The 71,675-nt window shown below is 45.2% G+C and overlaps 2 protein-coding genes across 2 annotated transcripts in view; one reads left to right on the plus strand and one right to left on the minus strand.

Annotated features, from left to right (window-relative positions):
• Nucleotides 1–34,161: 34,161 nt before the first annotated feature.
• On the plus strand, nucleotides 34,162–58,431 carry C11H16orf46 (chromosome 11 C16orf46 homolog). The gene is made up of 3 exons (XM_040329160.1): nucleotides 34,162–34,194; nucleotides 50,077–50,293; nucleotides 57,355–58,431. The coding sequence occupies exons 2-3, from the start codon at nucleotides 50,099–50,101 to the stop codon at nucleotides 58,336–58,338; spliced, it is 1,179 nt and encodes a 392-aa protein (XP_040185094.1). The 5' UTR covers nucleotides 34,162–34,194; nucleotides 50,077–50,098; the 3' UTR covers nucleotides 58,339–58,431.
• A 12,304-nt stretch (nucleotides 58,432–70,735) lies between these two features.
• Nucleotides 70,736–71,675, minus strand: part of ATMIN (ATM interactor) — a 17,570-nt gene continuing 16,630 nt past the window's right edge. Inside the window, exon 4 of the mRNA XM_040329161.1 lies at nucleotides 70,736–71,675. This exon is cut by the window's right edge and continues 1,170 nt beyond it. Coding sequence (XP_040185095.1) covers nucleotides 71,084–71,675 — 592 coding nt within the window. The 3' untranslated portion in view covers nucleotides 70,736–71,083.

Raw genomic sequence — 71,675 nt, forward strand, 5'->3', positions numbered from 1 at the left:
AGACGGTGGTGACCGTTACACTTCCCCCTCACACAAACACTCTTAATTTTTGCATATATTTGCTAATAGGTGTCCCTCGTTCTCAGTTGGGAGGCATGCACATACGCTCTGCACAGTGCCGATCCTGACCTCCCTGGGGCCCTAAGTAAAATTATATGACACGTTAACGTTGAGAAGCGGGGGGGGGCTGCCGACAGTGATGGGGGGGGGGGGTTCTGCTCTCGGAAATGACATCTTACATTAAAGTGAGAAGCGGGGGGTGCTGACTTCTTAGCTCTTCTCCCATGCAGCCAGCGAGCTGAGAAGCGGAGTGAGGGGCCGAAAATGACTTCTCACCAGGCGGGGCCTCTAGTAATTTGGGGGGGGCCCTCCGCAGCTTTTCGGGGCCCTAAGCGGCTTGCATAGTGAGCCTATAGGGCGGATCGGCCCTGGCTCTGCATTACAGGTTCCTCATTGGATCGCACCTTCTTATCCAGCCAAATGCTCAAGCTTCATGCTCCCTGCCACAGTCTGTATTCAGTGCTTCCATTAGAAGTCACCTCTTTCTTCACCTCCCACTCTCTGCACTACTCCTGGTGCCTCCCTCTGAGTTCACAGGAGCTGGAACTAAAGGAAGCATCGGGTATCAATGCACGCTGACAGTATTGACCGTCAGCGCGCAATGGTGAACAACACTGGAAACAACATTGGGCAGAATACATCTACCACAATGTTGATTTGCAGTAGAACCCCTGGGTGACCACTAATCTACATCATCCTCAACTACGTGAGAAATTAGGAAGTGGGTGAGGGGGGGGGGGGCGCTGCACAGAGGAATAAAAGGTATTCACTATGAAAATTCTACAAATGTGGACAAAAGGGGGGGGGGGGGGGGCTGTGGGGAGAAAGTGCATTCTTTGAGTCAGGGTCGGTTTTACTAAATTACCTGGTGATCCCGCCAGCAGCTTTATATCCCTGGATATTCATGACAAGTAGAAGCTCAGGTTACTTTCTGGTTTCTACTCTTATTGCGCCATTCAGAAATTCCCCGGTATATGTCTACAGGACACGAGCTTGCCCGGGATCACCAGATATACTCAGATCAGGTCCTCTGGCCAAACCGTTAGATAAAATGTCGGTATAGTTTTAGATAACAGGAATTCCTTGCATGACTCACAGCATAGTGCTGAAGCCTATTATGTCTGCTACCATCCATAGAAGATTGCATCTTTTCAAAGACTACATTTAATTAAGCAACTTTGCATCTTGAGGGTTTCCGTGTCCCTAGTGAGAAGATTATTAGCTCAGATAATTAAACCTTTACAACCACTTGTTAGGAGGTTATTCTGCAAAATGTATTGGGATGAGGTGAGGCTTGTAAGGGCACAGATTGTGCATCAGATATACTAGAGAGAATGAAGGGAACATGCAAATGCTTATATTCCATCGAAATATACTCTGTAGTCTCAAAACTGCGGCCCTTTGCTTTCCGCAGCCCTTGGGATACCGTTCCTCCCACTGATGCAAGGCAACATCTCTCCCGCTGACACCAACAATGAGTTACCATTCCTCTTACAGACAGTGGGGAACTATTCATCCTGCTGACACTAATGATGGGGCACAGTTCTCCCCATGGACACTAGTGATGGGGCACAGTTCCCCCCATTGACACTAGTGATGGGGCACAGTTCCCCCCATGGACACTAGTGATTGGGGAAACAGTTCCCCCCCATGGACACTAGTGATGGGGCACAGTTCCCCCCATGGACACTAGTGATTGGGGAAACAGTTCCCCCCCATGGACACTAGTGATTGGGGAAACAGTTCCCCCCCATGGACACTAGTGATGGGGCATAGTTCCCCCCATGGACACTAGTGATTAGGAAAACAGTTCCCCCCCCATGGACACTAGTGAGGGGGCACAGTTTGCCCCATGGATACTAGTGATAGGGGACACGGTTCCCCCCATGGACACTAGTGATGGGTCGCAGTTCCTCCCATGGACACTAGTGATGGGGCACAGTCCCCCCCATAGACACTAGTGATGGGTCGCAGTTCCCCCCATAGACACTAGTGATGGGTCGCAGTTCCCTCCATGGACACTCGTGATTGGGCACAGTCCCTCCCATGGACACTAGTGATTAGGGAAACAGTTCCCCCCCCATGGACACTAGTGAGGGGGCACAGTTCCCCCCATGGACACTAGTGATAGGGGACACAGTTCCCCCCATGGACACTAGTGAGGGGGCACAGTCCCCCCCATAGACACTAGTGATGGGTCGCAGTTCCCTCCATGGACACTCGTGATTGGGCACAGTCCCCCCCATGGACACTAGTGATGGGGCACAGTTCCCCCTGGACATTAGTGATGGGGCAAAGTTCCCCCCATGGACACTAGTGATGGAGCACAGTTCCCCCATGGACACTAGTGATGGAGCACAGTTCCCCCCATGGACACTAGTGATGGGGCACAATTCCTCCCTCTGACACCAATGATGGAGCATTGATCCTCCCACTGACAACAATGATGGGGCACATTTCCTCATCCTACTGACAACAGGCACTGTCATTTTTCTATTCCCACTGACCACCAAGTCTGAGACATTGTCTATTCCCACTGACACTGGGGAATTTTCTACTCCCACTGGCCACAACCGACCCCTCTAAAGGCTGAGGGATAGTAAACCGGACCTTTGTTTAGAAAGTTTGGAGATCCCTGCTCTTATGCTACATACACACGATCGGAATTTCCGACAAGAAAACCGTGGATTTTTTTTCCGACGGAATGTTGGCTCAAACTTGTGTTGCATACACACGGTCACACAAGTGTTGACGGGAATACCGAACGTCAAGAATGTGGTGACGTACAATACTACGACGAGCCGAGAAAAATGAAGTTCAATGAATCCGAGCATGCGTAGGATTTTTGTGCGTCGATAATTGCATACAGACGATCGGAATTTTCGCCAAGAACTTTTCCCGTCGGAAAATTTGAGAACCAGTTCTCAATTTTTTGCTGTTGGAAACTCGGACAGAAAATATCCGATGGGGCCTACACACGGTCTGAATTTCTGACCAAAAGCTCACATAAAACTTTTCTTGTCGGAAATTCCGATCATGTGTACGCGGCATAAGGCTGGCCATAATTTACTTGCGATTATCGCTAGCAGCTACTATAGCTGGTAGCAATAATCACTCTCTTCTCCCTGAAGATTTAGGACCAGATTCACGTATGAGGGCGCATCTTTTGGCCGGCGTAGCGCAAATGGGATGTGGGACGTAACATAGTGAGGCAAGGCCAGTATTCACAAAGCACTTGCTCCGTAAGTTACGTCGGCGTAGCAAAAATGGGCCGTGACACCTGCCGCTGTAGAACTGCGGCGGCTGGTCGGCAAGCAGTTAAGGACCGAAATTCTTCCCATATTTGCCATTTTCCTTTATTCCTTTTCCAGCTTTATATGTTTGTAAAAAAAGAAGGACAACATTTTTATTTGGGTACAGCGTCGCACGGCCGTGCAATTGTCAGTTATAGTAATGTAGTACTGTATCGCAAAAAATGGCCTGGTCAGGAAGAGGGTAAAACCTTCCAGAGGTCATGCTTTGACAAAAAAAACGGCAAGCAGATTCTATGCACTGCAGAGCCGCACCAGATTTTGCACTCTCCAATATTAGTAAATCAACCCGGTAGTGTTAGAATATATGAAAGGGTTAATCTTGCGGGCGTCTTTTCTCATCACCATCAGTACTAAGCCAGATGTTCACAACTCTCCAAAATCTCTTCTGTTTCCTGACCTGCCTTTTATAGAAATAAGCTATGAATATAAAGAAGTCGCTCTTTGGCGTGTAAATATTTGCACCTATGGAATCAGCTTTGGGGGGGATTGGTACCCTTAGAGAAAACCTCAGCCTTTGACACAACCACCATTGAGCACTCCACTTGTCTCTGTGTGACGCAGAATGAAACTGACTGATGAAATAGAAACTGAAATTTGCATGTGTGACACATTTTAACCTTCTCGTGTTTTATGGCTCGATCGTTGTCTTTGGAGAGTTATTCTTGGAGATGAAGCTCAGAAACAGTGCTAGCGATATCCCCAATGGCTGCAGAAGCTGGTGAAGAAGTCTGTGCAGTCAACTGGAAACAGGAGATGTGCCACCATTGTGGGCCTGTAAAGGAAGGACAAACAAAATGATATTCACTCCACTTCTCTCGTACCTTTATTCAACAGCAACAGCATAACAAAAAATATATACATTTTATCAAACAAAAATTTATAATGAAAAAAAAAATAATGTTAAGATATATATGATCCAGTAAGAGACATTAATACTGAATCTATATAAACCCTATTTTATAAAATTATTAAAAAACAGTACAATACCTCAATGCCAGGCCCGTCGGAACCCGACAGGCAAACCAAACAACTGCTTGGGGCCCCGAGCTGGCCAGGGGCCCCAGCAGGGCGGGCCCTTGCCGCACCGCTGCTTCCTCCTGCAGTCCGGTCGGCCGCGCGGAACAGGAGATTATTAAGTTTCCTGTTCCCGGCCGGACTGACAGGAAGTGCACACACTGAGTGTTCACTTCCTTTCAGTCCGGCCCGGGAACAGCAAACTGAATCTCCTGCCGCGCGGACGCCAACATATGCCGGCATCTTGTGAGGCTCTGCGGAGGATAGAGGTAGAGTGTCTTGTGGGGTATAGCTGTATCCTGGATGGTGGGGAGAGGAGTGCTGCCCATACACGTGTATGCAATGCAGGCTAGAGAAGATTGTACGATATCCTAACATATTAAGTAATGTTTTCAGCAGCAATCCCCCCCCCCCATACCATAACTTAATAAAATTAAATAAGCCTTGACTTCATCACGTGGTGTGACGATACGCGTCGGGATTGGAGCGCTGGACACACTCTAGCACCTGACAGACGTCAAACGAGTTCGCTACTCGTGGATACTATGCTCCTTATACCTGCCCAAATGTGAGTTTTTTATGCTGTTTTATTAAACATTTTACTTGGTATACTGGATTATGCGATGTGCCCTCCTTCCTTCTACTCCTTGTGACATCGCCACTCGAGTCACTTAGCATCCCCAGCGGGACCTACGGAAGACTCTAATCAAGAGGAGAAGCAGGACACTGACGAGCTCGCTGCTCGTGGAGATAAGCGCTACATTTTTTCACTTTAGTAAGTGTAATTTGTGCTGGCTGCACGCTTCAGCTCCCTGGTATACCAGTATTACACTATTTTGCTGTATGTTCCTTTTTTGCATGCACTGCCTTGTACTGGGACCTAAGAACAGCGCTAACACTTTTCACTTGTTTATTATTTCATATTTTGTCTATTAAGGTAGACCTTCCTAGTGTTTGCAGCAGTGCTCCTTTCACTTCCCTTCCCACTCACAGACAGCGCAGGAGTTCTACCCTATTCATTAGTAAAAAGCATGACTGTCCCAGCAAATTCGGGACAGTTGGCAAGTATGATGTAATGCAAGATTATTGTGGGGGCCTCCCCATGTACCTGGGGCCCCTGGGCAATGCCCAGGAGTGTCCTTGCATTAAGATGGCCCTGATTACATTTGTAGATTTTTTTTATCTTCTTCCTGGGTGAATGTTCTATTTCACAGAACAGATTAAAGCGACAAAATGCCCGTAGAAATGCTCGAAATCGAGCGTTTCCATTGGTTTCTATGGGAATACAAATGTTCAAAAACACCCAAATCAGCCCGATTTGCTTCAGGCCCCGTACACACGTCCGAGAAACTCGATGGGCAAAACACAGCGTTTTGCTCTTCGAGTTCCTTGTGAAGCCGCCGAGGGTCTCGGCGAGCCAAATTTTCCCATTGCCCAACGAGGAAATAGAGAACCTGCTCTCTTTTTGGCCCGATGAGTTCCTCGTCGGTTTCCTTGGCGAAAAGTGTACACACGACCGGTTTTCTCGGCAGAATACGTCTCCCATCGAGTTTCTTGCTGATTTCTGCCGAGAAAACCGGTCGTGTGTACGGGGCCTCAGGCGTTCGGCTTCAGGCGTTTTGGAGTGGAGATGTGAACCATCTCCATTGAGAATGATGTATTTTTTCCCCTGAAGCGTTTTATAGCTTCAGGCTACAAAACGATCAGGTGTGAATGCAGCTTTAGGGTGGAGCTCTGCTTTGAGCCTCTAAAAAACAACAAAAACAAAGCTATGGACTGTTCCCTGACTCTGTGTGCCTGTGAAGATTCAGTGTACCTGGCTGTGCAGGAGCAGGGAGATCCCTGTTTATCTGCAGCTTCTACGTGGGGTGTGCTATATATATACATACTGTACAAAATGTTATAAATACCTGCCTTAAAGAGGAGGTTCCATTAAAAAAAAAAAAAAATTAAAAGTCAGCAGCTACTAACACTGGAGCTGCTGACTTTTAATAAGGACACTTACCTGTCCTAGCCGCCAGCGATGTCAGCCCCCGCCGAGGCAGATCCTCGATCCTAGCAGCTCCAAGCGCCGCCATCCACAGTAAGGCCTAGTACACACAAGAGGATTTATCCGCGGATAAATCCTCTCGAGGATTTCCACGGATTTGGATCCGATGGAGTGTACTCACCATCGGATTGAAATCCGCGCCGAAATCCCCTCGCGATGACGTGTCGCGCCGTCGCCGCGATGATGACGCGGCGACGAGCGCGACGCTGTCATATAAGGAATTCCACGCATGCGTCGAATCATTACGACGCATGCGGGGGATCCCTTCGGACGGATTGATCCGGTGAGTCTGTACAGACCAGCGGATCAATCCGTTGGGATCGATTCCAGCGGATAGATTTGTAGACATGTCTACAAATTTTTATCTGCTGGAATCGTGAAATTCCCGCGGATAAATATCCGCAGGAATGTACACACCATAGAATCTATCCGCTGAAACCGATCCGCTGAGATTTTTCAGCGGATGGATTCTATGGTGTGTACGGGGCCTAAGGGAAACAGGCAGTGAAGCCGTACGGCGCTTTGTGAATGGGCCGGTGCATTGCCATGAAATGAGATTTGCCATGGAATGAGATGGTCCGCCTCCATCTCATCCTATTGGCTCACTCATGTCACGTGACAAAACATCAGTCACAGCTAGGCTATCATAGGGAGAGGATCTCCTCTCCCTGTGATAGCCCGATAGCACTGTCAGCAGCGTGCCTCCCGCCAGCGCTAAGTACACCCCGCGCCCGCAGCTCTACTCCCCGTCCCCCGTTAAGGCTCAGGAAACGGGGCGAGTTTACGCTATTAGCGTAGACCTAGCGTTGGCTACGTTAGTAGCGTAACGTAGCCAACGCTAGGTCTACGCTAATAGCGTAGACTCGCCCCGTTCCCTGAGCCCTAACGGGGGACGGGGAGTAGAGCTGCGGGCGCGGGGTCCGGGGGACGGGGAGTAGAGCTGCGGGGTGTACTTAATCGGGGAGTAGAGCTGCGGGCGCGGGGTGTACTTAGCGCTGGCGGGAGGCACGCTGCTGACAGTGCTATCGGGCTATCACAGGGAGTGGAGATCCTCTCCCTATGATAGCCTAGCTGTGACTGATGTTTTGTCACGTGACATGAGTGAGCCAATAGGATGAGATGGAGGCGGACCATCTCATTCCATGGCAAATCTCATTTCATGGCAATGCACCGGCTGCTTTCTGGCACACACACAGTTCCCAGAATGCAGCGCGCCCCATTCACAAGAAGACACCCAGTGTAGGAGGAGGAAGAGAATCCACCGCGGACGATGAAGAGGCAGATTTGGCACTTCCGCATAGCAACAGCTATTTAGGGTGAGTAAAAAAAAAAATGTTTCCATTTTTTTTTTTTTTTTTGGGGGGTTTTGGTGAAATATTTTTCTTTTGGTGGAACCTCCACTTTAAGTTTCATTTTAGTTCTTAGCTCCGGAATGGAGGGCGAGCTCACATTAATGAATGTCCAGAAGCACCACCGTCTGTCTTGGATAATTTATAATTTTTTTTCCATTTCACCCAACCTCAAGCAGTTTGGCCATGCCAAGTTTCCATGGTGACAAATGTTATCCAATCTTCTTTGAACATGTAATGAAAATCCTTCAACTTATGGGTCATATATACCATTGTTTACAGACATACGCTTCCTTTGTATAGGTGAGAATTGCAGGCTTATTTCCAAGAGGAGATATGGTTTTCTTAATAAAAAAAGAAAGAAGAAAAAGCAAGGTGACTGGAACATATCACGGATCTGAAAAACGATTGCAGAGAACAGAAGAGTATTGTAGCCATTGATGAAAGCCGAAAGGTTGAAATCAACGTAATGGAATTTATCGTTAAGCAAATAAACTGAAAATGCAAGTTTATAAATTGCATTAGGTATCTTTATCATTAGTGTTAGTAGTGCAAAAAAACACAAGACGATGAGTTAGACCCCTTTCACACTGAAGCGTTTTTACAGCGTTTTAGCGTTAAAAATAGCGCTCTTAAAACGCTCATAAAACACCCTCCATGGACCCTTTCACACTGAGTCCTGCAAGCAGCATCTTTGGAGCAGCTTTTGGGCGCTGAAAAAAACGCTCCAAAAACGCCCCTCTCCATTGAAATGAACTGAAAGCGCTGTAAAAACGCCTTACCCTTTCACACTGAGGCGTTGCACTGGCGGGGCATGGGGAAAAGTCCTGCAAGCAACATCTTTGACACTGAGGCACTGCAAAAACGCCCTAAAACGTTGGGGTCTTAGCGGTGCTTTACCAGCACATTGGGATTGCAGATGAGGCTTCACTCGAATAACGCTGTAATAACGCTTGAATAATGCTGCAGTAACACTCGAAAAACACTGTAATAACGCTCGAAAAACGCTGTAGTAACACTTGGAAAACGCTCAAATAACGCTCGAAAAAACGCCCCAGTGTGAAAGGGGCCTTAGACAATATTTGTTGTCATCGTAGGTCAAATTTTATGCTGTAGCGGATGTGAGAATTTTGCACATTCAGACATTTTCCTTCAGTTTTTATGCAACGGATCCATTTTAATACATAAAGTGGTTCTAAAGTCTATTTATTTTTTTACCTTAAAGTGGATGTAAAGCCCCTCTCATCCTTTCTAAATTACTGCCATAGTGCTGATCTACAAGGATATAGATGCCTCCTGCATGTATCCTTACCTGTCAAATGTCTCCCCTCTGTCTGTTATAAGAACTGAAAAACTGCAGATTCTGTGGGTGGGTCTGTTGTCTGGAGCTCTGGCTCTGTGGGTGGAGTCGTGATGTCAGTAGACTCCCTGCCCTCCTCTACAGTCCCCTTGACAACAAAAAGAGAGAAGTGCTTACATTCCATAACATCCAACAGGAATCCTTCCCAAAATCTGCACATAAAGATTTCTAGTTACTATGGGTAGCAAGAACACCTTTACTTGTCTCCAGTTTTAATAAATAATATCCATCATGAGGGATTTCTATTCATGAAGAGCCCACAGACTAGCCTTGGTCCTCTTGTGTCACCATTAAATTACATTGTTTATTCATATAAATAATACCTCCTCCCAGGGCCGGCCGGCCCTACCATGGGACCCGATGGTACCATTGTACCAGGCGGCACTTTCAGGGGGGCGGCAAATTGTCGCCCGCCCACCATCCCATCCCATTCTGCCAGCTCCGCTCTCCAGTCCACTGTGGGCCTAATTGCTGCCCCCACCGCTCCTAATTGCATGAATAGAGCCATAACAGGTCCTTTTTATACTCCTATACATGTAAACAACCATAAAAGGTCCTCTTTATACTCCTATATACATGTATAGAGCCATGATAGGTCCACTTTTTATCATGATATAAAATAATGGATGTGGGGAATTTTGGTGGGCGTAATTTTTTGGGGGGGGCAGCATTTCATTCTTGGTACCAGGCAGTACAATGTCTTGGGCCGGCACTGCCTCCTCCTGATGCCATCACAAGAGGTTATGATGTCACTTCTAGGTCAGAATGCTTTATACCTCAGGCTGTGTTACAAGTAACTCCACATTTTCCACTAAAGCTTCTATTTGGTTGCTAGAAAAAAACAGAGCTTATTACAGTTACTAAGGAGCGCTTAAAGCCTGGAAGACAATAACACAGTGACTTTGAGCAATGGATTTGCATTGATTGAAGGTCACAGCTACATTGTAAATTCATGTGGTGTGCACAGAGAAATGCCACAGCTGAGGTATACAGAGCCACACCAGCAGCATCCAACATTAAAGTGGTACAAAGTGTCAGTACAAAAGAAACAAAGAAACAAACAATGGGTATAGAAAAGAATACCCCCCCCCCCCTTTAAAATCATCACATTTTGTTGCCTGAAATTAAGACAGACACTGCTTTTGTTTTATCCAGCTGTATTTACTAGTGTAATTTATAACATCCAAGTGAAAGATACAGTATAACACCAACATGTCAAAAAAATAACAATCTTAAACAGAATCAGGAAAAAGGATCATCCCCTTGTGTCAGTATTTTTTTTAACCCCTTTTTGCTTTAATTACAGTTTTTAGTCTGTTGGGATAGGTCTCTTTTTTAAGACCAAGTACAAGTACCGATACTTTTTTTCAAGTACTCGCCGATACCGATTTCCGATACTTTTTTTAAATTTGCGACCTAATGTGCCGGTGTTTCGTCACATTCGGCTACCCATCTCCTCTTGCTACAGAATAATAATCACCACTGGTTGCCCTACCTTGTATAGGGCAGTCCAAGGACAGCTGGCATCTTTGGAGGCACTACTAGTCCCAGCATAGCAGGATCCATCACCACAGGTTGCTCTGGATAAGCACTACAAGTACCAGCAATGCAGAACCTAACACCACAGGTTGCTTTGAGTTGTACAGGGACAGCTGGCAGTTCTGGAGACACTAGGGCCCAGATTCACAAAGCACTTATGCCGACGTATAACAAGTTACGCTGACGTAAGTGCAAATGTGCGCCGTCGTATCTGTGCGCCAGACCCACAAACAGATATGCGCCTAAAACCAGGATACACCCCGCCGACGTAGCTTGCTTACGCCGGCGTAGGGTGGGCGCACATTTAGGCTGGGTGCATGGTGCCGCTCCCATTGATTACCCATTCAAACATGCAAATGAGGGAAATACGGCAATTCACAAACCTGCGTGCGCCCGCCGGTCCATTGCTGCTGGGGGTCTGTTGTTGATGGGGTGGTATTTTGTTGCTGGTGTCCATTGCTGCTGGGGGATCTACTATTGGTAGGGGGTGGGATCTATTGTTGCTGGGGGGGGGTCTATTGTTGCTGGGATGGTTTATTTTTTTATGGTTGTACTAGACTTTTTTCAAACTGACTAACTATGTAACTATGTATTTTGTTGTTGGGGGTTCATTGCTGCTGGGGGTCTATTGTTGATGGGGTGGTATTTTGTTGCTGGGGGTCCATTGCTGCTGGGGGATCTATTCTTGCTAGGGGGTGGAATCTATTGTTGCTGGGGGGGTCTATTGTCGCTGGGATGGTTTATTTTGTTTCTGGGGGTCCATTGCTGATGGGGCATCTATTGTTGCTAGGGGTGGGATCTATTGTTGCTGGGATGGGGTCTATTAAATTCCATACAAACTACTTAGTAGCACAAAATTATACTTGGTCCTGTATTCTCTAAAGGGGGGGGGTACAGGGAGGTGGGTAGGGGGTGGAACCAAGAGACGGCGCTCAGAGGTAGATAGGGGATGGAACCAAGAGACGGTGCTCAGGGGTGGGTAGGGGGTGGAACCAAGAGACCGTGCTCAGAGGTGGGTAGGGGGTGGAACCAAGAGTTGGTGCTCAGAGGTGGGTAGGGGGTGGAACCAACAGACGGTGCTCAGAGGTGGGTAGAGGGTGGAACCAAGAGACAGTGCTCAGAGGTGGGTAGAGGGTGGAACCAAGAGACAGTGCTCAGAGGTGGGTAGGGGGTAGAACCAAGAGACGGTGCTCAGAGGTAGGTAGGGGGTGGAACCAAGAGATGGTGCTCAGAGGTGGGTAGGGAGTGGAACCAAGAGACGGTGCTCAGAGGTGGGTAAAGGGTGGAACCAAGAGACGGTGCTCAGAGGTGGGTAGGGAGTGGAAGCAAGAGACGGTGCTCAGACGTGGGTAGGGAGTGGAACCAAGAGACGGTGCTCAGAGGTGGGTAAAGGGTGGAACCAAGAGACGGTGCTCAGAGGTGGGTAGGGGGTGGAACCAAGAGAAGGTGCTCAGAGGTGGGTAGGGGGTGGAACCAAGAGAAGGTGCTCAGAGGTGGGTAGGGGGTGGAACCAAGAGAAGGTGCTCAGAGGTGGGTAGGGGGTGGAAACACAGACGGTGTTCAGAGGTGGGTAGGGGGTGGAACCAAGAGACGGTGCTCAGAGGTGGGTAGAGGGTGGAACCAAGAGAGGGTGCTCAGAGGTGGATAGGGGGTGGAACCAAGAGAAGGTGCTCAGAGGTGGGTAGGGGGTGGAACCAAGAGATGGTGCTCAAAGGTGGGTAGGGGGTGGAACCAAGATAAGGTGCTCAGAGGTGGGTAGGGGGTGGAACCAAGAGACAGTGCTCAGAGGTGGGCAGTGTGTGGAACCAAGAGACGGTGCTCAGAGGTGGGTAGGGGGTGGAACCAAGAGATGGTGCTCAGAGGTGGGTAGGGGGTGGAACCAAGAGATGGTGCTCAGAGGTGGGTAGGGGGTGGAACCAAGAGATGGTGCTCAGAGGTGGGTAATGGGTAGAAATGAAGGAAGACTCAGAATGATCCTGCACCTATTCTCTGAGAAAAAAAAGCCCTGCTTTTTACAACTGGTACACTATTAGTCAAACATCTTAAATGCTTAATGAATGTGACAAATACAAGAAGCTGCAATAAAAATATCTATTTTTCAAAATGTCAAGCTTGTAAATAACAAAAGAAAAGAACAACAATTTAGATTACATTTTGAGTGTCTGTCGATAGTCTAAAGCATTACTAATACATTAACTCTATGGCTCCCAGTTTGGTAAAGCCCCAAAGCTGCTCCTTCTAAAATATGAAAGGCAATTGCAGGCAATAGTCAGACAAGAATTTAATATCTATAACAAATGACTGCCTTGTCTCCATGACTCAGTGCCCTCGGGTATAATCAAACTATATTGCATTATCTCATCCCTCATGTTTTCTACAGTATCATGGTTTTCAGATTTTTCTAATGCTTAATCACAACATGGCCTTGTTTATACAAAGTATCTATAAAAAAGATTGGAGCCATAAATACATGAAAAACTGTTTTATTCCATATGTCATTTTTTTACTGTTGCCCACACGACGCAATGCAACAGATTTGCTTTAATACAGCCCTCCTAGGGATTCACCCCGACAGTTCGGGTTTGGAATTATGCGTCCGGCTTTCAGACTGCCTGAAACCTGTACACATTATTCAGACTGGACTATGGCTTCCCAGCAGGGTTGCTGGCTGCAGTTGTCTAAGCTGAGAGTGTTACACTCTCTTTCATGCAGCTCAAAGCCAGCACCAACAATCCCCCCTAAACACACAGATGAGAGAGGAGAGAGGGCTCAATCTGCACCTCTTAATCCCGCCCCTACTCCTCTGTGTCTGCCCACACTCCAATCCCCAGCGCTGTGCCCAGGGATGGACTGGCCATTGGGACTACAGGGAGTTTCCCGGTGGGCCGATGGCTCAGTGAGCCGGCTTCAGTGACAGCGGACCGCTGTCCCCCTCCGCTCCTCTGTCTTTCCCTTCCCGCAGCTCTCACCTCCTCTCCCTCCCCTCAGCGCTCACCTGGGGGGAACAGAGAAGCAGGGGGAGGACCAGAGGAGCAGGGGGACGACAGAGGAGCATGGGGGGAGGGGACAGACAGCTGACTCAACAGCTATGGCCTGGGAGTTTCTCACTTCTGCCTAATCTTGTCCCATAAGGGGGGGGGCACCGAACTGATTCTTTGCCCCGGGTGAAATAATGGCTAGCTTCCCACTGGTACTGCCTATAAGAATACCAGTACCAGCCGTTCTACTCTAATAAAGTAGAACGGCTAGTGGCTAGTGAAGGGGGAGAGGGGGCTTTGGTGGCTGGGGGGAGATTTGTCCGGCCTGCCATGGGGGAGAGACCTGTCAAAGTGGGCCAGTCTGGATGAAGTCCAGGGCCAAATTTTTGTCCCAGTACAGCCCTGGCTGTGCCTCAGAAAATAAAAGTGTGGGCAGGAAATTTGTTGTCCAGCAGCCTTAGATACATCTGGATTAGAGGTGCTGACTGCCAAAGGGTGAGAGAGCTCACCATCTATGCCTGTCTGTGACTGAAGTCTCCCCCTTCTCTCTCCTGCCTCTGAGTGAGTACACTAAAGTATATCAGGGTTCTCAGAGCACTCCTTACATCAGAGTTCCCCTTTACACCAGAGGCCACAGTGTTCGCCCTTACATCAGAGTTCTCATTGTTCCCCTTAAATCAAGGTTCCCAGAGCATCCCTTATGTCAGAGTCCCCAGAGTTCTCCCTTATATCAAAGCCTGCAGAGTCCCCCTTTACAGGGAAAGGGAACTCTGCAAGTTTCTTATGTAAAATTTACAGTGAAGGGGAACTCTGTGGACACTGATGTAAAGCGGGGCTCTTTTTAATAACTTCATATGATAAGAAATGTTGTTAGAAAAATATACGTATTAAAAAAATTGCCAAGTGCATTCAGAATTTGTAGTTTTGGCACCAAATTTTTCATTTCGGTGCACCTCTAGTATCAAGGGTATGTTGATGGATACAGGATTACATTCACATATACCCAAAATTTATTCAAATACATACTCCACTTTTGTTGAGAAAAAAACATTCCCCCCTGGATGATCGATGTACATTGCAAGGATTATAACAACCTTTGTTGCAGATTGCTACCTTTTGCTATTCTGAAGAAATCCATGTGATTGTCTGTGCCTCTGGACTAAGTGGGTCTAATAAGAGTGGTTTCTTCATTATCAGTCAGCGGTGGCAGCTGCAGGGCACTACTAAGGAAATCTGCTGGGCCTGCATCCTTTTAGACGTGTTCCTATTGTAAATATCTCAGCAAAATTAAATTTTAGTTGCAGTGGATGTTTGAAATCTGAATTGTAATTTAGGCAGACTTCTGGGGAAAATGGTGAGCCAATCACACAAGCAGGAAATTATGTTTCTGGGGAGTGGTCAGTACACAATATGCGTACAACTCTAGATAGCCATATTGCATTTATAGAAAATTACAAAGGCTGCAGATTAAAAAGGAAAGGCAATTTTAATGATATTCAATTACAATATGACTTGTATCGCAATTGTACACACTAGTATATTATTTTTTCTTTATTAAATGGAAGATTCCGCAAGGGGTTTTTTTAGCAGCGAAATTTGTATTTAAAAAGAGTTACAATCAATTTACATAAAAAAAAAAATATTTATTTGTTTGTGTCATAGTATCAAAAAAGTATTTGCATAAAAACATACAGTAGGAGTCGTAAAAAGCAATTCTGGCCTTAACATAAAAGACATAACCCATCAACAATAGAAAAAATACACACAACTTATGTTATATAAACCTATGGGTGCAACGGATCAAAAAACTCACGATTCGGATCGTTCCTCGGATCAGGGTCACGGATCGAATAATTTTTTCGGATCACCACCATATATAGTCCCCACTGTTATGTCCACATCTCCCCCACTGTAATGTCCACAGACATTTCCCCCACTGTAATGTCCACGTCATCTCCCCCACTGTAATGTCCACGTCATCTCCCCCACTGTAATGTCCACGTCATCTCCCCCACTTTAATGTCCACAGACATCTCCCCCACTGTAATGTCCACAGACATCTCCCCCACTGTAATGTCCACAGACATTTCCCCCACTGTAATATCCACGTCATCTCCCCCACTGTAATGTCCACGTCGTCTCCCCCACTGTGACATCCACATCTCCCCCACTGTAATATCCACATCTCCCCCACTGTAATATCCACATTACCCCCACTGTAATGTCCACATTTCCCCCACTGTAATGTCCACGTCATCTCCACACTGTAATGTCCACGACATCTCCCCCACTGTAATGTCCACGTTATCTCCCCCACTGTGATATCCACAGACATCTCCCCCACTGTAATATCCACATTTCCCCCACTGTAATGTCCACGTCATCTCCGCACTGTAATGTCCACATCATCTCCCCACTGTAATGTCCACGTCATCTCCCCCCACTGTAATATCCACATCATCTCCGCACTGTAATGTTCACGTCATCTCCGCACTGTAATATCCACATCTCCCCCACTGTTATGTCCACATCTCCGCCCTGTAATGTCCACATCTCCCCACTGTAATATCCACATCTTCCCACTGTAATATCCTCATCGACCCCACATCTCCCCCACTATAATATCCACATCTCCCCTGTCAGAGCGCCGCTCTGTGTAGCTCACCTAGGCTGCCGCGGGGTGTACCAAGATGGCCGCCGCTCCGGAGCTAGGCCGAAGCCTTTCCTATGGCCGCAATCCGCAGATCGCATGGTTTGCCGATCAGAACGTGGCGACCCATTCTGATCACGGATCAATGATGATCCGTTGCACCCCTATATAAACCCATTGTGCTTGTGTAGAGTTTTACATTATATCCTTACGTGTTTCTACCTTTAAAATGATTGTTCTTCTTCAAGGGAATATTTTCTATGCAAAAAAGATTTGTAGATCAGTGGTAGAGCGCGCGCTGACATAGTCTACAAATCTTTTTGTTTTCTTTTTTGATACTATGACACAAACAAATGTAAATTTTCATGGAAATTGATTGTTACTCTTTTCAAACACAAATTTCGCTGCTAAAAAAAACCCTTGAGGGATCTTCCATTTAGTATAACAAATCGGGGTGTGCAGCACTGACAACTCATGTATATGTGTTATCCTCTGCATTTTTTCTTTATTTGCTATTTTTTTCCCACACGAAAGTGGAGTTACTTTCGTGGAATATGTCACTCTACTTTTTATGAGAATTGTTTAGAGCTGACAGCTGTCAAAATAGTAGCGTCCAGAATAAAGAAAATTGGCAGAATTCAATTGCAGTTTCATTGGGCTCTGACAGCTGTTATTGATCCACTGCAATATGACAGACGCATCTTAATTTTAGTGTGTTGTAGTCTTTGTTGTTATTTGATTATTATATATAGCGCCAACATATTCTGAAGCATTTTCTAAAGAACGCTGAAGCATTTACATGAGCTGATTGCAGTAAAAATACTTTAAAAAAGGAAAAGAAATGTAGTTGTGCTATAAAAAATTAAATAACATGTGAAAAAATTATAATATCCAATGAAGTGAATCAAAAATAGGAGACAATATAAATGTTCATTGATCAGAAAGTCCTAATAAGGGTGCAATAAATAATTCCAATGTGAATCATATGCTGATAAACCACCACCAATGGAAATCACCGTAAGGGATGCAAGCTTACCAGATGGCAAGCATAATCAGCTTGCGGCTGTAAACCCCAGCCCGGGCCTTGTGAGGGAACTGCAACAACACCGGTATGTGGAATCCTCCAGGTATGCGTGACTAGCAATATGGACCCAGAAAGAAACAATGCTCACAATAGTGATGTACCATAGGATAAACATACATTTAATAAATAAATTGCACTTACAAAATGGTTTCTTCATAAAAGCATGGGATAAAAAAGTAAAGCCGGCCGGCTCTCACAAACGCCCGTCCACACAGGACTGTAACGCCACACGTCAATACGTCTCCTTTTCCGACGTACGTTTCGTCATACAATGACCTCGTCTGGGTCGTATTGCTACTCACGCATACCTGGAGGATTCCACATACCGGTGTTGTTGCAGTTCCATCACAAGGCCCGGGCTGAGGTTTACAGCCACAAGCTGATTATGCTTGCCATCTGGTAAGCTTGCATCCCTTACGGTGATTTCCATTGGTGGTGGTTTATCAGCATATGATTCACATTGGAATTATTCATTGCACCCTTATTAGGACTTTCTGATCAATGAACATTTATATTGTCTCCTATTTTTGATTCACTTCATTGGATATTGTAATTTTTTCACGTTATTTAATTTTTTATAGCGCAATTTTTTACAGCGCAACTACATTTATTTTCCTTGTACTTTGGTGTGTATATCACTTTTTAGTTGCAGCTTACATAGGGCTTTAGCGCTGTATTTTTTCTTTGTTTGCATTAGTAAAAATACTTTCCTCCATCAGGCGTTTTTGTGATGCTTTTTCACGTAAATACAATTTTTCACCTTGATGACTTAGGTAAACTGTATATATGGATTATTATGTCAATCACTGCAAATATCCACTGGGGAAAACCCAAAGCTTCAGTCCCATGAATATAAAGGTATTGATTGCTCTGCTCTGTGTTACTTATCTGTGGGTAATGAATGGAGGGGAATTGATGGCGGTCTCTATTGCCCTTACCGCAGCCGTGTTATGGTTTCTTCATCAGCCCTGCATATATCAGTGACCTTGGTGAGGACAGCTTGTCATCCTATTTATGTACCTATGTGGAATTCTAGCTGTATAAGCAATTGCAGGCAATGACTTCAAGGGGCTTAAATTATAAAATAATTTACTCTGCAAATAGTGAGGCTTCTGTTTAGATCCTTTGATGATTTTAACTGTCGTTTTTTTTATTTAAATTCTACTGTTCCTATGAATAAAAGAGGCACACATTCAAGGCTGGACAATATATATATATTTTTTTTTCTGTAAATCATTTTATTGATAGTTTGAGAAAGAAGGTAATTATAGATAGGATGGTCACCCAAGACTTTAATTAACAAGCTATTTTTTTCTTTCCTCCCATCCCCCATTTTTTCATGCAGGTGACAAGAACAAAGGAGCCATTCAAAGAAAGATTCTACAATTAGACACATCTCATGAATATATTAATAATATTCCAAAGGAGTATAACTTGATGATAGTAAACAATATGCAAGCTAATAATAGTCGCTAGTGACCTAATTTTGGAATTCCTTAGTGATAGTACTAATATCTAGTGAAGTCTAAATTTAACCACTTCAAGACTGGACTGTTTTACTTCCTTCCTGCTGAGGCCATTTTTCAGTTTTTATACTGAAAAAATATACTGAAAAAAGTATATATATATATATATATATATATATATATATATATTTATATATATATATATATATATATATATATATATATATATATATATACTTTTTTCAGTATATCTTTTTGCATTGATTTTAGGTGAGTTACTTCCTAGGGCGCATGTCAAGGTACACAGGGAGATTGTTGCTTGCTTTAAAGTTTGGTTCACTATTCACTATAAATACTATTATTTATTTATAACTACTATTATAGTGTAGTACTATTGTACTACACTAATAATATATTGTAGGGTTGGCGCAATTACCATTTCCCGTTTTTTCACTGTAGCAAATTGGATCATGCTCTGCTGGGGTTTTTTGCCTTCCTCTGGAACAACTGTGGATATAGGATTGGGTATAGGATTGTATAATATTTTTTATTTTATTTATTTTTATGGTTGAACCAGATGGACTTGTGTCTTTTTTCAACCTGACTAAGGCCCCTTTCACATTGAGGAGTTTTTCAGGCGGTAAAGCGCTAAAAATAGCGCTGCTATCCCGCCTGAAAAACTCCTGCACTGCAGACTCAATGTGAAAGCCCGAGGGCTTTCACACTGAGGCGATGCGCTGGCGGGAGACAAAAAAATCTCCTGTCAGCAGCATCTTTGGAGCGGTGAGAGGAGCGGCATGTATACCGCTCCTTCACCGCTCCTTCCCATTGAAAACAATGGGAACCGCGGCAATACCGCCCGCAATGCGCCTCTATAGAGGCGCATTGCGGGCGGTATTAACTCTTTATTGGCCGCTAGCGGGGGTTAATACCGCACCGCTAGCGGCTGATACCCGCGGCAATTCCGGCGGTATAGCGCCGCTATTTTTAGCGGCGTTATACCGCCACCGCAGCTCCCGCCCCAGTCTGAAAGGGGCCTAACTGTGTAACTATGAAAGACAGACCTTCTATTGGTATTTAATCACTACTGTTTTTTTTAAATGTTTGCTATATAAAACAAAAAAAGAAAATTTAGAAAAAAAAAACATGTTTTTCTTAGGTTCCTTTAAAAAACTTTGCAAATAAATAATCTTTCTTCATAAATTTGGGCAACAATGTTTTTTGCTACATTTTTGGTGAACAAACAAAACAAAGAGATGTATATTGTTTTAGTCTGTGTGAAAGTTATAGATTGTAATTTAAACTATGGTATATAGTATTATTATTATTGTACATGATTTATATAGCGCCAACTGTTAAAGCAGTGATTTACAATATAAAAGGGAGATAATACAGTTACAACACAATAAAATACAAGATGATTAAGAGGGCCCCCTGCTCAGAAGAGCTTACAATCTAATAGGGTGGGGCACATGGTACAAAATATTGTAACTGTGGGGAATGAGCTGATGGAAGTGGTAAAAGATTAGCTGGTGACGCGATAGGCTTCCCTGAAGAGATGAGTGGCCAATGGCTGCACTGCTATCAATCTATCCAATCAAAAGTCGGGACCCCGTGGAGAGAGGGACATCGCCTCCCCCGCCGAGGGAAATTCGGGGCTCAGGTAAGTAAAACGGAGGGGCTGGGGGGCCAGTGACTGCCAAACGTTTTTTTACCTTAATAGGATGCATTAAGTTGAAAAAAACAAGAGGGTTTGCAGCCCTTTTAACTGCTTGCCGCAGTTATATAGCGGCAGGTCGGCTCCCCTGCGCGAGAGCACGTAGCTATACGTCGGCTCTTGCGCAGGCCATACGCGATCGCTCGTTACAGAGTGAGGACCGGGAGCTGTGTGTGTAAACACACAGCTCCCGGTCCTGTCAGGGAGAGAAATGCTGATCTTCTGTTCATAGAATGTATGAACAGAAGATCAGTCATTTCCCCTAGTGAGTCCACCCCCCCTACAGTTAGAACACACCCAGGGAACATACTTAACCCCTTCCCCGCCCCCTAGTGTTAACCCCTTCACTGCCAGTGGCATTTTTATAGTAATCCATGCATTTTTATAGCACTGATCGCTATAAAAATGCCAATGGTCCCAAATATTTGTCAAAAGTGTCCGAAGTGTCCGCCATAATGTCGCAGTACCGGAAAAAAAAATCGCTGATCGCCGACATTACTAGTAAAAAAAAAATATTAATAAAAATACCCCCTATTTTGTAAACGCTATAAATTTTGCGAAAACCAATCAATAAACGCTTATTGTGATTTTTTTTTTACCAAAAATAGGTAGAAGAATACGTATCGGCCTAAACTGAGGAAATTTTTTTTTTTTATATATATTTTTTTGGGGGATATTTATTATAGCAAAAAGTAAAAAATATTCATTTTTTTTCAAAATTGTCGCTCTATTTTTGTTTATAGCGCAAAAACTAAAAACCGCAGAGGTGATCAAATACCACCAAAAGAAAGCTCTATTTGTGGGAAAAAAAGGACGCCAATTTTGTTTTGGAGCCATGTCGCACGACCGCGCAATTGTCAGTTAAAGCGACGCAGTGCCGAATCGCAAAAAGTGCTCTGGTCTTTGACCAGCAATATGGTCCGGGGGTTAAGTGGTTAAAGCTTTACTTAGAAAAAGAACACTTGGGAACACAACAGTTCACAAATAAAAATAAAAAGTAATGAACTATCTCCTGCAGTGTCCAGCTGAATGTTATAATGAAATATTTTATATAATTTTGGTACAATCAATCTGAAAAAAAAAAAAAAAGCAGTGGAATCCTGACTGTCTGCGTCCAGGGCCAATCATGTGCAAGTAACCGTTGCATGACTGATTACATGCGAATGGCAGTTAATAGCTGTGGGCAGTTAGTCTTCCATCGCTTTAAATGTGGCTTCCCATTTAAAGCAATGCACAGAGAACACCGCTGAGTCTCCCGCAGGTAATTGCAGTCAGCCCCATTGTCAAGTGAATAGGGCCATAGAGCTGGGGATTTAAAAGGTCAATATGGTGCATTTTCATTTTGAGTTATGATTGCACAGATGACCAATTGCATACAACTATTTTGTATGCGTTGTGTCATTTACCTGTTTTCTGTTCAATTATTCATGACCGTATTTCATTTACTGATGTATGTTATCCATCTAATGGTTTTCCATATATTAGGCATTCTATTCTCTGCAGAACCTATTACAGGATTAATCACATATACAGTATAATGTAATTGATCGGACTAAGCAGACAGATATACTAGTATTAGGGGAAAAAAGAGATAAGTGCAATTGCTGGTGATTTAGAATTTTTGTTAGGCATATCACAAGTTCTATCAAGCTTCAAGCGGAGGTTCAACCAAAAACACAACTATGTACCATCCAAACGAGCATACTAGCGTCAGCTACAGTATGCTTTTTTTTTTTTTCCGCTCTACTTACGGTTTAATCCGTAACTTTCGTTTCAGACTCCCACGGGGAAAGGCGTTCCTATGAAGAGGGGAACATGATTGCCGGCCGGCTATGGCGCGTCACACGTTCCGAAAATAGCCGGTGTAGGACTCGGCTCTTCACGGCGATATACACTGCGCAGGCGCCGTATATGTCCGTGTCCTATTTCGGCTTTTTTCGCAACGTGTGACGCGCCATAGCCGGCCGTCAATCATGTTCCCCTCTTCATAGGAACGCCCATTTCCCCGTCGGAGTCTGAAACTAAAGTTACGGATTGAACCGTAAGTACAGCGCAAAAAAAAAAAAAAAGACATACTGTAGCTGACGCTAGTATGCTCGTTTGGATGGTAGATAAAGACATTTTTTTTTTTAGGGTGAACCCCCGCTTTCAGGAGCTTATTTCCTTTGCTGGGCAAGGCAAGGGGAGGAGAGCAGTTCTACAGGAGCTGAGGAGTTCGGCGGGTGTAAACAACGCACACAAAAACATGCACGTTGCATGTTTACAGGAGCTTACAATGAGGATTATGGGACCAAGGTACACCTGAATACGCTAAAAAAAGCGCTCATGTGTTTTTTTTTTTTATGTAGGGTTTAGCGCATAGGGCGACTGAGTGTAGACATGTGTGGTCCGTTTCTTTCTGAACTAATATTCAAACATTTTTTTTGTGATTCAGAGATTCAGATATATCCGAATACTCGAATTACAATATAAATTAATTTTACAGAATGCTCCAAATAACAAAACAAAATTCGTCCAAGTTTCGGAAATTCAAACTGGAATTTGAATTTCACATATTGCTGAAATCAAAGACTGTGTGTATTATTAAGCCTCGTACACACGATAAGTTACCAGAGGACAACGATCTGAAGGACCGTTGTCATAGGTTAACCGATGAAGCTGACTGATGGTCCGTCACGCCTACACAGACAACATCAGTTAAAAAAACGATTGTGTCAGAACGCGGTGACGTAAAACACAACGACGTGCTGAAAAAAAACGAAGTTCAATGCTTCCAAGCATGCGTCAACCTGATTCTGAGAATGCGAGTATTTTTAACCGATGGTTGTGCCTACTAACGATCGTTTTTGACCTATCGGTTAGGAATCCATAAAGCAAGTTGGCTTTTTTTAAACCTATGGTTAAATAACCTATGGGGCCTACACACGATCGGTTTTGACCAATGAAAACGGTCCTTCAGACCGTTGTCCTCTGGTTAACCTATCGTGTGTATGAGGCTTTAGAGTACCATTTCTAAATAATGCTGTTTTTGTTAAGCCAAAGGAAATTTAAAGTGTCATTGTAATCATTTGATGAAGATTTTTCTTTTGTTTATTCACTTTGCTGCATTCAAATAGAGAGCCAGGGCTCAAGTCCTGCGGGAACGCGTGGGAACGGAGTTCCTGCACTTTTTTCACAGCAGGAACGCAGTTCCCTTTGCAGGACTAGAGCAGCCGAGAGCAGCCGAGCCGCCCGAGCCAATCCTTCACTAAGCGGCGATGCCCAGCTCGAGTCACTGTCAGGGGCAGGCGAACCTTAGTAATCCTTTATGTTACTGGCCGCTTCCTGTATATGAATTCATCGGGTAGTGTGCGGGTATTCCGTCACTTCCTCGATGCCGCAATGTCTCCTGGGAGCTTTTGTCATTGTTTCTAGGAGACATTGCGGAGGTCTTGCTTAAAGTTCTTTCTAAATCCCGCGATAACTCGCAGCAGACCTCCGCAAAGTCTCCTGGGAACAATGACAAAAGCTCCCAGGAGTCATTGTGGCATCGAGGAAGTGACGGAATACCCGCACACTACCCCATGAATCCATATACAGGAAGCGGCCAGTAACATAAAGGATTACTAAGGTACAGTGGATTAAAAAAAAAAAAACATGCGGTTTAGTAATTATGCATATGAGCGTATTTTTTGGTAGGGGAGTGGATCTTGGGTGGGAGTTCCCACACTTTTTCCGCAGGACTTGACCCCTGTAGAAAGCAATATAACATTTTCAGTTTGGACCGATTCGAAAAATGTATCGATTTCAAAGTTTAGAATCGAAAAAAAATCGGTAAATTTGAAAAACGAAAATTCCGAATATGAATTCCAAATATGATTTCCAAATACAAATTCTGAATACGAATTGAACAAATCAACCGAATTTAACTAAATGAAATAACTAGATTAACAAAACAAAAGGGACAATAAAATGGGATTTTACGTAGTCAGGCATAGTCAGGAATAAGGAATCACGCAGAAAAGTGCTCCAGTGGGAACGGGGCTTAACCCCCTCCCAACAAGCATACACATATATCCAGCCTCATTCAAGATGGTCTTTATCTGGGGGGCCGAATTTATATGTAGTGCTGGGTTTATGCTGAAAGTGCAGTGCATGACACAGTCCTAGCACTGTCAGTGACAGCCCAAGATCTCCTACTAATGATTGGCAACCAGAGAGCATGGTCTTGGTCACCTAGTCTCTGACTGGCTATCACAGTGATCTGTTACTGTACCGCCTGCCCCTGTTTTTTCTTCTCTTGAATGGAGAAAAAGACACATTGAGCTAGATTCACGTAGCACGGCGTATATTTTGGCCGGCATAGCGCATCTCATATGCGCTACGCCGACGTAAAATAGGGCGCCCAGACCATTATTCACAAAGATCTGGCGCCGTACGTTGCGCCGGCGTAGTGTAACTAGGCAGGCGTAAGCCCGCCTAATTTAAATGTGGAAGGTAGTGGGCGTGTTGTATTCAAAGTAGCCGTGACCCCATGTACATTTTTTCACGAACGAACGGCGCATGCGCGCGCATGCTCAGAGTCACGTCGCATATACTCCCTAAGATACGTCGGCTCAATGCTTTCGATGTGAAGGTAACCTACGCACAGCCCCATTCCCGTACCACTTACGTAAACTACGTAAAATTCGACGGCTGTTCCGGCGTCCATACCTTAACATTGGCTGTGTATGGGGCCTAACACAAACAACGTAAAATGTTCAAAATTCGACGCGGGAACGACGTCCATACTTAACATTGGCTATGCCTCATATAGCAGGAGTAACGTTACGCCGGAAAAAGCCTTACACAAACGAGGTAAAAAATCCGCCGGGCGCACGTACGGTTCTGAATCGGCCTATCCAGGTCATTTGCATATTCTATGCTGAAATCGACGGCAGCGCCACCTAGCAGCCAGCGTAAATATGCACTCTAAGATACGACGGCGTAAGAGACTTACGCCAGTCGGATCTTAGCCTAATTTCGGCGTATCTTGCTTTCTGAATACAGAAAGAAGATACGCCGGCGCAGCTTTGAATTTACGCTGCGTATCTATAGATACGCCGGCGTAAATTCTTGCTGAATCTAGCCCTGTATCTTTTTCTGGGTTCCTACAGCTGCAGATGTATCTTGCTGAAAGTCTGAACATTACTGAGCTCTTCTGCATCCAGAGAAATATCCTTACATCTGATACAGCAGGTCAGCAGAGATGGGTAACCCCTGCCATTCAGCATAGGAGCACAAAGTAAAGCGGGTTATTGCTTTTTGCTGAAAGTGGAAACAATTTGATTATGCTGTTACTGCTAGCAGTGGCCAATTCCAGTAACAGAGGCTTTCTGCAACCAACGCCGCTGTGATGCACAATTCTGTTTGATGTGATATAACATATCATCCATAACAAATTCCTTTTGGGACATGTAGTCCTTAAAGGGGTCGTAAAGGTAAAACATTTTTTTTGCTAAATAGCTTCCCTTACCTCAGTGCAGTCCTCCTTCACTTACCTCATCCTTCCATTTTGCTTTTAAATGTCCTTATTTCTTCTGAAAAATCCTCACTTCCTGTTCTTCTGTCTGTAACTACACACAGTAATGCAAGGCTTTCTCCCTGGTGTGGAGTGTGGTGCTCACCCCCCTCCCTTGGACAACAGGAGAGTCAGGACACCCACTAACACACAGTTCCTTTCTTTATCTGCAACATAGAGAGCGTCTTGACTCTCCTGTTGTCCCAGGGAGGGGGCGAGAACGACACTCCACACCAGGGGAGAAAGCCTTGCATTACTGTGTGGAGTTACAGACAGAAGAACAGGAAGTGAGGATTTTTTAATAAGAAATAAGGACATTTAAAAGCAAAATGGAAGGATGAGGTAAGTGAAGGAGGACTGCACTAAGGTAAAGGAAGCTATTTAGGAGAAAAAAAATTGTACCTTTACAACCCCCACTTCAGCCCCGGAAGAATTGGCTGCTCAACGACCAGGCCATATTTTGTGATTCTGCACTGCGTTGCTTTAATTGACAATTGCCCGGCCGCGTGATACTGCACCCAAACAAAAGTGATGTCCCTTTTTTCCCCACAAATAGTGCTTTCTTTTGGTGGTATTTAATCATCTCTGCGATTTTTATTTTTTGCACTATACATGAAAAAAGAGTGTCAATTTTGAAAAAAAACAAAATACAATATTTTGTACTTTTTGCTATAATAAATATCCCCAATTCTTTTTTAAAAAAAGGTAATTTTTTTTTCAGTTTAGGCCGATCTACATATTTGTGGTAATAAAAATCACAATAAGCGTATATTGATTGGTTTGCGCAAAAGTTATAGCGTCTACAAAACGGGATAGATTTATGGCATTTTCTTTATTATTATTATTTTTTACTAGTAATGGCGGCAATCTGCGATTTTTATCGAAACTGCAACATTATGGAGGACACATCAGACACTTTTGACACCTTGATTGCCCCCTAGTGTTAAACCTTTCCCTGCCATTGACATTTATGCAGTGATTAGTGATATAAAAATGCACTGATTACTGTAAAAATGTCACTGGCAGGGAAGGGGTTAACACTAGGGGCGATCAAGGGGTTAACTGTGTTCCCTGACTGTGTGTTCTAACTGTGGGGGGAGGAGACTGACTAGAGGAAATGACAGATCGTGGTTCCTAGCTATTAGGAACTCACGATCTGTCTCTCCTCACAGAACAGAACAGGGATCTGTGTGTTTACACACACACATGCCTGTTTTGCCTCTTGTGCCCGCGATTGCTGGTGATCGCGACCGCCGGTCACGAGCATCGGCACCCCGCGATGTTCAGATGATCAGTGCAGCCCCAAAAGTGCCAATCAGTGCCCATCAGTGCTGCCTATCAGTGCCCATCAGTGCAGCCTCAGTAGTGCACATCAGTGAAGAATAAAAATGACCTATTTGCATAATTTTATAACAGAAACTAAGAAAAACTTTATTTATTTTTTTAATGTTCGATCTCTTTTTGTTTGTTAAGCAAAAAATAAAAATTCAGTGGTGATTAAATACCACCAAAATAAAGCTTTATCTGTCTCAAAAAAAATAATTATACAAATTTCATATGTATATATATATATGTATGACTGCCCGACTGTCATTCAATTGCGACAACGCTGATATATGAAATTCGCCCTGAGCAGGAAGGAGGTGATAGTGGCCAGTATTGAAGTGGTAATTGTGATTTTCAACTCCCAAAGATCCCAGAATTTTAACTGCTTGCCGACCAGCTGCCGCAATTCTACGGCGGCAGGTCGGCTCCCCTGCGCGAGAGCACGTAGCTATACGTCGGCTCTCGACGCGGCCACTAGGGGCGCGTGCGCGCCACCCGCTCGCCTTCGACTCCCGTGCGTGTGCCCGGCGGGCGTGATCGCCGCCAGGCACACGCGATCACTCGTTACAGAGCGAGGACCGGGAGCTGTGTGTGTGTAAACACACAGCTCCCGGTCCTGTCAGGGAGAAAAATGCTGATCTTCTGTTCATACAATGTATGAACAGAAGATCAGTAATTTCCCCATGTCAGTCCACCCCCCCCTACAGTTAGAACACACCCAGGGAACATACTTAACCCCCTTCACCGCCCCCTAGTGTTAACCCCTTCACTGCCAGTGGCATTTTTATAGTAATCCAATGCATTTTTATAGCACTGATCGCTATAAAAATGCCAATGGTCCAAAAAAATGTGTCAGAAGTGTCCGCCATAATGTCGCAGTACCGGAAAAAAATCGATGATCGCCGCCATTACTAGTAAAAAAAAAATATTAAAAAAAATGCCATAAAAATTCCCCCTATTTTGTAAACGCTATAACTTTTGCGCAAACCAATCAAAAAACGATTAATGCAATTTTTTTTGACGAAAAATATGTAGAAGAATACGTATCGGCCTAAACTGAGGAAAAAAAATGTTTTTTTATATATTTTTTGGGGGGATATTTATTATAGCAAAAAGTAAAAAATATTCATTTTTTTCAAAATTGTCGCTCTATTTTTGTTTATAGCGCAAAAACTAAAAACCACAGTGGTGATCCAATACCACCAAAAGAAAGCTCTATTTGTGGGGAAAAAAGGACGCCAATTTTGTTTGGGAGCCACGTCGCACGACCGCGCAATTGTCAGTTAAAGCGAAGCAGTGCTGAATCGCAAAAAGTGCTCTGGTCTTTGACCAGCAATATGGTCCGGGGGTTAAGTGGTTAAACAATGACAAAAACATGTTAAAGTACACTAATAAAGAGGTTAAGGTTATGTCAAATATGACCAACACTGCAATAATAACTCATAATATGCCCTTAATAAAAATACACTTTGATTTCTCTTTAGAAAAAGGAATAGAGGGAAGGTGATTAGTATGCAGACCTTGTGTACACAGTCATACTTCAGCACACCCCCCATGCCACTTTAAATTCACTTACATTCCAACAGGGTGAGTGCAGCCGACCTAAAGCTGCAAATAGCAGTCATTGAAAAAAATGTGCAGCCTCAGCTCAGCTGCAATCCCTGCAACTGAACATGGTGTGACATAAGCACACTCAACTACTTTCTTATTCACTTCCCCTGTATAAAGGTATTTTCATGTCACTTATTTTATTTTAATTTTTTTATACCCGTCCTTTGGGAGTTTTAGGCAACAACTGGAATGTGCATAAAATTTTAGTATAGCCTCAGATTGAATTGATTAAATCAAAAATAAAAATGTACCATCATCCGGAATTACCGTATTTATCGGCGTATACCGCGCACTATTTTGCCCTGAAAATCAGGGCAAAATCGTGGGTGCGCGATATACGCCGATACCCGCTTTCCCGCGCCGAGTTTGAATACTGCGCCGACATATACCGAGCGCAGTACACTCGTGTATAGTCGGGCAGTCTCGGCTACACTCGCGCTCACGTCCTGTACGTCCAGGACGTCAGCGCGAGCATTGCCGACTATACGCGAGTGTACTGCGCTCGGTATATGCCGGCGCAGTATTCAAACTCGGCGCGGGAAACGAGCGAGGAGGACGCCGCAGAAGGACGCCGGACGAGACGAAGAGGACACCCGAAGCCGCAGACGGACGCCGGACCCGACGAGGCCGCCGATGGACGCCGCGCAAGACACCAAACTGTAAGTACAAAATCTTTTTTTCGCAGGAATTTCTGGGCAAATTTAGGGGTGCGCGCTATACCCCAATAAATACGGTAGTTAGGAAAAAGAGGGGGACCAGGAATAGAAGGTAGCGGCCGCTAGTACCGCAAACTCACACCAACTATCACCCAGACAAAAATGTATCAATGGACTTTCTCGTGAATGATAACATGAATCGATATAGTAAAAAATTCATTTATTATACATAAAAACATACAGTTTTTTTATATAAAACAGAGCTAGGACCAACAACCTCACCTAAGATACAGCAATGAATTTACAGACGGAAAAACTGTGGGGTATCTGGGATTGTGAGGAGGAGTCATAGGAGAACCTCTACCTGTTTCGCGGATGATCGCTTCTTCAGGAGGTAGTCAGGGGACGAGAACCGTAGTGCAACTCGCTGACCGGGGTACAATATATGTGTATATACATCTCCTGTACAATGTACACTATATATGTGTATATACATCTCCTGTACAATGTACACAGTATATGTGTATATACACAGGGTCGCCATCAGGGGGGTACAGGCAGTACACCTGTAAGGGGCCTGGAGGCCTACAGGGCCCCAGGTGTCAACTCCCCTTTTTTTTATTTATTTTTTTATAAAAATATATATATATATATATATATATATATATATATATTTACTTTTTATTAAAGGGCCAATTTTTTTTTTTTTTTTTTTAGAGGTTCGGAAGTCCCCAGGGGCCCGAAGGCCCCGGATGGCAACCCCCTCTTTTGTTTAATTAATTTTTTATTATTTATTTATTTTTTTGGGGTACGGGGGGCCCAGAGATCCCCAGGGCCCCAGGTGACAACCCCCCTTTTTTTATATATATATATATATATATTTTTTTTTATATATATATATATATATATATATATATATATATATATATATATATATATATATATATATATATATATATATATATATATATGTATATATGTATATATATATATATACACCCCCCCCCCCATGCCTGAAGCTGTGTAAGGGGCCCAATAATTCCTGATGGCTGCCCTGTATATACATCTCCTGTACAATGTACACTATATATGTGTATATACATCTCCTGTACAAAATATATGTGTATACATCTCCTGTACAATGTACACTATATAAGTGTATACATCTCCTGTACAAAATATAAGTGTATACATCTCCTGTACAGCGCACAGGGACGGTGATAGAATGTATGATGAGCGATCATCTGGTGTCACGTGTTCGATAACACAGCGCTGCTCATACATCCTGCAGAGTGTCATGTCAGATAATGAGATGTCTGCAGACTGTGAGATGGCCCCGCCCCTGCATCAGAACCAAGGTCAGCGGCACACACAAGGACTGCAGGGTCACCTCCCCGGCCAACGTCACGTCCGCCTCGGAACACGCCCACCCCACGTGGTCTCCATGGTGACGGCGGATGCTTGTTTTGGTGCGGAGAGGAGCAGCGGGGGATGGAGGCGGCTGTGTAGAACGCTTCACCGCCTCAGTGCTGGGAGGGCTCGGTATGTACACAGTGCCTGGTCACTGGAAGAGTCGGAGCGTGCTGGGCTCTGTAGTTCCACAGGCCTTGTAGATTTACACTGCTTACTTGGCTTTTCTGGCAAGGTACCCTGAGTGTTATTTCTATCTATTTATATATATATGTGTAGTGGGTGTGTGGTGAGGGCGGCATCATTTTTTGGTGTCACGTTCTCAGGGACAGTACCAGACTCTAAATTGGACCTTCGACCCCCCAACCCACACACAATATTTTTGTCTGTCTACTTTTTTATTATTATTTAGCACATTCCAGCCGTCCTCTGGTGTTAAAAGGTTGCGGCCGCCCCCAAAGTTCATATTCATAGAACAATTTCGTTTTAAATAAATGATAATATAAATAAAACTTTATAACATCTTAAAGTAAAAAAAATGTTAGTTATAATATAATTTAAAAATAAATTGTTTTAATGTGTGGGGCATCGGACTAATAGGTGTCTATTGGATCCGTCAATTTGTAACAATCACATGACTTAAAAAAAGCCTCTAATTGGCAATTTTAATGTTGTCCTCAGGGCGCAGAGCACTGCGCCCCGAACCCTCTCACTTCTGACCATAGCAAATGAAAATTCGCCATGGCGTCAGTTCCAGTTTCTCATCCCAGAAAACTTGGAACACGGAAGCTGTTGTCCGCTGGGTATTTTGGGAGCACAAGCAGCCCAGGCTGGAAGGTAAGAACCTGGCAGGGTTTGTTTGCACCCCAGCCGCCACTGGATGAGAATGACATGCTGAGCTCCTGGTGCATCCTCAGATATGCCCGTCACATACCCCAGGAGGCATACCCTTACATTCATGGAAGGAGAACGTGGGCAGTCCTTGTGGTGCATCATTAGGAGGAGATTGTCTGAACCCGGAAGAGACCGCCGCTTTTGATGATGTCACAGAGGAAGATAGCGGCAGAGGCATCAGAATAGTGGATCGCAGCAGGACAACGCTAGGGTGACCACGTGTCCCGGATTGCCCGGGACAGTCCCGCATTTTACAGGTCTGTCCCGGGCACCTTCATTCCAGGACAATACAGTGTCCGGGAATGAAACTGACACAGCCACCCTCCTGGGCCAATCTGATGCCCCCAAAAAAGGCCGCCACATCACCGCTTTAATCACTGACAGTACTTGTCCTGGCCGGGAATGCCTGGAGGAGCACAATCCCCGCCCCTTGCTTGTGATTGGATAAATTATAAATCCCGCCTCTTGTGTCCAATCACTGTGCTGTGATTCGTTACAGCACAAGCTGGTTTTTGGGAAGGGAGAGTGTCCCTGAATGGTAGTTTGGATATGTGGTCACCCTAGACAACGCTGGATCTGCTGGGTGGATAAGTATCTGAATTGAGGATGAATAACAAAAAAATGGGGGGAGGGGGTTGTGAAGTGCTTCTTTCGATCACCTCGCCCCTGGCCTATTGTAAAATGACAGCCGAACAGGAGTACTGTTATCCAGGGTGGATGTCATATGATGTCCTCCAGGTATGCACCCCAGGGGCCATGCAGCCGTGTGATCTGTCATCTGCTGTGCCCAGATCAATGTACTGGGTCGGCCCTGGAACTATGTGATCGCTGTGACCAATCACAGCTGTCACATGTTACAATGGTTTTTTATTCATAGCCATTCCTTGTGTACTATTATGATCTCTGTGATTGGTCACAGTGATTACACTGTACAGGGGCAAATCACAGCAGGACCTGTATCATGTGACAGCTGTGTTCATTCATAAAAATGATTGTTTATAACAGTGATCATCTCATCACTGTAATAAGAAATCATAGTAAAAAAATTAATTATGATCACCTCCCCAGAGCAGTTTTTTAATACATACTCTCACCAGTTAGTGCCCCATATCATTGCCACACCAGTCATATGAGGATGATGTAGTGCACTGGTAAAAAAAAGCAATTTTATTAATTTTCCAAAAAATTGTGACAAAAAAAAATCCCAACTTAAAAAAACTCGCCATGCCTCTTACTAAATACCTTGGACTGTCTACTTTCCAAAAAGGGGGCATTTGTGACGTGTCTGAGGAGGTTGCTGGTGGGGGGGGAGGGGGAGTGGTATTGTGGCAACTTCCGCTCCTTTCTCATAGGCATACTCCTAGAAATAAAATATTCCAATAATGACAGAGGAAAGTCCCCTCTTGAGCAGCCCGGCACTGTACCCCTGAAAGGGAACTATACTCACCCGTCATGTGAGTTCCTTCAGCATTGACATCTCTGCCTCAGCTTCTTCCAGGTTGGGTACTTTCAGCCAGGATGAGATCAAATAAATCCCACGCATGCGCAGCTCAGTGTACACAGTAAATCAGATTGCGAATAGGATGATAACAAAGATTTTACTACAGAAGAGACAGAGTATATAATTTCTGCTTTTTAAAAAAGGGATTCAAGGAGCTACAACATAGAGCAGTATTAAACCCAAAAGCACACATTTATTATATTGCAGCTTACCAATTCTTAGATGTGATGGCTGCATTAGTTTTCTTTTTTTGCTTTCTTTCTAGTGCTGAAGCAAGTCTGTTGTTTTTCAAAAGCTCAAGCTCTGCGGCAGAATGTATCCGTTTACATAGATGAGACAAACCACTTAACGCTGGCAAATGGTCAGATTTTATTTCTTCATGCAAAACCTTTATCCCAAAAGAGGAAAAAAAATAATCATTTTGCTGTAACTAGTTCTAAAGTGTGAGCGGGAGTTTGGCTTCAATTTGTTAGTGTATTGAAATCTGCTAATGCATTTAACACTACTCTCCCCCCAGACTGATAATGCTGCTGTCTGCTGTACCTCCTGTTCTCATTCCTCCAGAGTTGTGTCTCACTAACACAAGAGGTGTGTTACTGGCCAGATCACCAGGTGAAAACAGAAGGAAAAAAGCCAAAGAAGAGAAACCAGATGCAGCCACCACATCTAATGATTGGTAAGCTGCAATATATAACATTTTTTGGTTTCGGGTTTAATACTATGAAAAAATTAAGTCTGCAGTTCCTTTTATCCACTGCAGCCCCAGAAGAATTGGCTGCTCTATGACCAGAGCATTTTTTGCGATTCGCCACTGTGTCGGTTTAACCGACAATTGCGCGATCGCGCGACGTTGTATCCAAACATAATTGACATCCTTTTTTTCCGACAAATAGAGCTTTCTTTTGGTGGTATTTGATCACCTCTGCGGTTTTTATTTTTTGCGCTTTAAACAAAAAAAAAAGACAATTTTGAAAAAAACACAATATTTTTTGCAATATTTTGTACTTTTTTTCTGTAACAAATAGATAAATATTTTTTTTTTCTCGGTTTAGGCCAATACGTATTCTTCTACATATTGTTGGTAATAAAAATTGCAAAAGGCGTATATTGTTTGGTTTGCGCAAAAGTTATAGCGTCTACAAAATAGGGGATAGATTTATGGATTTTTTTTTTCTACTAGTAATGGCGGCAATCTTTGATTTTTTTTTTTTTATCAGGACTGCGACATTATGGCGGACATATCGGCCACTTTTGACACATTTTTGGGACCATTGTCATTTATACAGCGATTAGTGCTATAAAACTGCACTGATTACTGTGTAAATGTCACTGACAGGGAAGGGGTTAACACTAGGGGGCGATCAAGGGGTTAATTGTGTTCCCTAGTGTGTGTTCTAACTGTAGGAGGAGGGGGACTTACTATAGGAGATGACTGATCGTGGTTCCCAGCTAGTAGGAACTCGCAATCTGCATTTCCTCTCAGAACAGGGAGAGCTCGTTCCCGCAGACCATCGTAGCTGTACGTCCGGCCCTCTAAGCGCCCCGTCCTGACGAGCTTGCGCGCAATAGCGATCGCCGCGATCGTTAGAGCGAGAGCAATAATTCTAGCTCTAGACCTCCTCTGTAGCTCAAAAAATGAAACCTATAGAATTTTTTAAACGTCGCCTATGGAGATTTGTAAGGGTAAAAGTTTGACGCCATGCCATGAGCCGGCGCAATTTTTAAGTGTGACTTGTTGGCTATCATTTTACTCGGCGTAACATTATCTTTCACAATATATAAAAAAATTGGGTCAAATTTATTGTTGTCTTATTTTTTAATTAAAAAAAGTGATTTTTTTCCAAAAAAAGTGCGCTTGTAAGACCGCTGCGCAAATACGGTGTGACAAAAAGTATTGCAATGACCGCCATTTTATTCTCTAGGGTGTCAGAAAAAAAATATATATAATGTTTGGGGGTTTTAAGTAATTTTCTAGAAAATTAAAATGTTTTAGTCTTGTAAACACCAAATCTGAAAAACACCTTCTGTCCTTAAGTGGTTAAAGGTGCTGCCATCTCTTGCTTTGTGCATGCCTCTCTCTCCGCAATTCCCGACCAGTGTTCTGCTGTTTCTCTTCCCCCAGATGTTATGCAGCTGAGAACAGAGTATATGTGATTACTTCAAAAAAAAAAAAAAAAAGGGGGGGGTATTTTGAATGTGTGTTTGTGGTTTTTTTTTTTTTTTTTTTTATCTCTATACACAAATGTTTTCCTTTCACTTCCATTTTAAACTGAATGGGTTGTTTTACAGGGTAAGGGATTTCATAACATATATATATATATACACACTATGAGAAGAATGTCTGTTACGTCAAAAATAATCACCAGACAGACAGAACAACAGGTTGTGTCAACTTGATGTTTCATTGTTGCTAATGGGAGTTCTAGTGGTCTCTGTACTGACGTTTACATGAACAACTCTAGCTCCAGGGTTACCATTGTTGAATGTCCATGAACCCTGTACTTAGCACAAAGGCAAATCTTGTGACCTGGCCTTTTTCAAAACTGATTTCCAAGCTATTGTTAAAAAGGGCATGGGTAGCTGGACACTGACACGGGGGCATGTGCCAATGCAAAAAAGTATGAAAAGTACCATTTAGCAGAGAGGAAAACATTAAAAAACAAAACAACTGCACAATGGCATGGGGGGTTTCCCCTAAAAATGCCAACCAAGCCCATATCCAAGCATGCAGCCTGGAGAGGGAGAGCAGTTTACCAACCCCCCCCCCCCCCCCCTTACCTGAACCAGACCAGGCCACATGATTTTCAACATTGTGGGGGCTACCTTGCAAAGAAGGTAGACAAATCTCTCCCCCTTGCCAGACACCTTGTCCAGTTGTTGACTGTAATAATATTGGCAGGGCCGATCCGCCCTATAGGCTCACTATGCAAGCCGCTTAGGGCCCCGCAAAGCTGCAGAGGGCCCCCCAAATTACTAGAGGCCCCGCCTGGTGAGAAGTCATTTTCGGCCCCTCACCCCGCTTCTCAACTTGCTGGCTGCATGGGAGAAGAGGTAAGAAGTCAGCACCCCCCGCTTCTCACTTTAATGTAAGATGTCATTTTTTCCGACATCAGAACACCCCCTTCCCCCCCGTTTCTCAACTTTAATGTGACATGTCACTGTCGACAGCCCCCCTCCCCGCTTCTCAATTTTAATGATGTCACATGTCATTTTTGGCAATAATGTCTCCTGTGATCCCTGGTTAATTGTTTACAAACAGCAGTCGGGTATTCAGGCGGATGAAGTGGACAATGTTGTCCAAAAATGTTTACCCAGTCCATGAAAAGGCTGGGTTTGGGTTAGGGTTGTCCCGATACTAGTATCGGGACTGATACCGAGCATTTGCGTGAGTACTTGTACTCGCACAAATGCTCCTGATGCCTGATCCGATACCTGGGAGAGGCGGTGTTTCATCAGATTATGCGACCTGGCAAAACCAGAAGTCAGCAGGCGGAACAACGAAAGTGACGCTCCGCGTCAACGTCAGCGTTTAGACATCCCGGCGCCCATCTTGGTACAGCCTGCACTCGGCCGCAGTAAGCCGGCAGCAGACATCTTGCTACACCCAGTTCTGACTGGGTGTAACAAGATGGCCGCTGCTGCTTTTAGGCGGCCGAGTGCAAGGTGTACCAAGATGGGTGTCGCAGGCAGCCATTCCTCTCATGCCATTTTAGTGCCTGCCCATCAGTGTCCATAAATGCCACCTATCAGTGCCCAATGCCCATAAGTGCTGCTCATCAGTGCCAGCCACCTGTCAGTGCAAGCCATCAGTTCTTATCAGTGCTGCATATCCGTGCCCATCAGTGCCACCTAATCCTACCGGTGATGCTTAATCAGTACCACCTATCAGTGCTTCTTAATCAGTGCCACCTAATCTGTATTGTGCTTTGAAAACTGTCACATGACATTTAAAAAAAGTATCGGCGAGTACTTGAAAAACAGTATCGGTACTCGTATCCGTATCGGGACAACCTTAGCCCAAACCCAGCCTGTTTATGGACTGGGTAAACATTTTCGGACAACATTGTCCACTTCATCCGCCTGAATACCTGGCTGTATTCGGTCTTAAAAAAGTGGTATCGGGACAAGCCTTGTTCTGAGTATACACAGAAAACTTAGAGTGACAAAATAGATATTTAAAGTAGATCATAAGCTCTTCTACTAAACCAGGGGTGTCAAACTCCATTTCATCGTGGGCCGCATCAGCATTATGATTGCCCTCCAAAAGGGCCGGTTGTATCTGTAAGATTAGATGTCCAGCGCATCCCCTCCCCTTACATTAGATGTCAAGAGCCACCCCACCATCAGAAGTTGAGCCCCCCACTCTCCCTTACATCACAGAGCACCCCCTTTCCTTATGCTGCTGCTGGATGCATTGCTTGAAAGCAGAAAGTAAGGGTCTGGAGTAGGACCAGAGGAGGGCTGGAGGTGCGAGGGCCACATGAAATGGCCTGGAGGGCCGGATTCGGCCCGCGGGCCTTGTGTACTAAACAATACATCTAGAAATAAAATGCAGGTATTTCTCCTTGTGTTTTGCTTGCCATGCTCCATTATCAATGCATAGAACTGCAGCAACTTAGAAGAACCACATGAATAATTATTTCAGATAAACGTAATTTCATTTGATAATAGCAACTCACTTCAGAGAGACTAATTTAATCGATGTGGTTTAATTAGTCGAGTTAAACTAAAGACTAGCTGAATACATTGCAAGAGCAAACCAAGGTCACTTTACCACCTGAACACTTTCAATAAATAATTACACAGGACATTGCCTTGTACTTTACATTAATGTGTCTCAAATAACACTCCATAAATCATGGACGTTTCCATTACTACAGCCCTTTTACACTCCCATTATAGGGATAACGTAGCATTTATCCTTATGCCGCGTACACACGATCATGTATCCTTATGCCGCGTACACGTGATCATTTATCCTTATGCCGCGTACACGCGATCATTTATTTTTACAGCTCTGAATATTTAGGCTGCTTTCACACTCATCCATTTTTTTTCCGCTTCAAAAAAAGAGGAAGAAAAATATGTGATCATGTATTCTTATGGAACTCTTTACACTAATCTGTTGTGGGTCTGGTGCGTTTTTTAAAATCCTGCCTGCTGCATTTTTTGTGCGGTAAAAAAAAAAAAGCTTCAAAAACGCACCTCCCCATTGAAAAAACGGCAATAACGCATCAAAAATGCATGTTGCGGTAAAGTCGCTGCAAAAACACCTATGCGTTTGTACCGTGTTTTTGCTACGGATCAGTGTGAAAGTGCCCTTATGACGCGTACACACGACCGTTTTTTGGGTTGTAAACAATGACGTGTTTTTTTTTTTTATGTCATTAAAAACGATCGTGTGTGGGCTCCAGAGCATTTTTCACGATGTAAAAAATGGCCATTAAAAATTTAGAACATGCGCAAATTTTTTTGAACGTCGTCTGTGGGCTTTAACGACGTGTAAAAAAAACGCGCATGCTCAGAAGCAAGTTATGAGACGGGAGCGTTCGTAATGGAGTAAGCACATTCATCACGCTGTAACAGACTGAAAAGCGCGAATCATCTTTTACTAACACGGAATCAGCAAAAGCAGCTCAAAGGGTGGCGCCATCCGAATGGAACTTCCCCTTAATAGTGCCGTCGTATGTGTTGTACGTCACTGCGCTTTGCTAGAGCATTTTTTTTTTCACGATCCTGTGTAGGCAAGGCCGTTTTAATGATCGGGTTGAAAAAAACTTTGTTTTTTCTAGACCATTAAAAATAGGGTTTTCTTCCGTCTGAAAAAACAGATCCTGACGGAGGCGGGTGATTACGGACGTTAGCGGATGCTCCATCCGCTAAGGGCCGTGATCCCATAGGGAACCATTGTAAGTTCGTAAACTGACTTATGAAAAGCGGACCGTTCGTCCGCTGGTGTGAAAGGGCCCTAAGGAAACACAGCTTCATCACCTATTTACTAAGTAAACAGTCTTCATTCCTTTAGTAAATCAACACTACTGTGTATTAACCACTTAAGGACCGCCTCCTGCACATATACGTCGGCAGAATGGCACGGCTGGGCACAAGCACGTACCTGTACGTCCTCTTTAAGTGCCCAGCCATGGGTCGCAGGCACGCGCCCGCGACCCGGTCCGTAGCTCCGTGGCCGCGGGACCCGATCGCCGCTGGAGTCCCGCGATCGGTCCCCGGAGCTGAAGAACGAGGAGAGCCGTGTGTAAACACAGCTTCCCCATTCTTCACTGTGGCGCCGTCATTGATCGTGTGTTCCCTGATATAGGGAAACACGATCAATGATGTCACACGTCCAGCCCCGCCCCCCACAGTTAAAAACACATATGAGGTTACACTTAACCCCTTCAGCGCCCCCTAGTGGTTAACTCACAAACTGCAATTGTCATTTTCACAGTAAACAATGCATTTTTATAGCATTTTTTGCTGTGAAAATGATAATTGTCCCAAAAATGTGTCAAAATTGTCCGATGTGTCCGCCATAATGTCGCAGTCACGAAAAAAAACGCTGATCGCCGCCATTAGTAGTAACAATTTTTTTTAATTAAAAATGCAATAAAACTATCCCCTATTTTGTAAATACTATAGATTTTGCGCAAGCCAATCGATAAACGCTTATTGCGTTTTTTTTTTTTTTTTTACCAAAAATAGGTAGAAGAATACGTATCGGTCTAAACTGAGGAAGAAAAAAACTTTTTTTAGATATTTTTGGGGGATATTTATTATAGCAAAAATAGTTTTTTTTTCAAAATTGTCGCTCTATTTTTGTTTATAGCGCAAAAAATAAAAACCGCAGAGGTGATCAAATACCACCAAAAGAAAGCTCTAATTGTGGGAAAAAAGGACGCCAATTTTGTTTTGGGAGCCACATCACACTACCGCGCAATTGTCAGTTAAAGCTACGCAGTGCCGAATCGCAAAAACTGGCCGGGTCCTTTACCTGCATTTTGGTCCGGGTCTTAAGTGGTTAATGATCGGGTTGAAAAAAACGTTGTTTTTTCTAGACCATTAAAAACATCATTTTTTACAACCCAAAAAATGGGTGTGTACGCGGAATTAGCGTTTAAAAACCCCATATCATTCATTCACAGAGTTCTGTGAATTAATGAACTACAATTACCATCATCCATTGAGGCTGACAGCTTGTAATTCTCTATGAACTATTAGGGTGCTGGTGAGCACTTTGGTAGTTCAATGATCTTCCTGCAAATCAGTAACTGCCTGCCCATGTCAGAGGTAGAGGCAGACAGTTCTACTGTCAAACTGCATAAGCCTGGCATTGCAAGATCAGCAGATCAAGGGTGCAATGCTTTACAGGCTCCGAAGAAAAAATTATAATGCAATTTTTTTTTTTTTTAACCACTTGCTTACTGGGCACATATCCCCCCTCCTCCGCACGAGTAGCGCTATACAAGTCATTCATTCATTCCTGCCCAAGCGAAATTTCAGCTTCCGGCACTGCGTCGCTTTAACTGAAAATTGCGCGGTCGTGCGACGTGGCTCCCAGACAAAATTGACGTCCTTTTTCCCCCACAAATAGAGCTTTCTTTTGGTGGTATTTGATCACGCTATAAACAAAAAAAAAGCAATATTTTTTACTCTTTGCTATAATAAATATCTCCCAAAAATATATATAAAAAAACTATTTTTTTCCTCAGTTTAGGCCGATACATATTATTCTACATATTTAAAAAAAAAAAAATCGCAATAAGCGACTGGTTTGCGCAAAAGTTATAGCGCCTACAAAATAGGGGACAGATATATATATTTTTTTTATTATTTTTTTTTTTTTTACTAGTAATGGCAGCGATCTGCGATTTTTATTTTTTTAAAAAAAAAATTATTGGGATTGCGACATTATGGCGGACACTTTTGACACATTTTTGGGACCATTCACATTTTATACAGCGATTAGTGCTATAAATATGCACTGATTACTGTATAAATGTGACTGGCAGGGAAGGGGTTAACACTAGGGGGCGAGGAAGGGGTTAATTGTGTACCCTGCATAGTGTTTCTAACTGTGGGGGGAGGTGACTGACTGGGGAAGGTGACCGATCTGTGTCCCTATGTACAAGAGGCACAGCATCAGTCTCCTCTCTCCCTGACAGGATGTGGATCTGTGTGTTTACACACACAGATCCACGTCCTTGTCTGTTTAACCGCCGATCGCGGGTGCCCGGCGGACATTGCGGCCGCCAGGCACACGCATCGGCATCTCGGTGATGCGTCGGGGGTGCGCGCTGCTTCGCCGGTGGCGCTCGCGCACCCCCCAGTGGCCGGAGGGCAATTGAGAGCCACCTTGAGGCCGTCTTTATACAATAGGCGGGATCTCAAGTGGTTAAGGTGAACTTAGCCTTTAACCCATGGGTCTTCAAACTATGGCCCTCCAGTTGTTTAGGAACTACAATTCCCATCATGCCTAGTCATGTCTGTGAATGTCAGTGTGTTACAATGCCTCATGGGAAGTGTAGTTCTACAACAGCTGGAGGGCCGTAGTTTGAGGATCCCTGCTTTAACCTGTTCCCATCAGGTATTGGGATGCCTGCCTTTACATTACGCACATGAACTTTAATGGCATCCCAGTCTTTGTCTGTAGGGTTCAACAATTGAGTTGGCCCACCCCTTGCAACTATAACAGTTTCAACTCTTCTAGGAAAGCTGTCCACAAGGTTTAGGAGTGTGAATGTTGAATGGGAATGTTTGACCATTCTTCCAGGAGTGCGTTTGTGAGGTCAGGCACTGATGTTGGACGAGAAGGCCTCAGGTTGAGGTCAGGACTCTGTGCAGGACAGTCAAGTTCCTCCACCCCAAACTCGCTCATCCATGTCTTTATGAACCTTGTTTTGTACACTGGTCCAAATAAGTCTTGACCTCAACCCAATAGAACACCTTTTGGGTGAATTAGAGCACAGACTGCGGGCCAGCCGTTCTCTTCCAACATCAGTGCCTGACCTCACAAATGTGCTTCTGGAAGAATGGTCAAACATTCCCATAGACACACTCCTAAACCTTGTGGACAGCCTTCCCAGAAGAGCTGAAGCAGTTATAGATGCAAAGGGTGGGCCAACTCAATATAGAACCCTATGGACTAAGACTGGAATGCCATTAAAATGTGCGTGTAAAGGCAGGCGTCCCTAAACTTTTGGTAATATAATGTATATATGCAGAGGCTGAGCGAGTGGGCTTTAAAGCGGGGGTTCACCCAAAAAAAAAAAAATTCTTGGTCTACCATGCCATCCAGCATACTAGCGTCAGCTACAGTATGCCTTTTTTTTTTTTGCGCTGTTCTTACAGTTTAATCCTTTAGTTTAGTTTCAGACCCCCGTTCCTATGAAGAGGGGAACATGATTGATGGCTGGCTATGGCGCGTCACGCGTTCCGAAATAGGACTCGGATCTATACGGCGCCTGCGCAGTCAGCTCCTAGTCTGTGCGCAGGCACCGTATAGCGCCGTGAAGAGCCGAGTCCTACTCCGGCTATTTTCGGAACGCGTGACGCGCCATAGCCGGCCGTCAATCATGTTCCCCTCTTCATAGGAACGCCCATTCCCCGCGGGAGTCTGAAACGAAACTAAAGGATTAAACTGTAAGTACAGCGCAAAAAATAAAAATAAAGGCATACTGTAGCTGACGCTAGTATGCTGGATGGCATGGTACAAAGTTGTTTTTTAGGGTGAACCTCCGCTTTAACGCTGAGGAGCCACACATATTTGTCCCTTGGGAATGGTTTTCTATGTTGAGAACACACTGACTGCTTGTTCCCAGCACAGTGACCTAGGTGTCGCACGCAGTTCCCGTTCACGTGATGCTGTGATAACCAGTTATAGTGGTCACATGATTGGGAAATTCCACCTCCCAGCATTCAGATACTTCTGCAGCGGTGGTGGTAAGGGGTTAAAATCCATCTCTGGAATAATGTTATCTCCCCTAACTGATTGCTATAGTAAAAAAAAAAGCTATGGGGGCACTGAAGGCCAGAGTCTTCTCTTTTCCATTGTTTACCTCCTTCTGGGTCCTTTTTCAAATGTTCATGCCACTGCCTGTGTAACATGGACGTTTCCTATTGGCTCCCCTTTAGTGGGGTTCTCTCAGGATCCAGAAGAGGAGTGATGTCAACATGTGGGGAAGGTAAGAGACCGGACCATCTTCATACTGGATTCTCCTGCACCCGGAAATGGCAGCGGCGAGGGACCTGGCTGGTGGGGGGGTGCATAGTTGAGTATATCTTGGTTCACCAGTTAAGTCACAAAACCCTTTCAGTATAGGTTAGAGGGAGTGGCTAGAAGGAGGTTTTATATTTTGAATAGGGCTTTAAACCACAAATCTAGAAGTTGAAACTTGGTTTGTTGCTGTGAAGCCGCTGTATAATTACAAGATGCTACTGTACACACGATCGGATTTCCAGTCGGAATAAACTCCGACAGGTTTTTCCGACGGAATTCCGCTTAAAGCGGAGCTCCGCTGAAAAAAAATATATTAAAAGCCAGCAGCTACAAATACTGCAGCTGCTGACTTTTAATATTAGGACACTTACCTGTCCTGGAGTCCACGGCCGTCCGCAGCAGAGGACGAGCGATCGCTCGTCACTCTCCCCCCCCCCAAACTCGGTGAGGGAACCAGGAAGTGAAGCGCTCTGGCTTTACTGCCCGGTTCCCTACGGTGCATGCGCGAGTCGCACTGCGCCTGCTGACTGGCTCCCGCTGTGCTCTTGGAGCCGAGTGTTCCCAGAACACAACGGGGGGGGGGGGACAGGAGGTGACGTCCTGCCCACAGTCTGCCCGCAGGCTGTGGCCAGAAGTGGGTGCAAATACCTGTCTTTAGACAGGTATCTGCACCCCCCTCCCCCTGAAAGGTGTCAAATGTGACACCGGAGGAGGGGAGGGTTCCGATAAGCGGGAGTTCCACTTTAGGGTGGAGCTCTGCTTTAAGCTGTCTTGCATACACACGGACACACCAAATTCCGACCGTTGAAAACGCGGTGACGTACAACACTATGACAAGCCTAGAATAATGAAGTTCAATGCTTCCGAGCATGCATTGAATTGGTTCCGAGCATGCATGTTTTTTTCTTCGTCAGAATTCCGACCGTGTGTACGCGGCATTAGGCTTTTTAAGAAGCTTATTTACTACCGTATATACTCGAATATAAGCCGAGGCACCTAATTTTACCACAAAAAAATGGGAAAACGTATTGACTCGAGTATAAGCCTAGGGTGTCCATCTGCATGCCTCACTGTATCCATGTGCCCATGCCTCACTGTGCCCATGCATCACTGTGCTCATGCCTCACTGTGAGCCTAGGGTGTCCATCTGCATGCCTCACTGTATCCATGTGCCCATGCCTCACTGTGCCCAAGCCTCACTGTGCTCATGCCTCACTGTGAGCCTAGGGTGTCCGTCTGCATGCCTCACTGTGTCCATGTGCCCATGCATCACTGTGCTCATGCCTCACTGTAAGCCTCGGGTGTCCATCTGCATGCCTCACTTTGCCCATGCCTCACCATGCCTCACTGTGCCCATGACTAGACTTACGTTTAACATGGTAGTATATAGAAGAGGTGCCCGGCTTTAAACATACGGTGCTCCCTGGCCGTAGGTCCCCCAGATAGCAAACTTTGCACACTTGTAGAGGAGAACTGTGGCTACATGTGTGCCAAGTTTTATGGCCGGCCCATACCGGTCCCCAAAGTTACCAGAGAAATGGCCGTTTAACATGGGAGTCTATGGAAGGGGTGCCCGACTTTGAAAAAAAAGAAATCGGTGCTCCCCGGCCGTAGGTCCCCCGGACAACAAACTTTGCACACTTGTAGAGGAAGATGGGGGCTATATGTGTGCCAAGCTTGCCGGCTGGCCGGTACCGGGTCCCCAAAGTCCGGGAGATCAGGCGCAAAAAAGGTGACTTGAGTATAAGCCGAGGGGGGCATTTTCAGCACAAAAAAAATGTGCTGAAAAACTCGGCCAGCCTAATATCATTAGGCTGGCATTGCCCTGAACATTGTAAAAGTAGAACTGGAGTGCCCACATTTGCTGTGTTGTTGGCAGACATACAGAGACCAGAAAATTAGGAATTTCTGATGGCACTAAGCTGGGGTATTATAAGTAGGTCACAGTGCGCCGCCCCCCCCTCCCACAGTCACAAAAAAAAAAAAAAACGGCCCCTTAAGAACTTTTATTCGGCTAAAATGTCATTTTGACATTTTAGCCGCAGTTCTCGCGGCCGTCTATAGAGGGCGCTGCAGCGCCACCCCCTTTTTACAAATAACACACATTCGTGCATAAATGCACAAATGTATGTTATTGTTGGTTGCCAGCGCTGCCTGGTCTATTCAGATAACCGGATGCGGGACGCCGGTTACCCGAATAGCGGCAGCTGGTTGGCTGAGGGGAACTGCCTATCAAAGCCAGCGGCTCTGATAGGCTTTTCTCCGGCTCTCAGCTGTCTATACTCTGAGCGCAGGCAATCTGCGCTCATTGTATAAGACAAACGGCCGTTTCAGCCAATCAGGTTCCCGGATTCTGGTTATCAGGAACCTGATTGGCTGAAGCTTCACCACAGCGGCAGAAGACATCGAGGGAGCACATGGAATCCTCAGGTAAGTGCTTTTTACAGGGAAAGGGGCACAGTGACATCATGGGGCACAGTGGTGACAAAGGGCACAGAGGTGACAATTGGCACAGTGGCATCATGGGGCACACTGGTGACAAAGGGCACAGAGGTGACAATTGGCACAGTGGCATCATGGGGCACAGTGGTGAGTGACAATGGGCACAGTGGCATCATGGGGCACAGTGGTGACAATGGGCACAGTGGCATCATGGGGCACAGTGGTGACAATGGGCACAGTGGCATCATGGGGCACAGTGGTGACAATGGGCACAGTGGCATCATGGGGCACAGTGGTGACAATTAAAGGGCACAGTGGTGACAATTGGCACAGTGGCAACAGTTGAGGGGCACAGTGGCTGCGTTTGATGGCATGGCACAGTGGTGACAATTGATGGCACAGTGACTGCGTTTGATGGCATGGCACAGTGGTGACAATTGATGGCACAGTGGCTGCGTTTGATGGCATGGCACAGTGGTGACAATTGATGGCACAGTTGCTGTGTTGCATGGCACAGTGGTGACAATTGATGGCACAGTGGCTGCGTTTGATGGCCTGGCACAGTGGTGACAATTGATGGCACAGTGGTTGTGTTTGGCATGGCACAGTGGTGACAATTGATGGCACAGTGGCTGCGTTTGATGGCATGGCACAGTGGTGACAATTGATGGCACAGTGGCTGCGTTTGATGGCATGGCACAGTGGTGACAATTGATGGCACAGTTGCTGTTTGATGGCATGGCACAGTGGTGACAATTGATGGCACAGTTGCTGTGTTTGATGGCATGGCACAGTGGTGACAATTGATGGCACAGTTGCTGTGTTTGATGGCATGGCACAGTGGTGACAATTGATGGCACAGTGGCTGCGTTTGATGGCATGGCACAGTGGTGACAATTGATGGCACAGTGGCTGTGTTTGATGGCATGGCACAGTGGTGACAATTGATGGCACAGTGGCTGCATTTGGTGGCATGGCACAGTGGCTGCGTTTGATGGCACAGTGGCTGCATGTGATGGGCACAGTGAGGCTGCAATTTTTGCGCCCCCCCCAAAAATTTTGAGCACCAGCCGCCACTGGTAGGTCACACTGCATGAACAACTGAAGAAATAAGTAGAGATACATGTATCATAATACAGCATCTGACAGTGAAAGCGAGCACTCCACAGAGACGGGGAGATTATGAGGGATTCTTACGACAGCTTTATGATCCGGAGTGGATTCATAAAAACAGACACAAAATAATGTATCTGTGGTGAGTGGAAGTAATATATCATTCCCCAGATTTGTGTTCTAGGGCAAGCCAGAAAATAAACCAATTTTATTAGCTGATGTGGACAACACATACATTTTGCTCTTCTGTAGTTTTATAATTCAGCTCCATCAATGTACAATTCTCTACAGATCACAAATACATCAACGATACTGTTAAATACCTAAAGTGGTTGAAAAGCTTTGGTGTGTGTGTGTTTTTTTTAATAACAGAGGTTTATACTTTCCTGCACTCACATTTTATTGTGCCTGTGTTCCGGCTCCAGCCGTGTATGCAAACATACGAAGAGAAAAAAGCGTTCCTCTATCGTGTTTCCCCCGTGCCTTTCTTGTGATCGGCGTGTTGTTCTGTAGGTGTCGGCAGCTTCTACGCGTTTCGCAAAGTTTGCATCATCAGTCCTATTAGGTGGATGTAGGTCACTCACCAAGGTAGCGCAATCCTCATATTATATCAAACACATTCTGGGCAAGCCACCATAGAGTGACTTGCACCCTTTTGATTGCAGCAAGCCATTTAATATAGAACAAAGTTGTTTTCTCCATTTGCGCCAGTAACATCCGTCCCAAATAAGCAGTCACTGCCTTTCAGATAAGTTCCCATTAATTTTTTTTTTTTTTGTAGCTATCTGTAAGGCCCCATTCACACGGACGGACCGTTCAGGTCCGCCTGTCAGTTTTGACGGCGGACCTGAACGGCCGTTCCATGCAGTCCTATGGAGCGTCGGATGTCAGAGACATGTCCGCTGACATCCGATCCGCCAAAATCAGACGTATGGCGATACGTCCATATCCATCCATGACGGATCGGATCAGGTGAGATCTGATGAAAACGGACAGCATGTCCGTTTTCATCAGATCGCTCCATAGGAATCGGCGGCGCTGCACAAGCCCCTCCCCGCTCAGTGAGCAGAGAAGAGCTTGTCATCTGCCAGCTCTGCGGACTGAGCTGGCGGGAGCAGGCGGACTCCGTAGCGTCGGAGTCTGCCTCGTGTGAATGGGGCCTAAGAGGGCGATTCTTTCCAATGTTCACAAGTGTAAGGAGCATTCTTCCCCCTGACCATCACACTAATGTATCATGAGTTGTAGATATAGGCCCATATTCTCTCTAAAAATCCGCGGGCTGCGCTTAAGGCACTTACACTCCGCTGTCCCAACTTACAGGAGCAAGTGTTGTATTCCCCAAACACTTGCTCCGTAAGTTGGGACGGCGGAGTGTAAATGCCCCGGCGTAGCCTGGCGGATCTTCAAGGGGGCGGCTTGTATTCAAATTAAGTGCGCCCCCGATTCTAATGAACTGTGCATGCGCCGGGCTTCAAAAAGCCCAGTGCGCATGCTCCAGTTCTCGGCGGAAAACTTCAATGACGCCGACGTGTGCGTCATTGACGTAAAGTCGTATTCAAGAACGACTTACGGAAACGACGTACCCGACGAAAAAACACGACGCGGACCCGACGCCATCCGTAACATGGCCTACGTGCGGAAACTTACTCCTCATATAGCAGGAGTAAGTTTCCGCTTTCGCAAACGACGTTAGCGACGGTTACGCGACGCGAACTCGTTCGGGAATCGGCGTAGAAGGATCATTTGCATACGCAAATGAGTCCTTCACGTAAATGCCATCTAGCAGCGGCCGGCGTCATTGCATTTAAGATCCGCCAGTGTAAGTGACTTACAGATGGCGGATCTAAGGCCCCATACTCACGAGCAAACATGTCTGCTGAAACTGGCCCGCAGGCCAGTTTCAGCAGACATGTTTGGTCGTGTGTAGGCGCGAGCGGGCCGAATTCCAGCAAACATTTGCCCGCCGGGCCTTTTCCCAGCAGACAAATATTCCTGGACTTGTTTTAAAACAGTCCGCTGGAATTCTGCCCGCTCGGACATGTACGGTCGTCAGTACAGACCTACCGTACATGTCCAGGCGCCCGCCGTCCCTCGCATGCGTCGAATGACTTCGACGCATGCGTGGAAGCATTTTAAAGGCGGGCCGCCCACGTCGCCGCGTCATTGTCACGGCGACACCGCGTCATCGACGCGGCGACACCGCGGACACGCCCCGCGTATTGTTTACGCGCGGACTTCTGTACGATGGTGTGTACAACCATCGTACAGAAGCCCTCTGGCAGACATGTATGGTGAAAACGGTCCGACGGACCGCTTTCACCATACATGTTTGGTCGTGAGTACCCGGCCTTAAGTGTATCTATGCGAAAATGATTCTAAGAATCAGTCGCATAGATACACGGGCCAAAAAAGGGAGATACGATGGAGTATCCTGAGATGCTCCATCGTAACTTCTATGAGAATATGGCCCATAGTAATTAAAAAAAAAAAAAAAAAGGAAAAACTTTATTGTAAAATGGCCCACAAGTCCGAGCTATTTGGCCAGATCTTGTGATAGCTTAATCACAGAGGGTGACGTGCTTGGATTTAATGTAGTGTTACATTAAAGTTTTTTTGAGAAAAAAAACAAAAAGACGTCACGGTGTGGCTTTTTCCGATTTAAATTGGATTTTTGTTTGCAAATAGAACTTTAGCTGTTATGGGTGTATTTTTTGTTTTTGTCAAATACTCTGTTTATTAGTAGTTTGGGCTAGTTAGGGTCACAAGCATTTTTCATTTGTTTTTCAGGATTTTTTTCAAAGGCAATCCAATGGCTATCCTAGATAATGACGTGCTTTTGGAGAACTTGCAAGATCTAGAAGAAATCCCAGAGAAGGTGCGCTCCCCATGTGAAGGGAAGTGGGAGAAGGTTTTAACGGAATCTCTTCTGGAGATCAGCGAGAAGATTTTATATGATGATCAGAAGTCGGCAGAGCTAATAATAGGGACGGGGTGGGAAGAAGCGGTAAGTAGACATCACATCTCCAAGTCACAATTTGAATAGCTAAGCCAATTTTGATTAATAGGTTAGGGAGGTAGGCTATCTTAAGCCACCATAAACGAATTCAACATTATCTGCATGGAACACCTTGCTGAATAAGACTCTTTAACCACTTAACGCCCACCGCACGCCTATTTACGTCCACAGAATGGCACGTAAAGGCAGATGGGCGTATATATACGTCCCTGCCTTCTAGCGGGTCGGGTGTCCGATCGGGACCCCCCCCCCACTGCGTGCGGCGGGCGGCTTACCTCGGGGAGCGATCCGGGACGACGGCGCGGCTATTCGTTTATAGCCGCCCCGTCGCGATCGCTCCCCGGAGCTGAAGAACGGGGAGAGCCGTATGTAAACACGGCTTCCCCGTGCTTCACTGTGGCGGCTGCATCGATCGAGTGATCCCTTTTATAGGGAGACACAAACGATGACGTCAGTCCTACAGCCACACCCCCCTACAGTTGTAAACACACACTAGGTGAACCTTAACTCATACAGCGCCCCCTGTGGTTAACTCCCAAACTGCAACTGTAATTTTCACAATAAAGAATGCATTTTAAATGCATTTTTTGCTGTGAAAATGACAATGGTCCCAAACATGTGTCAAAATTGTCCGAAGTGTCCGCCATAATGTCGCAGTCACGAAAAAAAATCGCTGATCGCCGCCAATAGTAGTAAAAAAAAAAATTAATAAAAATGCAATAAAACTATCCCCTATTTTGACACCAATTTTGTTTGGGAGCCACGTCGCACGACCGCGCAATTGTCTGTTAAAGCGACGCAGTGCCGAATCGCAAAACCTGGCTTGGGCATTTAGCTGCCTAAAGGTCTGGGGCTTAACCGGTTAAAGGGGTTGTAAAGGAATTTTTTTTTTCCCTAAATAGCTTCCTTTAGTGCAGTCCTCCTTCACTAACCTCATCCTTCGATTTTGCTTTTAAATGTCCTTATTTCTTCTGAGAAATCCTCACTTCCTGTTCTTCTGTCTGTAACTCCACACAGTAATGTGAGGCTTTCTCCCTGGTGTGGAGAAAGCCTCTTGAGGGGGGAGGGGGCGAGCAGGCACTCTCTCTACTTTGCAGATAGAGAAAGGAGCTGTGTGTTAGTGGGCGTACTGACACTCCTGCTCGCCCCCTCAAGAGGCTTTTTCCACACCAGGAAGAAAGCCTTGCATTACGGTGTGTAGTTACAGAGAGAAGAACAGGAAGTGAGCATTTCTCAGAAAAAATAAGGACATTTAAAAGCAAAATGGAAGGATGAGGTAAGTGAAGGAGGACTGCACTAAGGTAAAGGAAGCTATTTAGGGAAAACATTTTTTTCCTTTACGACCCCTTTAAACGTGAAACCGTGGTTTAGTGGATGCAAATGTAAGAAATAATAACTGTTGGTGTTGGTCTGTGACAACAAATTGGCTTCTAAGGCCGCGTACACACTGTCGGTCCATCCGATGAGAACAGTCCGTTAGGTGTCCATCGGTTCAATTTTAAAGCAAGTTCTAAAATTTTTGACCGAAGGATAACTGACCGATGGGGCCCACACACGATCGGTTTGGACCGATGAAAAGGTCCTTCAGTCCGTTTTCATCGGTTTGGACCGACCGTGTGTACGCGGCCTCACTCTAATTTTCTAAGGATCATTAAAAACACGTTTAGGATAAGTTGACTGGTTTCAGTAGGCAACAGCCATATTACCTTTCGGACACTATGGGGGAGGTTTACTAAAACTGGCGCACACATAATCTGGTACAGCTGTGCATAGTAACCAATCGGCTTCTAATTTCAGCTTGTTCAATTAGGCTTTGCCGATAAGGCCCCTTTCACACTGGCGGAGTTCACCAGCAGGTCCGCTTATTCAGCAGGAAATCTCTCCGCTGATCCCTGCTGAGAAGGCGGGTGACAGGTCTGTGTCCGCTTCGCTAATGCAGAGCGTACACCGACACAGCCCACTCTCCTCTGTGGGCGGCCGTATAGACCACCTGTCCTTTTCCATCTGACTGTTACCCAATCTGATCCGCCAGACTGATAGGAAACAGATCCCCCATCTGTCTGTCTTTAGCGGACAGGATCGGATGTTGGCAGGTGTCAACAGATATATGTCCATTGATATCCATCGTTCCATAGAGCGCAATGGATCATCAGATTAGGTCTGCCTGAAAAACTGACAGGCGGACCAGATCGGTCTGTCCATGTGAAAGGGGCGTTAAACCTAGGAGCTGATTGGTGTCTTTTCCAGTTGTTGGGCCTTAGAGCCCATTCAAACCTGTGTGTGTGCACTGTTCACACATGTTGCTTTGTGTCTGCACATTCATTTCCTATGGACCCCTAATGAGGTTCAACGCACCAAAAAACCCTACCTGAACCTTTTTTAGCCAATGCACTGATTCTTTTTTTAGCGCTATTTTTAATAAACATACCTACTTCACCATGGGAGATTGTTTCTTCCTTATATTCCCATACTGATGTCTGGAGATTTGGTGATCTTTTATCCAATTTTTCCTTGGAGGCTCCTTTTGCAGAATCGCTGACACGACTATCGGGAGTAATCCTGTTCTAATGTGCCGTATATGACTCCTGTAATGGGGGTCATATAAATCTGGTGAGTAGGCTGTATGATTGGTGTTGGTGGAGGAAGACCCATAGACACTTCACTGTTGGATTAATAAAGCCCTATGCACCATTAGAAATCATTTGATGGAAGTTTTTGGACTTTTTATTACCAGTATAATTAACTTTTTGGACACAGCACTTTAAATGTATTACTCCCCCACTGGAGATATCTGGTGGTAATTCTATGCAGATTTGCTTATAAGCACTTTTAAAGTTAATTTTATGTGATTGTATTATTCAATCTTGCACGTTCACCTATGACAATCAATCCGCTAGGGACATCTAGTGGTCATTCTTGATATTGCACCATTCTTCCACTTTATGATGTAAATGCTTTATTAATTATTAGGGTGCGCGGTTCATCGCAACTTTGCTTTATGCGTGTTGTGGTGCATTTAAAGTGGTTATAAAGGCTGAAGGTTTTTTTTACTCTAATGCATTCCTTGCATTAGGGTAAAAAACCTTCAGTATGCAGATCCCCCCTTATACTTACCTGAGCCCCATCCAGCGATGTGCATGAGAGCAGAAGCTCACCCAGGTCTCTCTCTGCTCATTGGCATACACAGCAACCAAAGCCATTGGCCTTCTGTCAATCACAGCCAGTGAGCCAATGAGAAGAGAGGGGTGCTGAGCCACGCTCTCTGTGTGGATGGACACATGCTTTCTCAGGAGCGAGACTGCTCGAGTGCCCCCATAGCAAGAGGCTTGCAGTTGGGGGCACTCGGCAGAAGGGAGGAGCCAAAACCGCCTGCGGGTGGAACCCAAAAAGAAAAAGATTTGGGCTGATCTGTGCAAAACCATTGCACAGAGCAAGTAAGTATAAAATGTTTGTTATTTTAAAAAAAATCTCGACTTTTTAAAATCACTTTAAAGTGAGGTGCATTGTGAAAGACACTTAATAGTAAACACATAACACCTTAATAACAGAATTGCACATAACAGCAGAAGATCCCAGAATCAGGTTGTTTTGAAATGATTATAATCTTCTATTTTGTGTCCCTGAGTCTAGGAGGGGGTTGAAGCATTCAATGCTGGTTTGGTCTATTGATTCTATACCTCAACATAACACAGAGGCCCCAAATCTGTAGCCAGGTCCTCCAGTTCTTGAAGTCTGTATGTTTTGGGGAGACATGGACTTGAATCCGAAGTAAAACTACTCCGACGTCCCCCAGGCACACACCTTCCAAAGAATAGAGCCCCCTCAAATGTCAGAGCAAATAGTAGGCAATAGGTTAGCCTGCAGTCACCTCCAAAAGGCCCTGTCCCGGTTGGGTCTGTCACGGAATATATACCAGCTTACAGTATCTACCATGTTTGCGCTTTCCTTTCTGACTGCCGCCTGTCACATGGTTTGCATTTGGCTTTAGAAGGATGGCTCAACTGCTTGAGGGGTCCCATGGGACCACCCTTACATATGCCCCTCAGCCTGTGACAAGACGCATGCGCCTTGTTGTGGCACTAGGAATGAGGGTGGTCATGTGGCCATATTGTGACAACTAAGATGCACATGCATTGCTTTATCAAAGGGGATAAGTGAGAGTATGTACAGCTATTATGAGTGGGCATGTGATGAGTGCGAGTATCTACAGCTAACTTGGGAGGGACTGGGATGGGCCTGCGCTGTGCAACGAGTGATAATATGTAGAGCTGTAATAGGCAGGCCTGGGATGGGGGCGGACATGCACTGTGATGTCAGTGGGATGAGGAACCAAGTACTATGACATGAACAGTCATGTGACCTCTACAGTATCCACTCCCTCTCCTCCCCAGCTGGAAGTTTAAGCTAGTAGCAGAGATTAGTAAGGAGCAAATGACAAGAAAAACTAAGACCCACGAGGATATATTCTCCCAAAACAAGTTGATTTTGTAAAACTGTCAAATATGGGTATCCTGTCGTCGCCCCCCCCCCCCGAAAGGTGCCAATTGTGGCACCAGAGGGAGGGAGGAATCCGATGAGCAGAATTTCCAATTTTGGGTGGAACTCCGCTTTAAGCAAAACAGTGTATGAAACCATAGGAAGCCTTCCCAAATAAGCTTAGAATATAAAAAAAAGAGGGTTTAGAGCAGGGGTCTCAAACTGGCGGCCCTCCAGCTGTTGCGAAACTACAAATCCCATGAGGCATTGCAAGGCTGACAGTTACAATCATGACTCCCACAGGCAGAGGCATAATGGGACTTTTTGTTTTCGCAACAGCTAGAGGGCCGCCAGTTTGAGACCCTTTGGTTTAGATACACCAGGTGAGGAATATAAGCATTTAGGTCAAGCTAGCAGGACCTGTAGTCACAGGATGCCAATCTCCTGGTTTCAGTTTATACCCCGTGCTCTGCCATCAGAAAGGGCTTCATCAGCAAAAACTTTTTACATTCTGTTCCCATATTGCTACTGATTACAAACCCTTTTTTATTATTCTGTGTTCACAAAATGTTTTATCCCGAAGGGATTTGTTCAAAGGGGATATAGAAATTAGGATGCATCATTTTTCTTTTCTAAATTTGATCTAAAGCAGCCTGAAAAAATAATATTGTGTTATCATAGAAAAGATATGTTGGCTGGGGTATTACTTCCAAAATCAGCCACTGTGAAATTCAATTATATTAGAGATTCTTACAAAGAAATTCTTGTGAAGGTTCACTAGATCTAAAGTATAACTTGTCTTCCATAGAAAAGCAATAATACTTTCATGTATCCGTTGTTATGATTGATTGTCAAGCTATATAAGGTATAACGCTTTAGAGGCTTAGATTTCTAATCAGTTAACCTAATTGTAGAAAATGATTTTTAGCAGAACAGCTGAAGACCTGTTAGGCCTCGTACACACGATTAACAGAGGACAACGGTCTGATGGAGCGTTTTCATCGGTCAAAACCAATCGTGTGTGGGCCCCATAGGTTATTTAACCATTGGTTAAAAAAAAGCCAGCTTGCTTTAAATTTAACTGATGGATTCCTAACCGATAGGTCAAAACCGATCGTTTGTAGGCACAACCATTGTTTAACCACTTCCCTACCGGCTCATTGTAAAATGACGCCGGCAGGGACCCTCTCTCGATCCGGGTGGACGTCATATGACGTCCTGTGTTCCCGGCGATCTGGGGCGCCTGCGGCAGCGCTCGTGACCTGGCGTGGGTGCCGGGCGGCCGCGATTGCCGCCGGGCACCCGCGATTGCCGGTAATCACGGCAGGAGTGTGGATCTGTGTGTGTAAACAAAAGAAGAGCGACAATTTAAAAAAAAAAATATATATATTTTTTACTTTTTTATTTAATAAATATCACAACTTAAAAAAAAAAAAACACATTTTATTTCCTCAGTTTGTGATGCAGCAACTGTGTCAGCCAGATCATAAAGATACTATTTCAGATTGCTGTTTCTTCATAAAATCGTTTTTTCCAACTATAGATGACGCGTCTTGTTGATCTGCTGTGTGATACCATTTACACCAATAAGCACTGACCCCATGGGATGGCATTACCTTGTAAACCAGTGTGGCACACTTCACTTTCCGTTTCAATATTCTGTACGTTCTCACCAGGGAGCCCCGAGTGTGCCCCCGAAAAGACCAGAGTCTCTATAATCTCGAATAGTATTATTAGCCCTGAGTCATTTCCACAGGCAATGGGGAACGATCTCCCACTTATGCGGCGAGGCAGAGTGAGGTTACCGACGTACAAATAGTCCGCCTCCGGGACCTGGCTCCTAGGATGGACGTCCCACTGGTCCAATGCCGAGAACGTGGGATGTGTGATGTCCATCATAGGCACCGCCGGTTCCAGGAGGAGGCGGGAATGATACTGTGGCCACGCTGGGCACTGGGCGATCCCCGCTTGCGGGTGTGTAAATGGCAGGGCCCTCACATCCTGGCTCTCTCTCCCTGATGCATGCAGCCTGCTGTGAAGTGGTCGGAATGAGCTGGGCTACACTACACAGGTAAGGCTGAGCTGAGCTGCAGAGTGTCAAGAGTTCACATGTATGTGTCAGGGGGGGACCAGTGTAGGTGTCAGGGGGGGGACCAGTGTAGGTGTCAGGGGGGGGACCAGTGTAGGTGTCAGGGGGGCCAGTGTAGGTGTCAGGGGGATCAATGTAGGTGTCAGTGTATGTGGCGGGGGGGGGGGGCAGTGTAGGTGTTAGGGGGATCAGTGTAGGTGTTAGGGGGATCAGTGTAGGGGTCTGGTAGGTCAGTTTAGTGGTCAGCATGGATGGGCAGCCAAGCAGTCAATTCCGCCCCCGCCACGGGTGGGCTTGGACTTCGTGCTGAAGCCCCTGGCCTTTTTCACACCCAGCAACGCCCCTGGTTCTCACCTTACGAGCGTCCAAGCAACCTCATAAACCCACAGTCGAAGCACATTTTTCCCTTTCATGGATGTTTATATTTTAATAGAACTGTTCAATTAGGATATCAATGATTGTTTTTGTTCCTTTGGCCCCATAGGTTTGTGGTTGGGGTCCAGTTTCTGCTACGGCCTGCATGTACCCCGCTAAGAAACCGAAAAAACTTAAACAAGTAGATGTGGCAGACTGTCTCCTGTGCCTTGGCTTGTATTCTGTGCCAGACAATAAAGACGGGACGTCATCAGAAACAAAAGACACAATACACACCAACCATAAAGAGATGCCTGGAGCTGCACAGAAACTGGTCAGTACCATCCCTGCAGAGGAGGACCTGCCCTCTGAGTTTACAGATCACTGCTCTTCTACTGCCATGGTTTCCACAACAGAAACACATTGTGATACAGTAAACCTAGTATCCCCTGGAGAACAAAGACAAAACAAGGACAAGAATGGACAAAGAATCTCATCTCCATTTACAGGCAGAGCCATTCCAATTTGTAAAAACTGTTCTAATATGAATGAACTCCCTATCGTAAGTTCACCAATGCTACTGCCACCTATTAAAGTGACTGCTGGAATCGGGTACGCCGAACACATGGCAAGAAGAAGGGATTTTCTCATGCAGCAGCTTGAAAAGCTTCCTTCAAAGGGGTCTGTAAGGGGCAATATAAATGGTCACATCCTCAGCAATACAGATTTGAAGGCAGAGAAGAGACTCCTTGAAGCATTGGCAGAACTTCCTCAAGAGCAGCTGAAAGTGCCAGAACACCTATCCTTTATCACGTCTTGTATTCCAAAAACACCCATCAAAGAGCTTGACCGCTTCCAATGGTCCAGGTCTCCTGTAGAGCAAAAGCTGAATGCCCAGCCGTCCATAAAGCAGAACATCAACTCTGCTCCTATAGGCTTCCTTCACACCAAAACAATGCATAACAAGCGCAATGTGCACCAGGAAGCAAGACCTCTCAATGATGCAAGGTATAGAAGAGCAAAATCGGATACCAACGCGGTGCTTAGAAACACTATATTGCCTTCTCTGATTGTCACACGGGTGGACATACCATCAAAGATTAAATTGTGCTAATTAATGGTCTTACTTTCAGCATTAAATGCAATCGAGTACATATGGCATATGCAAATACAGTACAGACCAAAAGTTTGGACACACCTTCTCATTCAAAGAGTTTTCTTTATTTTCATGACTATAAAAATTGTAGATTCACACTGAAGGCATCAAAACTATGAATTTACACATGTGGAATTATACATAACAAAAAAGTGTGAAACAACTGAAAATATATTTCATATTCTAGGTTCTTCAAAGTAGCCACCTTTTGCTTTGATTACTGCTTGGCACACTCTTGGCATTCTCTTGATGAGCTTCAAGAGGTAGTCACCTGGCGCAGCACCCCATCACTCTCCTTCTTGGTCATATAGCCCTTACACAGCCTGGAGGTGTGTTTGGGGTCATTGTCCTGTTGAAAAATAAATGATGGTCCAACTAAACGCAAACCGGATGGAATAGCATGCCGCTGCAAGATGCTGTGGTAGCCATGCTGGTTCAGTATGCCTTAAATTTTTAATAAATCCCCAACAGTGTCACCAGCAAAGCACCCCCACACCATTACACCTCCTCCTCCATGCTTCACAGTGGGAACCAGGCATGTAGAGTCCATCCGTTCACCTTTTCTGCGTCGCACAAAGACACGGGGGTTGGAACCAAAGATCTCAAGTTTGGACTCATCAGACCAAAGCACAGATTTCCACTGGTCTAATGTCCAGAATATGAAATATATTTTCAGTTGTTTCACACGTTTTTGTTATGTATAATTCCACATGTGTTCATTCATAGTTTTGATGCCTTCAGTGTGAATCTACAATTTTCATAGTCATGAAAATAAAGAAAACTCTTTGAATGAGAAGGTGTGTCCAAACTTTTGGTCTGTACTGTACATATAGATTTTAGATAGACCACCTACCTCCAAAGCTATTCTCTGCCCTTGCTGAAAATCGCTGTTCTTTGCAAGCTTAGAGCAGCAGTGGGATGAGACCTTGCTGGAACCGGTGCTAAGGGTCTTACTTTCCCTGTTTTCCCTCTAATATCTGCATACAGGAGGTGCCATTCACACGGCTTTACCTCTCTGCTGGAATGGTCTTGCCAAACTAAAAGAGTGCCAGTAAAACCCATTTTTAACAATGCTATTGCAGTGTATTTATTTTTAGTATTAGAAATACTAAAGCTGAACATATGCCCATGGTGAGTGAGAATTTAGTCATACAGCTCCAATGTGATAATAAATATATTGGTCAGTGTTATTCTCTGTATTATAATGATCAACTTTGTGAGAAACAAGTACTGCCTAAAAAGCACCTGTATTCGGGGTGTTAACATGAGACTAATTTAACCACTTAAGACCCGGACCAAAATGCAGCTAAAGGACCCGGCCAGGTTTTGTGATTCGGCACTGCGTCGCTTTAACAGACAATTGCGCGGTCGTGCGACGTGGCTCCCAAACAAAATTGGCGTCCTTTTTTTCCCACAAATAGAGCTTTCTTTTGGTGGTATTTGATCACCTCTGCGGTTTTCATTTTTTGCGCTATAAACAAAAATAGAGCAACAATTTTGAAAAAAATGCAATATTTTTTACTTTTTGCTATAATAAATATCCCCCAAAAATATATAAAAAACTATTTTTTTCCTCAGTTTTAGGCCGATACGTATTCTTCTACATATTTTTGGTAGAAAAAAAAAAAAAAAACGCAATAAGCGTTTATCGGTTGGTTTGCGCAAAATGTATAGCGTTTACAAAATAGGGGATAGTTTTATTGCATTTTTTTTTTTTTTTTTACTACTAATGGCGTCGATCAGCGATTTTTTTTCGTGACTGCGACATTATGGCGGACACTTCGGACAATTTTGACACATTTTTGGGACCATTGTAATTTTCACAGCAAAAAATGCATTGTTTACTGTGAAAATTACAATTGCAGTTTGGGAGTTAACCACAAGGGGGCGCTGATGGGGTTATGTGTGACCGCATGTGTGTTTACAACTGTAGGGGGGTGTGGCTGTAGGAATGACGTCATCTATCGAGTCTCCCCTATAAAGGGGATCACTCGATCGATGCAGCGCCATAGTGAAGAACGGGGAAGCTGTGTTTACACACAGCTCTCCCTGTTCTTCAGCTTCGGGGACCGATCGCGGGACTCCAGCGGCGTTTGGGTCCGCGGTCCTGGAGCTTCGGACCGGGTCGCGGGCACGTGCCCACGGCTGGGTACTAGCACAGGACGTACCTGTACATGCCTGTGCCCAGCCGTGCCATTCTGCCGACGTAAATGTGCAGGAGGCGGTCCTTACGTGGTTAAAGGAGATGTCCAGCCTGAGCTTCTCTTCTGGGTAACAGGAGTGCAATTCGTTGTGACCCATTTTCAGTGGAGAGCGGTCTGAAATCTGCTCTGCGCTGACGTCCCTGCCATCAGCGCGTCATCCCGACTTCCAGGTCGTGATCCGCCAGCTGCCCTGATTGATGGCCGTCTCAGCGAGCCGCTAAGATGGCCACTCCCTGTCCCTCCACGGCTCAGCGCTTCAATGAGCGCGGAGAAGTAGAGCAGAAGCGATGCTGACTGACAGTTAGCATCGCTCTGCTTGGGGAGAAGTTAGAACTGAATCATCGGCGATGTGCGATAGCTCGGTTCTCAGTGCAGAGACGCCGGGGGACAGATGCAGCATCGGTCTAATGCTGCATCCACCTAGGTAAGTATAACTAGCAAAAAAAAATAAAAAATCATACTTCTCTTTTAACATACTTGCTGGGGGGAAAAAAAGGAAAGAAAAAAGTTAAATACTTCCAGGGATCAGTATGTTATGCATAGTTACAATGGTCCAGCTTGGACCACTGTAAATATATATGGCGTACCTGGTCGATGCCACTGGAAGCTGAAAATCACTGAAGTTGACACTGCTAAATCCATAGGGCTAGATTCAGAAAGACTTAAGACGGGCGTATCAGTAGATACGCCGTCGTAAGTCCGAATCCGCGGCGTCGTATCTTTAAGCGTATGCTCAAATTGAGATACGCTTAAATGTTTCTAAGATACGTAAGTCTCCTATGCTGTCATATCTTAGGGTGCATATTTACGCTGGCCCATAGGTGGTGCTTCTGTTGATTTCCGCTTAGAATATGCAAATGAGCTAGATACGCCGATTCAGAAACTTACGTGCGCCCGGCGGATTTTTTTACGCCGTTTACATAAGGCTTTTTCCGGCGTAAAGTTACCCCTGCTATATGAGGCGTAGCCAATGTTAAGTATGGACGTCGGGACAGCGTCGAATTTTCCGTCGTTTGCATAAGTCGTTCGCGAATAGGGCTTTGCGTAAGTTACGTTCACGTCGAAAGCATTGACTATTTGCGACGTGATTAGGAGCATGCACACTGGGATACGTTCACGGACGGCGCACGTAAGAAACGTCATTTACGTGGGGTCATGCTTTATTTGCATAAAACACGCCCACCTCTTCACAATTTGAATTAGGCGCGCTTATGCCGGCACATTTACGATACGCCGCCGTAAATTCGGGTGCAAATTCTTTCAGAATACGGGACTCGCCTCTCAAAGTTACGGCGGCGTAGCGTATACGAGATACACTACGCCCGCCTAAAGATAGGCGATTCTTACTGAATCTAGCCCAAGATCTCCACTTGCTTCCAGGTCCCATGCTGAGCAGCTGCTCTCCTGCATTTTGAACACAGGAAGACGGTCGCTCGACACAGTCACCATTCAGAGAATGCTTTGCATTTTCTGAATGAATGCAAAGTCTTCTCTGATTGAACGAGGTGGAGAGGCAGGGCAGTGATGTCACTCTCTCAACCTAGTTCAACCAGAGAATGCTCTGCAAACACAAAATGCCCCGGGTACCATGGGTAAAAAAATTGTGGCTGTAGTTTAATTGTGGCAACAATCGGAAAGTCTTAAATAAATATGAGAAGGCCTGTAAAAAAAGAAGGGTGGCATATATTTTTACAATAATAAATAATATATCTATGACATGGTACTCAAACTATATAACCTGAAGACCTTAAAGTGGAAGTTCAGCCAAAAACGAACTCTAAATCTAATGACAGCTACACTCTAATACTAATCTATCTATCCAAGTGAAACAAAAATTGCTATACATACTTTTTCTGCAGCCGATGCGGTCCGGTCTCTAGCGGCGGATGCTGTGTAAAAAAGACAGCCGACCAACGGCTAGGAAGTGATGTTGTCACCCCTAGACTTACTATGGGGCTCCTGTTGTCGGCTGCCTCTCCTGCACACGCCTACACAGAGAAGCCTCCGCTGACAGGTCAGCATGGGCCTAGACTGGAACGACTACAGAAAAGGTATGTATAGCGATTTCTGCATTATAGGGTTAAATAAATTAGTCTTAGAATGTGGCTGCCAATAGATTTAGAGTTAGCTTTTGGATGAACTTCTACTTTAATTAAAAATTTCTGAATCTTTATGTAGTCTTAAATTATAGCAAGTTCTCTCAGCTGAAGACAAGTAAATCCTGGAATACAATTCAAGTAACACTGTACTTCTCAATGCTGTTCTCAAACAAGAGAAATATGCATTGCTGTCATAGAGCGCACTGCATGGGGAAAGGCTACAGTTTAGTTTGCTTGTGGGCTCCAGCTTGTATCTGCTACAGTTGGGTGATTGTTGGGATACAGTAGATGATAGCAGGATAACAGCCGCCGATTGCCCGTGGGGGTGCGCATTGCGGCGATCGGTGGTGCGGCGTGTGTCAGTCTGACACACCGCTTCACCGATCTTGGTAAAGAGCCTCTGACAGAGGCTCTTTACCACGTGATCAGCCATGTCCAATCACGACTGATCACGATGTAAACCGGAAGAGCCGTTGATTGGCTTTTCCTCACTCGCGTCTGACAGACGTGAGTAGAGGAGAGCCGAACAGCTGCTCTCCTGACAGGGGGGTCTGTGCTGCCCCCCTCAGATGCCCGCCCAGGACCACCAGGGATGGCCACCACACTGGACCACCAGGTATGCCACCCTAGACCACCAGGGAAATGCCAATCAGTGCCCAGGCAGCTGCCAATCAGTGCCCATCCCCAATGTCTGCCAGTGCCATCAGTGATGCCTATCAGTGCCACCCATAAGTACCCATCAGTTCAGCCTTTCAGTGCCCATCAGTGCTGCATACCAGGGACCGTCAGTGCCGCCTATCAGTGCCCATCAGTGAAGGAGAAAACTTAACTTATTTACAACATTTTATAATGGAACATTTTCAATCTTTTTTTTATTTGTTTAGCAAAAAATGGTGAACAAATATGACCAAAAGAAAACTCTATTTGTGGGAACAAAATGATAAAAATTCTGTTTGGGTACAGTGTAGTATGACTGCGCAATTGTCATTTAAACAGCGGCAGCACTGAAAGCTGAACATTGGCTTGGGCAGGAAGTAAGTGCCTGGTATTGAAGTGGTTAAAGTGATTGTAAAGGATAATTTTTTAAATAACAAACATGTCCTACTTACCTCCACTATGCAGCTTGTTTTTGTTCTGGGGTCCCCTGGCGGCTCCTCCTGGGTGAAGTGCTCTCTCGAGGGGATTACCTTGCGGGCGCGCTCTCGGAGTCATTCATTAGGCATCCATAGCCGCCGAATGTATGACTCAGCCCCGCCCCTGCATCATTGAAATTGCTTGACAGCAGTGGGAGCCAATGGCTGCGCTGCAATCAATCTATCCAATCAGGACACGAGACAACAGCCATAGCTGGTGTGCTCGTCCCCGAGGAGAAGAAAATCGCGCTCAGATAAATCAAATCCCAAATCCTGACTATGTTCAGTGTTAACACACTTGGAAAGCAGATACTGTTGCAGCACACAAATGGGCCTTACTTTGCGTATTCAGTTTATACCCATCTTTTTTTCTGGTGAATTAAGTGTTGATACCACTATTCATGTTAACAAAACTGCATTATAATACCTTTTAAAATCTGGTACAGCTTATACTCCATCTGTTTTATCTTTACTCAATACTACAAACGGTATTCTCAGTTATTTATACTACCTATGTACTTAATTATCATTGCCTTTAATAACCTAAAATATGCTTGTGGCACATAAATCGAGAACATTTGAAATATGTAGAGAATTTTAGGTAAAATCTCCATCTTAACCACTTCCGTCTGCGGGGGCTAGGGTGACCACGTGTCTTAGATTGCCCAGGACAGTCCCGCATTTTGCAGGTCTGTCCCGGGCACCTTCATTCCAGGACAATACAGTGTCCCAGAATGAAACCGACACTGCCACCCCCCAGGCCAATCTGATGCCCCCAAAAAAGGCCGCCACATCACTGCTTTACTCACTGACAGTACTTGTCCTGGCCGGGAATGCCTGGAGGAGCACAGTCCCCCGCCCCCTGCTTGTGATTGGAGAAATCTTAAATCCCGCCTCGTGTCCAATCACTGTGCTGTGATTTGTTACACCACAAGCCGATTTTTGGGAAGGGAGGGTGTCCCTGAATATTAGTGGTCACCCTAGTGGGGGCACGCAGCAGGGATGGACTGGCCATCTGGACTACAGGGAGTTTCCCGGTGGGCCGGTGGCTCAGTGGGCCGGCTTCAGTGACAGCGGACCGCCACCCCCTCTGCTCCTCTGTCTCCCCTTCCCCACAGCGCTCACCTCCTCTCCCTCCCCGCAGCGTTCACCTCCTCTCCCTCCCCGCAGCTCTCACCTCCTCTCTCTCCCCGCAGCGTTCACCTCCTCTCCTCCCTGCAGTGTTCACCTCCTCTCCCTCCCCCCTCCTCTCCCCCCTACAGCGTTCACCTCCTCTCCCCCCGCAGCTTTCACCTCCTCTCTCCCCCCGCAGCATTCACCTCCTCTCTATCCCCGCAGCGTTCACCTCCTCTCCCTTTCCCGCAGCGCTCACCTCCTCTCCCTCCACGCATCGTTCACGTCCTCTCCCTCCCCGCAGCGTTCACCTCCTCTCCCTCCCCGCAGCATTCACGTCCTCTCCCTCCCCGCAGCGCTCACGTCCTCTCCCTCCCCGCAGCATTCACCTTCTCTTTCCCCCCCATGCAGCATTCACCTCCTCTTCCTCCCCGCAGCGTTCACATCCTCCCCCTTCCCGCAATGTTCATCTCCTCTCCCTCCCCACAGCGCTCACCTCCTCTCCCTTCCTGCAGCGTTCACCTCCTCTCCCTATCCGGCCACCCACATTTGAGAAACCTGTCAGTGGGCCGGTCTGGATGAAGTCCAGGGCCAAATTTTTGTCCCAGTCCAGCCCTGGCACGCAGCGTTGCAAATCGGTGGTGATCAGTCTGACACACCACATCTCCGATCCTATAACCTAGGCTCTTTACCATGTGATCAGCTGTGTCCAATCACAGCTCATCACATGGTAACCAGGAAGTGCCATTTATCGCCTTTTCTTCTACTCACACTGACCAGGCGCGAGTAGAGGAGAGCCGATCAGCTGCTCTCCTGACAGGGAGTTTGCACTGATAATCAGGGGGTGAAAGTGCCCTGTACTGAATTTGTTAACAATATCAACCCCCTTGATGCCAACGTAACACATATATCCGGCCCCACAGTACTGGACATTTTTCTGTGGGGGCGCATATATGCGTATCTCCCTTTGTGCTGGGAGAGCACTGCACAGTGCGCTCTCACCAAGAGTCCCCCGGGCCCCATACTAATGAATGGGACCCAGATTCCAGTTCACCTGATCTCTGTGGTAGCCTCTGATTGGCTACCACAGTGATCAGTCACTGTGAAGCCCACCCCTGTGTTTCCCTCTTTGTGAATGAAGAGGAAAGATACATCTGGTGCAGCTGTGCATGGTTGCCAATCAGCTTTTAACTTCAGCTTGTTAAATTAAGCTTTGATAATGAAACCTGGAAGCTGATTGGTTACTATGTTCTTTGGTGGTAGGTTATAAGAGTAACAAGAAATATACATTTAAAATTTGAAAAGAAACATTTTATTTTTTTTAAATTTCCCAAAATTTCTATTTTGTCCAGAAAAAAAAAACACACAGGGATTTTTTTTTCTTATGGCTTCAAAACTTCAGGAAATGTTCTAGATCTCTACTTTCTTTATATCTCTATTTTTTTTTTTAAATAAAATATATATATATATCGTGCTCTGATGTGGATCAAAAGTGCATAAAGCACAGACTGCATGGACCAGGACTGTCTGTGCAGGAGTGCGGGCTCAGGGGAATGTAATGCACAGATTGTGTATTACACACTCCCGAACCCTACAATCTGTGTATTACATTCCCCTGAGCCCTGTACTTTGTGTATTACACACTCCCAAACCCTACAAAGTGCAGGGCTCAGGGGTATGTAATGCACAGATTGCAGGGTTCAGGAGTGTGTAATGCACAAAGTGCATGGGGTCAGGAATACCTAACCTACGGGCCAGCGTACATAGTGGAAATCAAAAATTACCCCTTCATCCTTGTACAGATACCTCCTCAAACCTTTTTCAGTACACACTGCCCATCCCCCCATATATCCCTCTGCACAGACCCCACCCCAGTACACATAACAGACCTCCCAATACAGAAGCATGTCCATGTAACCCTTGCTGGGAAGGGAGACACTGCAGTCATTTCTTACTGCTGATTGGCGTTCGGCTTTAACAGAGTGGTAACTTTGCATTCTCCAATCTGCATGCTAAATAGGTTGGAACGATCTGTTATCAGACTCATTTGTATTCTTGAATTGCGATAAAAGTATAAATCAGCAAGTGCTTTAATAACCATCTGGACTGTATGAGGAAACTGACAGCCACCCTCATTGTTAATCAGTCACCACGGCTATCAGATGGGAATTTTCCAGCCTCTTCCTTCTGTTACTTATAGATGAATATGCCATTCATGCGGCCTTAATACCAGATGGATCTCTTTCATTATATGGTTTGCTATAGCTAAAAATATAATTTGGTTTGACCATGATAAAATTGCTCACATTGGTTTCTGCCTAATAGATCCTGATCTAGAGAATTCAATATAGCCCTAGAACACCTTTCTAATGGTAGTTCCCTTAAAGGAACACTAAAGGTTCGTTTTTATTAGATCAATTGATTGCTGTAAGCTAGAGCATTTAAATATCACTTACCTCGTTTTTCCTTTTGACCTCCAAAATATAGTAATCCAGGTTTGAAAATGCCATTTCCTGTCACTCCTCTTCTTGCTTTCCACCAGCATCTGAACCGTTTTGCATGGTGGAAAGCAGAATGTGCTCACCCCCTCCCTATGACTACAGCCCTGCGTGAAGATGCTTTCTTATCCCTCACAGGCATGGAGGCTAAGCCTAATGGGAACTGTAGTTCCCATTAGGCCGTGATGTAGCAAGAATGAATGCGCACCGCAAACCAGGAAGTCAGTGAGAATAACGATTCAGGAGTGACGGAGGTGAATAAAACAGCTCGATTTCAACAGGTATCAAACTAGTTATAATGCAAAACATTACTTTTTACTTTATCAGCTACTGTCAGACTTTAATTTAAGAGGAAAATGTTTTTGTCTTTACAACCCCTTTAAGAACTACCTACATCTAATCAGGACTGGTGTAAGTATTTGACACCCTAGGCAAAATCCTTATTTTGCCACCCCCTTGGCCCTTCCCTTTGCCCTTCCCATGTATACCCCTACCAAATTTTGAAAAAAAAAAAATGTTTTTTACTTAGTTTCTGTCAGTAAATTTTGTAACCAAGTAATTTTTTTGCCCTTACTGATATGTGCTGATGAGGCGGCACTGATAGGCTGAACTGGTGGGCATTGATAATGTGGCACTTATAGGCACTGATTAGGTGGCACTGATAAGCACTAATAGGCAGCTCTGGTGGGAACTGATAGGCGGCACTGACTGGCATTGCTAATGGGCACCAATTGGTGGCACTTGTGGGCACCGATTGGTGACACTACATTGCTATACTGCAATCAGGGCACTGATGATCAGAGAGCCGCACCACCCCAGGCGACAACTAGTTAATGAAATGCCCATCAAATGCAGTCTACCAGTGTTCATCAATGAATGCTTGCTTCCATTCATTCAAGAGTCGGGACACAGACACAGTCCTCTGCCACTATGGGGTTGATTTACTAAAGGCAAATCCACTTTGCACTGCAAGTTCACTTGGTAGTGCAGTCGCTGTAAATCTGAGGGGAGGATCTAAAATGAGGGGAAGCTCTGCTGATTTTATCATCCAAGCATGTCCCCCTCAGATCTACATCGACTGCACTTCCAAGTGCACTTGTAGTGCAAAGTGGATTTGTCTTTCGGAAATAAACCCCTATGTGCAAACAGAGTGGCGGCTGCCTGCCGATGCTGAGACTTGGTTGCTTGGTGCAGAGAGAAGAAAGTAGGAACACCAGTGGATGGGCGCCCTAGGCAGCAGTGCGCCTAGTGGTAGCATTGGCCCTGCATCTAATTCAGGCAAGCATTTTCACCAGCGTCTGTAAAATGACTGAAATGTGTCAAATTCAGGTCGTTTTTACTACCGCCGCTTTTATTTTCACCTGGTGTAAAGAAGGGCCAACCAAGTGCAGTATTAAAAGATTCTTTTAATGACACAAATATCAATCACACTTACAGGAAAGGAAGGCTCATCTGTAAAGATCCTGTAGTCCTCGTCCCGGGTCCATGGGCTGCACAGATGTAGAAGATGCAGAGTCTGTTTTCCTCAGGCTTATCCTGTGGCCATCAGGATTGGGCCTGGTCCAGCATGGAACACACGGGGAAACATTTACGGGAGGGGGTTACACAGGAGACGCAAGGGGCTGATAGGGCTACGCGCTCCTTCTATTGGACCAGGCCTCATCCTGATGGCCACGGGACAAGCTTGAGGAAAACAGACTCTGCATCTTTTACATCTGTGCAGCCCATGGACCCGGGACGAGGACTACAGGATCTTTACAGATGGGCCTTCCTTTGCTTCCTGTAAGTGTGATTGATATTTGTGTCATTAAAAGAATCTTTTAATACTGCACTAGGGTGGCCCTTCTTTTTTCTCTACACTTTCTTGTTTACTACAAAGTCAGCACTCGGAGGACAGCAGCCACCATCCACATCTGCTTTTTATCCCTTGAACTGCCTGTTACTACTATCATTTTAAACGGACTCATTGCTATATCCCCATTTACTTATGCACTTTGTGTTTGCGCTAACACAGGGTTTGACAAATTTGCTTGGAATCTAGGAGCCAGCTAAAAAAGTTAGCCAAAAAACGCACCCCGTCCTGCCAAGCTCACGCGCAGAAGCGAACGCATACGGAATTCGAACCACATATGTGAGGTATCGCCACGATCGTTGGAGCGCGAGCAATAATTCTAGCCCTAGACCTCCTCTAACTCAAAACATGCAACCTGTAGCATTTTTTAAACGTCGCCTATGGAGATTTTAAATGATAAAAGTTTGTCAGCCATTCCACGAGTGGACGCAATTTTGAAGCGTGACATGTTGGGTATCAATTTACTCGGCATAACATTATCTTTCACAATATAAAATAAATACATTGGGCTAACTTTACTGTTGTCTTATTTAATTAAAAAAAAATATTTTTTCCCCAAAAAAGTGCGCTTGTAAGACCGCTGCGCAAATACAGCATGACAGAAAGTATTGCAACGATCGTCATTTTATTCTCTAGGGTGTTAAACGCAGTGGCCTCCCTTATCTACTAGCCTTCCGGCACATTGGATCAATTAAAGGGGTAATACGCTCCCTTAGTTAGGGGTGGGGTGGGGGGGGGAAAGACTAGGTTTATGGCTAGGAGTCATAGCAGGCATCAGGTAACCGCGGTTATACAAGCTAGGTATATGGTTGGTACTGGCTGTAGGTTGTTGACGTTTTGTCCTCTTGGTTTATATGTATTCGTGTATGCTGTAATATTGTTACCTGTTTAACTATCTGCCTGTTGTACCAAGTCATTTTAAAACCAAATAAAAAACAATTAAGCAAAAAAAAAAAAAAAAAGGGTGTTAAAATAAAAAATATATAATGTTTGGGGGTTCCAATTAGAGGGAAGGAGATGGCAGTGAAAAATGACACACATAATTGCTGCAATGCCAACGGCCACCACCAGATCGCCAGCTCACAGAAGCTTCCGAAGAGCTTGGGACTTCACAAGGCCACGGCCTCAATTACCGACCGTCGCGGACCCGCCTCGATTGCGCGGAGGTGGGGGCGCACAGAGACAGAATCCTGTGCCTCCGTGCGCCCCCACTGCACGATCGCGGCGGGCCCGCGGCCGCCGGTAATTGAGTCCGTGGCTTTGCGGCCTTGTAGGCCGCGTCCTCAATTACTGGCGGGCGCGGGTCACAATTTCTTGTCGCCAATGGGACCTGGCGCCCTGATATTGTCGACCCCTGTCCTAATGTATGGCTAGCTCTAGTGCACAAAAAGCTACTGTATGTTTTGTGTACATATTTTAAAAACTTTCAGCGTTTTAAGCAAAGAACCACAAGAAGTTTACAGTCAGCCACGTAATTCTTTATCGTCACACTATAAATAAATTACAATGAAAACCAAATAAAGTGCTTTTTTAGGTGTTTGCTCCAATATACAAAATAGACCAAATGTCTACAAGATTGGTGTACAACGTCATGCAATTCATAATCACGTTAAATAAAAAACAGCATTTAAATTGAAGCCATGCCTACTAATGGCCACGACGTTCTATAAAGGCTGTGTAGATGGACAGAAATAGTGAGGTATTACATTAAGACATGCAGAGACAAACCAATAAATAGAAAGCAAAGGAGGGCGTTAGAATTCATTCACTGCTATCGGTATGATCGAGTCTGAAGGCGCGCCAGTTAGTTCGCAGATTTGTCAGAAAACAAAGCGTAGCGCTCCTCACAGGTCTGGGTCTCCACTGAGCTGAACTGAGACTCCATTGTATTCCATGCCAGATCTGCCAGGAGAAAGTCATCCATAGCAGTCTGGGTTTCGTTGCTCGTAAGGAACAAACTTCCAAGAGTCTCAAAGCAGCTGTCGGTGGTTTGCGTCTGGGCGCTGTTCTGCTGTACATGGCTCTCCAGCGTAGGGCACGGCACATTTTTGCTGCTCGACGCTCCATCTGTGTGGCTTTCTGCGTCGGAAGAGTCTGTGCTTATCGAAAAGCTTGACTGTTTCAAGAGACTGCCCAGACGCAAGGGAGAATTACGGTCCAGAAAGAGATTCAAGTCCGTCTGGGTTTGAGTATCGAACATCTCCATCCCCAGCATATTGGAATTGCCTTTGTTTGAAAACGATTGGGTCGAGTCGTTCGAAAACAGAAAATCTGTTTGGGTCTCAATATCCAAATATTCAGAATTCAGATTGCTCAGCATGCTCTCTTCGGTCTGGGTCTGGATATTGGATGCTGAAAAGAACTCTTCTATGTCGAAATCGATGCCGGCGTTGGGG

Source organism: Rana temporaria, chromosome 11 (assembly GCF_905171775.1).
Source record: "Rana temporaria chromosome 11, aRanTem1.1, whole genome shotgun sequence".
Taxonomy (NCBI): Eukaryota; Metazoa; Chordata; class Amphibia; order Anura; family Ranidae; genus Rana; species Rana temporaria.

Coding starts and splice junctions, on each gene's coding strand:
- C11H16orf46 (XM_040329160.1), top strand. CDS start 50,099: ATGGCTATCCTAGATAATGACGTGCTTTTGGAGAACTTGCAAGATCTA. Junction 50,294..57,354: donor GGACGGGGTGGGAAGAAGCG/GTAAGTAGACAT, acceptor TTGGCCCCATAG/GTTTGTGGTTGGGGTCCAGT.